Raw genomic sequence first — 72,089 nt, 5'->3', positions numbered from 1 at the left:
CTTCGTGGATCCTATAAAGTGTTTGTTGTTGTATAGAATTTTGCAAAACCCCTAGAGGTGGCTCTACGAAGTTTCTTTCAGCAAAAATACACACGTTTGTATTTCGATATTCATCTCCATCAATATGTTATTTGTTAACCTAAAAAGCTGTTAAGTAATGTTAAGATTTAAAAGAATGGTCGCAAACTGTAATATATAATGTATCAAAATGCTCACAGCGACTAGAATCGAGTAAATAAAAGTGTATTCCACTGTAATATGTCCATTTTATTTCCTATTACAACTATTTTGTTTAACTCCTTGTAAATAAACGACGGTTGAATCAACTCCAAAAAATTTGTGTTTCTAAGTAAATTAAAGCTCTAAATAAATAACATAACATAACATAACATAACAATATCTTTATTTTTAGAAAATAATATACATTCCGTGAACACAAAATTATTTAAAAAAAAAACAGTGTCACAAACGAAAATATTATTTACTTATTCCTAACCGTTACAATACAAATAGTCCTCCACAGAATATGGCTCAAGAGCTACCAGTAAATTAAATATTTGATGTTTATACAAACTTAATCTTTCCTCCCTTTTAATAGGTTCAGGCAGTTTATTAAACAATTTGATGCAGCAATAAACAGCGTTTTTTCTGTTTTACTTAACCTGTGTATTGGAATTTTATAATTATATAACCTGGTATTTACTATACTATTGGGCTCAAAGTTCCTAAAGAGTATTTTATTCTTATATAGAAACAGTAAGCATTCTTGAATAAATACAGCGTAAACTGTTAAAATATTATTACTCCTAAAATGCCCTCTACATGATTCCCTACTTTTTAAGTCAAACATAACTCTGATTATTTTTTTCTGAACCAGAAATACATTATTTATGTCCCTACTGTGGCCAAAATTTATTAGACCATATCTAAATTTTGCTTCAAAATAAGCATGATACACTGTTTTTAATGAGTTACTATTCATGTATTTTTTTAGAACTCTAAAGCTGTAAATTACTTTACTCAAAGACATACATAACTGGTCAACATGTTTATCCCAACATAAAAAACTGTCAATATATAATCCTAAAAATTTGGTACTGCTGCTAATATTTAAAGTGTCATTATTTACAATAATACTGTTTGGCATATCTGAATGTGCATAATTTGTCTTAAACAAAAGAAGATCTGTTTTATTTTGATTTAAAACCAACCTATTCATAGAAAACCAGTCTTTAGCTTTCTGGAACTTTAAACTAGCATTAACGCTTAGAACAGACATGTCTTTACCACTGAATAAAATGTTTGTATCATCTGCATAATTTGTTATGCTGGAAGTAGTATTAGCCACTAGACCATGAAGATCATTGATATAGATCACAAACAGTAAAGGACCAATCACACTTCCTTGTGGTACTCCAATATTGATAGTGCTTTCAGATGAGATGCCTATTTCAGTGTTTTTATGTATTTTTACTAAATGTCTCCTATTTGCCAAGTAGGACTTAAACCAGTTCAATGCTGGTCCACGTATACCATATTTCTCCAATTTATCAAATAATAGGTCATGCACTAAACAGTCATATGCCTTTGATAGGTCCAAAAAGAGACCCAAAGCCATATGACCAATCTCAGTACATTTCAAAATTTCCCAGACAAATTGAAAAATCGCAGTCTGAGTTGATTTTCCCTGTTGATATGCTGATTTGCACTAATAATATGACATTTTGTTAAAAATTCTGTTATCTATACAGTCATTTCTAAGATTTTTGAAAAGGAACATAGAAGGCTAATTGGTCTATAGTTATTAATTAATTTAGGATCACCCTTTTTGTAAACAGGTGTTACTATGGCAGTTTTCAGGCATTCAGGAAATACACTAGATTTTAGTGAATTATTTATGATTGTAGTGAGAGGATTCACTATCTCCTTTATACAAAGTTTAAGGATTTTAGTGGGTATTTCATCAATTCCACAACTCATTTTGTTTTTTAAATTTTTAGTTATATCCATAATTTCAGTTTCTGTCACAGGTGCGACAAACACTGAATTTATGTTACTTGCAATGTTGTCTTTATATTCAGTGTATTGTAATTGAGATAAAGTGTTATTTAAAGTAGTATTTAAGTGGATCATGTATTTATCAGCAATCTCTTGAGGACTACCCTCTACTTTTATTGAATTTACACTTTTTAATTGACCATTAATTTCACTAACAATTTGCCACATGCATTCATTTTTGTTGGCAGCTTCAGACATCCTGTTTTCATATAGCTTTGATCGTTTTGTTATTAGGTTCTTATTATATTCTTTTTTTACCTGTCTATAGGAATCATAGAATTTATGGTTAACTCTGCTCATTGTAAACAAGATGTCTAAACGAGTATTACATTCTATTATCTCTGGATCATCTCTTTTATTAAGGCCTTTTTTACGTTGCCTATAATCTAACTTTCTAAAAGGAAAGCACTGATTGAATATATACAGAAACTGATTTAAGAAAGTATTCCATTGATCATTTACACATTTGTAACTTAAATTAAGCCAGTCATGATTATGTAATTTACTTATAAAGGTTTCAATATTATTTGTACTAAAAATAAAGGACTAAGTTATATAATATTCCATTGTGTAAGTGATGACTCATGCTACACCAGAAATTTAGGACAAGGTAACCTAGTTAAGTCCCAGAATCTATAATACGTCTGTGTGGTAGTCGAGTTGAGGCCTGAATATGGTTAAATTGAGTCCCGTGCCTGTCTTTCTATCCCTCTTCTCGTTTCTCCATTACTGAGGATCGTGATTTCTTCCAATATTCCTAATAATTTTTCTCCATTGGCCTATATCTTCAGCTGCTGAGAGCTTCGTAGAATGAGTTTCTAGCTGAATTCTTAATTTGGCCGGATCATCTAGTTGGTGATCGTCCTCTTGATCTTCTTTCCGGAACGTTTCCAAAAACAATTATTCTCTTCAAACTATCGTCACCTCTGCGAAATACGTACCTAACCGAAAAATTACAAAATACGTTGCAGATATATTTTGGGCAGCAAGTTAGTTTGAAATGGAAACGTTTGTCTTATGAGCTGTCCAAAGTATACGCAGCGTTCTCTTCCAGGTCCACATCTCAAAGGCATTAATTTTTTGGCGCTTGCGTCCGCGAAGATTCCAAGTCTCTGCCCCATATGGAAATATTGAGAATACAAGGGCATTCACCGATCACATCTTGATATTCTGAGAGATAGATTGGTCTTTTCAAACTTTAGTTAGGCGACTTATCGCATTTTTTGCCATACCAATAGGTGTCCGAACTTCTGCTTTACAGTTACTATCGTTAGTTATACTAGACGCGAGATAGACAAAACTCTCCACTATCTGGTACTCCTGTAACATGTTAGTCAGTTAAATAGTGTGGAATCTGTCAACCACCATTATTTTTGTCTTAGCTTTATTGATTTTCAGACAAACTTTTTTGATATTGTTCTGAAGCTATTTTCTTGTGGCATTTTAAATTAATTTATATTTAAATGGGAATAAGCCATAATTAGAGGTTAAAATACGTTTATTGACGTTTCAATTTCCACTTCGGAAATCGTTCTTTGTTCTTCGGAAATAAACGTATTTTAACCTCTAATTGTGGCTTATTCCCATTTAAATATAAATTAAACTTTTTTGCTTTCATACTCAACTCTTCGCAGGAGTTTAAAACATTTTTTGCATTGGCTGCTATAAGTGAAGTGTCATCAGCAAATCTTAAATTGGAGATTTTCTTACCAGCCACTGTTATTCAACCCACCCTTTCATCTAAAGCCATCCTCATGACATGTTCACAATACCATTTTGAGAACTTCTGATCTAGTCGTAATGTTGCTATATTAGACTGGTACAGATTTTTAATAAGTGTCACCAGTTGCACTTCTGTGCTCATTTCTATTAAAATGGACCACAAATTTATCCAGCTTACACAATCAAATGCTTTTTGGTAGTAAACGAAGCATATAGTCATATGCACTTAAAATTTTCTAGACTTTTCAATGAGTTGTCTTAGGTTCAGGATTCGTTCCCGTGCACCTTTACCTTTTACAAACCCAGCTCGTTACTGAGTTGTTTGGTAATGTAGATGGGTTTTTAATCTGTTTTTGATGATATGCAACAAAATTTTACTAACATGTGTTATTAGTGACAGTGTGCGGTAGTTTTCACATCTGGTAGTAGATCCTGTTTTGTCTAGCATGATATAAATTAAGGTACACCAATTTTCCTAAATTCCAAACAGCGACACATAGAATATATGATATGTTATCCTTTTATACCCAGTAACTGTAGTATTTTACCTAGTATTGAATAAATGCCTGGGAATTTATTTCTCCTTAGCGATTTAATGGTCAGAGGGCCATTGATTTTCTGCCGGTACCTCGTTTTTTTTTATATAGCTCACCACAGTAGTTTCGCCATGTTTCCAATATTTCGTTAGTATTGGTCTTTAGATTACCTTCTTTATCTATTATAGACCACGTTTCAGATCTAAATTCTTTGGTAAGGAGTTTGATCTTTTGAAATAAATCCATCGGTTTATTTCGACAGCCATGTTCCTCTATCCCTCTGCATATTTGAGAGATGTAATCAGCTTTGCCTTTGCGGTACTGTTTTATGATTTCTTTTAATAACGCTCTGCATTCATCGTTTGTTCGTATCTAGTTTTATGTTCTTTTCTGCGTTGAATACAGTCCAAGTATTATCGGATATCCACGGCTTACGTCCCGTGTAAACCGCTGCCTCACAGTCTATTGCAGCCTCGATTACCTTATCTTTGAGATAGATCCAAGTGCTCTTAGGGTCACTATCTACTCAGGGTCTAAAGGAACAGCTTCTGCTAGGTTTTGTTAAAAGTCATTGATTGTTGAAGGACTTAGAAACGTGACTTTTCTTAGGGGTCGTCTTTTTTTCTTGAGGACTTTATGATGAAGTCGAAGGTTCAATACCAGGAGTTGATGATTACTTCCACAGTCTGCGCCAGGATATGTTTTACAGTTGATGGCCGACGACTTTTATCTTGATCTTATTAGGATGTACTCTATTTGATTTCTTGTTCTTCCATCTGGGCTGCGCCATGTGTATAATATCCGTAGATGATGTTGATAGAACGTGTTTATAATTGTAAGATGTTGTTCTTCACAGAACTCCACTAGACGGTAGCCATTGTCATTTCTTTGTCTCAGTCCATTTTTGCTCAGCACTCCTTCAATATTTACATTAGATGACCCTACTTTGGCGTTAAAGTCTCCTAAAATTATAATTAGTTCACGATTCGGAATAGCGCTAACAGTTTCTTCTAGACGACCATAGAACCTGATGATGTCTTCTTCTTGTGCAGCTGTTGTAGGAGCGTATATCTGGACAAGATGTAGGGCATTGGTGGATATTATCATTTTAATGGATATTATCCTGTCATCAACATTATTATATCCAATTACGCAGTCGTTCGGTTTAGAGAGTACAATTATTGCGATTCCATTTGTAATTGTGTTATCTTGGCCTGAAAAATAGACGACGTTGCCAGCAGTTGTTTTAAAATGCTCTTTACCTCTCCAGTTATTTTCTGAGAGTCCTAGTGCCAAAATATTGTGGTCTGCCATTTCTTTTTTAATTATGTGTAACTTTCCAGGGTTTTGGATCTGTCCCTGGACGTTTTATGTACCAATTCACTGACATTATCTTAAATTTCTGCCAGGTGCCTGGTCTCTCACACCTTGGCAGCCGGTAGCATATTTTACACCATCCGACCCGGAACTGAGATGCCGCTGAGCGTGAGTCGGGTCGCTGCACATCCAATCTTCACTTAAAATCATTGAAATTGTCATCGTTATGGGAAGAAATTCTACTGGGAAATTAGTGCAGTGGTTTTCCATGCTTCTGCGCCACTATATATGTACCGTTAATGTGCCTGTGGCTTAGTGTAAAAACATTTACAGTAAACAATATAACCTAAAATTACACTCTAAATCATTGACTTAACTATTTTAAAATTTTCACCTACAATTTTAAGGAAATCCAATTTTGATAATCCAATATTAAATTTTAAAATTTATTTATCTACCATTTCTGTTTTTAGTTTAAGGTTTTGTGCAGAATAATTTTTTTTACTTTTTTCTGAACGCTTCTAATTTTATCATAAGTTTCACTTTGAAAGTCTATTAAAACTCTTAAAAATTAAAAAATATGAGAATGGGCAAAATAAAATGAGAAGTTAAACCTCGACTGAAAGCTTTCACATACATTCGACGTCAGCTCCAAACTGCTCGACATCTCCGCCTATATTTCTGCGGAAACTTGGCCGATTTTAATATACAATTATAGACCAGATAGTCGCAATTTCCACTATTCTATGATTTTGGGATTGTATTAATGACAAATCTTTAATAAACAATCTCGTATATCTTCTGGGTCGAGAAATGGCATTCCAAAGCAGTATGTTAAATATTTTCCTACGTCGCTGTCTTTTTCCTTGTATAATGATGATAAGCCTAGCGCCCTAATTTTGCGCCACAAAAAAATAAAAAAAAATTATTACAATTGTAACAAACATTTGTGAAATTAGTAACAAACATAGGAAAAAAAGTACACATACACATCGTATATCCACAAAAAAAAATTTTTAAATATGTCAAATATGAGTACTTACAGAGACTGTCCCAAATGAAATCAGCAGTCCTTATAAAACATTATTCCAAACCTTAGTGATACTTTGCTGAATTGCATCTTCAAAATCTGCAAAAATACTGCTCTTAAAGTGAGTTTTTTATTGCATTTGCCATTTGTTTTGTAAGGTATAGGTATGTACGTTTTTGTTTATTTAAGCAATATTCAAAAGTCCCATCTATATAAATATTGTCCATATCTGGTAAAAACTTGTAAATTGCTTTTGCGGGAAAACCTAATAATGTAATTTTTTATGTCGTTTCTCATTAGAAACTCCTCGTTTTTGTTGGTTTTCACATGAAATGTTTTCAATGTTTCATGAGTTTTTTACACAGTTTTTGACAATTTGGGCAGACGACATCGCCAGACGCTATACATATTTTTTCGAACCAATCCCATATCCTTGGTAGTCAATGATGTGGGATCGTTCACTAATGTCTTCTACGTTTACTATGGCCTTTTAATTTAATGAGTTACTTAAAATTAAACCATTAAATATATACATCTCTGATATTCTTCGAAGATAAGAGCAAACAGTTTGGAACCCATCCGTCTTTCGAAAGAACGTGAATGATTGTTATGCGTTTTCCTTTATATAAACGTGCTTTTGTCTTGCAGTTCTTACTAGAATCGACCCATCCTTTGCATACTGAGTACCAAACTATGATTTATCCAGATGTATGATAGATTTGTGTTCTAACCTATACTTTCCAATTTAAGAGAGATACTCATTTTTTCGAGTGGGCAGGCATGTGTGATTTCAGTACTACTGCTTTTTTGTATATCTTACAAAACTTAAAACCCATTTTAGAAATATCTTTATGAAGGGTGCACGATATCTTTATTTGTTTCTTCTTCCCGTAATTTTTATTTAACTTTATTTTCCGTAGAACTGATTTTTATAAAGAAAATATATTGTTATTTGTATAATGAGTACTTGTTGAGTACAGTCCAAATGATGAGACTGAAAATCACTACTTTTTTTTGTCCTATAAATGACAAATGTTTTCGATTATGTTTAGTAAATGTCGAGAAATTATTTTCCCACGGACGAAGCGTATTTGTTACAAACTTCACTAATATACTATACGGTAGCAAGTACAGATTCTTAATTATTGATACTACCTATTAATATTAATTCCCTCAATATTAGCCGTAACTGATTTAACCCTAAATGGTCAAGTGGAAATTTAAAACGTATTTATCTATCACTAATGTCAATAATACCACTAATCCTTAGTCCTGCCTAAATGGCGGGAAAGCCATTTAGGCTTTTCATCAGGAGAGAGAATGATACCATTCTCTCTCCTGATGCCAACCATAATGTAGCTTCGCCTATTTTTAAAAATTTTAAACTGTTTGTCCTTATGTAGGGTAGTGTAATGTAGAATTTTATGTTTATGATATTCTATGATTGTTGGATAGGCCAAAATTGACAAAATGCCCCTAAAGATGCTCTAGGAGCGAAAGTACTTGGGCAAGATTTAATTAATAAACTGTGCTCCATATTTGCCTTTTATTTAATCAAAGTTCATTTATTCGAGCATTCAACCTTATATCAATTTAAAGACGATATATGTTGAGACAAGCTATAAAAATACTTACAAATTACAAAGATATTATCGCACCATTATCACTCTACCTCTATGGTGATGTGGAAATAAGTTCTCTTCTTCTTGATGTGCTGATTTTTTCTAGCAGGATGGCTTGTAGAAGGACATATCTGGATTCATTCCGCATAATGTGTCCAAAGTACTGTAACTTTCGAGATTTGATGGTAGTCAGTACCTCTCGGTTCTTCTTCATTCGTCTGAGGACCTCCTCATTGGCGACTCGGTCAGTCCACGGAATTTTAAGTATTCTCCGATATAGCCACATCCCAAATGCTTCCAATTTTCTGCAAATATCTTTATTCAAGGTCCACGATTCAACACCATAAAAAAGAACAGAGAAGACGTAGCATCGCAGCATTCTTACTTTTATACAATGAGTAGCAATGATAAATAGAAGATACTAAATAGTTTGAAATTACATAAACAAAATGGAATATTTTAAAAATGAAAAACTGTAACCCATTTTACTCATTGTACCTGTAGTTTTCCAGTACTTATTTTTCGTAATTCGATATTACTTATATGTAATAGTAACAAGTTTTTTTCATCATTTTCAAAGAAAAACTTTCGTTTTATATCCTCAAAGTATGTGCGTTGTCGCCTATGCAATACTTCTATCGGGGACGATCTATCGATGGATTCATATATAGTTTGTCTCCTGAATCAAAATCTGAAAACAGAATTTTGATATCTCGAACCATCTTCGACATAACCGGCATCAAAGTCAAAATAGTTACGTCACAATTCTTCTAAATATACATTCGTTTCTGCTGACACAAACAAATGTTAAATCGAAATCGAAACGTTTACTTAATAAAGTTTATTTATTAATGGTAATGTAATGGTCAATGTATAAGTCTATCTACCCAATAATATATAAGTCTTTTAACTAACTTTTACACAAGAAGAGGTCTCTTTTTATATCATTCATGATAATATTATTACTTATTTCCAAATCTTGGTCTTAAATGTATAAAAACAACTTTCCATTTTTTGCCTTTTGATTAATACCACAATTAACTAATGATGTGTGAATGACAGTTTAGAAAAACTAATATTTAAGTATACTTCTTTGGAAGATTAATCATTGATTACTATTATTTTAACAGTAATCCTAAAAATTATAAATTAATTCATTTCAAATTCAGATGTTATAGACTGCTAGAATCCTAATACAACCCTGTATAATTGGATATAAACATCAGGTTTCGCGTGTTCTGTGCATGCATTTGTTGACCGCTACTTTTCTGTTAAGTAAATTTAGTATAGAAGGATTACGATGCCTGGAGATCAATCAGTAGAACTACTTTTAAACCTCACTTCGACAATATCCCCTACAGAGACAGGGTCGGCTCGAGAAACGCTTCACAAAAGATGTATAAATGGAGCAAACGAAATTTAAACAAAAAAAATATCAACCTAACAAAGTACTATGCCAACAACTTACTTAAATATTTTCTAAATACGTACAAATATTCTTCGAGCGAATGAGCCGCTGTACTCTTAACAGTTAATTTAGCTAAAATCCATCATTACATTGTAGCTATAGGCTCCATAGTCCAACCAAAAAATGTCATTTTTGCATTAAACAGTCAATAATCGTTTGTATAGCTACTTATTAAACAAACGACTAGTGGAAAAATTTCTGGACTCTCATAATGCCGTTAACATTAATGGAATACAACCACAAGTTAGAAGACTTATTACTCCAGCCCAATGGTTGTTTATTTCAATATCAGTCCCACAATTTTAAACTCGTTGGTTGGCATTAAAAATTTGAAAAAGTTAAAATGACTTGCAGATGACAAGTTTTTACCAGTCCGATATACTTCATCTCTCTCATACTCCCTCAGAATCACTTACGAAAGTGTCCCTACCGCATATACGTTTCTATAGATTGGCCAAGATTCTATTAATAAAACTGAAACCGCAACACAGAATGACAAAACTTACAACATTTCCCACTCTTCTACTACAGACATACTTACTTTACTAGGACACGAAAGTAACTCCCTAACTCATCTTTGACAAGTATTTTGTTTCCACAAATTATAGATACATGTTCCCAAACTGACTCATACTTAAAGATAATTAAATAAACCACGTTCTTAAATATATTAGCGAACAACACAATAACCTCTCAACAAATAAAAAGATAAGTTTCTAGCCCCCCTTAAATAACAATAGTTGACCTCAGACTTTCGCATTCCTCTTTGATGTCTTCTTCAGAGCTTCCGAGGTCTTATTCTCCCCAGCCCCCAGATACTACTACACTGAGGGCGCTTTATTTATACCGTCGATGATGACGTGGTTTAAGTGGTGGTTGGCGTGGGGGTTAGTGCGGGTATTGGCGCGAACATTTCTGACAGTACGATTTTGATTAACGGGGGGAGCGGAGGATATTTTCTTTATGAGACGTCTCCATTTCGAAGGCAATCGTACCTCGTCATCTCTTTTATTAAGACAATTTGGCCTTTTTCAAATTTCTATGGATTCTAGGATAATTCTTGGTTTATAGAAGCTGATGGGAGCTACAGTTCTGGAGTTTTCAAAATCAATTTTCTGAGGTGAAGTCGGTGTTGACCTAGAGCTGAAATTGAATCAAAATTTCGAACAGAAATGGAATGTTTATAGGTCCTATTTTAGATTCTACGATTTGTTGGGCCTATATAAGATCAGAGGCAGTCTGCACAAGGAATTTCATAAACTTCGTGTTGTTTATTTCGAATGTTTTTTTTATTGATCCGACAGGAGATGACAGTTTTTGTTTGGGGGGTAAATATTGTATGTATTTATCTCGATTTAAGAAATTTATCGATTATTCTCTGCTGCCTTTATTTCTCTGAAGATTTTTCTGAGCGGCTTCCTGTCCCAGATCTCTAGTTTTTTTTCTCTTGGTTCATACGGGTTAGATTACTATCTCGTAATCTCGCAATTTAGCTGTTTTTGGCACATTTTTTGCTTTCAGTAATAAGTTTAATGACCCTGTCGTTCTGTTTCTGTTAATTATTCTTTTTTTAGCTCTTTTGTTGTTTTTTTTTCTATGTTCGTTATGGTTACTTCTAATTATTTAAAACTTTTTTAAAACTATAGACAGCTTTCACTCCTTTAATATTAATATATTTACTATTCTTTGTTATGTCTCCTCTCGTTTCATCGCATTCTATTGCATTTTATAATAGGAACACATAATTAAAAGTCAATATATAACGTTACATGGAGTATTCCAAACGAGCTTCTAATGTATTATTAATATAATGTAAAACATTTTCGGTCGCATTCAGAAACTCCAGAGAATCGCCTTCGGGGGCATTCTTCAACCATATGACGGACGGTCTGTCGTTGCGCACCACAGTCACACTCAGGAGTAAGGACTTTTCCCCATCTATATAAGCTGTCAGCACATCTACCGCTACTTGTTCTTATTCTGTTTAGCGCTGTCCATGTATTGAGGGTCAGTTTAAAGCCTGGCGGTTTCTGATCGATACAGGCCATTTGGTGTGCTTTCTGCGGTGAGTTGCTCTCCCATTGTCTTTTCCAGGCATTGGTGAGGTTAAAATGTTCCTGATGTAAGGAGTTGGCTCTTAGCAATGAAGGATATATGGAGCGCAGTCTGTTTATTTTGATATCAAGCTTATAATGGTGGATGGGTAGCTGATCGTTAGCCTCGATTTTTTGATATTCTTTGAGAAGAGAATGACTTCTTCGCAGTTTCGGCGGTGCAATGTGACTCAGAATGGGAAGCCAATAGTTCTGTGTAAGTCTTATTGTACCTGAGATCATTCGCATTGTATGGTTTAATTGGGTGTCAATAATCTTCGTGTTTGCTATTGAGCCATACCGGGGAAGCATATTCAGCCACCGAGTATATAAGTCCAAGAGCGGATGATTTGAGTACGGAGGCTGAGGACCCACATATAGTGCCACATAGCTTTTGGACGATATTATTTCTTCTTTTTAGTTTTGCTGCCGTTCTTTGTAGGTGTTCTTTAAAACTCAAGGTTCTGTCCAGAGTTACTCCAAGATATTTTGGTGTTGAGTTATGAGTAAGAAGTCTGTTTTTAAAGCTAACGGAGAGTTTTTTGTTGGCTTGGGCATTATTCAGATGGAAACAGCATACTCCGGTTTTCGTTGAATTGGGCCGTAGCCTCCATTTGCGAAAGTATTCTCACATAACGGTAAGGTCATCTGTTAGTATTGTTTCTGTAATATCCAGGTTATTATGTCTTGCTGCAATGGCCCAATCGTCAGCGTAGCCAAATTTCAGCGAAGTTGTCCTGGGTAGGTCCGCGATGTATAAATTAAACAGTAAGGGTGCCAAAACAGATCTCTGTGGCAGCCCATTGCTGAGTTTTATTTGGACGCTTTTAAAATTGTCCATTGTGACTTGAAAAGGTCTGTCGGTGAGCATGATATCAATGAGTTTAGTTACCTTTTGACTCGGGATGGCACAAATTAGTTTTCAGCTTAGTCCATGTCTCCAGACAGTATCGTATGCAGCTGATAGGTCAATAAAAGCAACGGATGTTTTTTGCTTTCTTTGAAAACTTGCTTCAATATGTGTTGTTAGGAATAGGATCTGCTTTGTGCAGTTGCGGTTAGGTCTGAACCCTGCTTGCTCATCATCATCATCCAGCCCCATTTTCACATCCATTGTTGGATATAGGCCTCCTCCAAACGTCTCCAGTTCTCTCTATCTCTAGCTGCTGCAATCGAGTTTGTTTCTATTCTCCTTAGGTCGTCGGTTCATCGGGTGGGTGGTCTGCCTCGACTTCACTTGTCGGCTCTTGGTCTCCACTCCAATAATCCCTTCGTTCATCTTCCGTCTTCCATTCTAGCAACATGTCCAGCCCACCTCCACTTTTGTTTATTGATTCGCAGTATAATATCATCTACGCCAGTTCGTCGGCGTATCTCCTCATTTCTCACGCGATCTTTCAAGGTCAGGCCCAGCATTGATCTCTCCATTCGCCTTTGTGTTACCCTCAGTTTTACGGCAGTAGCTTTCGTTAAAGTTAGGGTCTCTGCTATGTAGGTCAAGACTGGTAAGATGCATTGGTTAAATGCCTTCCTTTTCAGGTGAATTGGGGTATTTGTTTTAAAAATGTCTCTTATCCTTCCATATGCCGCCCATCCCAGCGTGATTCGTCTATTTAACTTGCAGGTTTGGTTGTCTCTGGTTATTCTAATTTCATGACCCAAGTATGTGTATTTATTGATTAATTCTACCTTGTTGTTATTGATCTGTATCTCTTCGCTGGGAACCATATTGGTCATCATTTTGGCTGTCTCGAAATTTATCTCCAGCCCAGTTTCTGGTAGTATGTCATTCAGTTCTTGGAGCATGTCTTTGATCTCTCCTGCTTGCTCAATAGGTATTAATTCAAATAAGTTTCTACTAATTCTGTTGTAGATTAAGCGTTCCAACAGTTTATAGACACAGCTCAGCAGTGCAATCGGTCGGTAGTGCAAAGTTAGAGAATTGACATATGAAATAGCTGGTAAAACCAATATCACTATTTCATAATCTTGGAAGGCCAACAAATGTACTGGTAAAGATTGATTAAGAGCATCTATCATCATCAGAAGAATGTTCACTGTCAAGGCTTATTCCATTTACTAAACCAAATGTTTGATTTTATTCGCATATACAATTTAGACGAAATTGCTCCTACGTCTATCCAACTACCACATAAAGTTGTGACACAAAAAGGTGATAACAGCTAAACCAGTGCACAAGTGCTGAAAAAGGATTACTCGTACTATTTGTGCAATAATTCGAGCAAATGGAACATTTCTACCTCCGGTCGGTCCACTGTCAATAGTGTCCTTTCTCCTTTGGTTGCATTGTAATCAATTGTCATGTTAGGCTTACCAGTCTGTATATCCAACGTACCATCTTCGTAATGTATTGTTGACATTAGGGGCACAAATTTTTTCCGTACAATAATGATTGTACAATAATTTCTGTACAATAATGTATCAGCTAGCTGCTTACTGGTAAAAATATTATCAAGAGTAACATTTCTATTTGTACCACAGATAGGTCTGCACAAACTGATTACTAAATCCAAAGTCTTTGTGGTCTGCTGGTAGAGCCCCTGTGGTTGCTGACCAACATAAATTTCCTAATTTGAGGTATGCTAATTTAGCATCAGTCAAAGCACATATTATTATACCGTATCTATTTGGTTTTTTGGCATTTAAATTTTATAAATTTTGAACCCACAACGTCCTCTAAAGGCTTCTAATTATTCATAAGCTGGACGATAGGGTGACATGTTGTAGTGTTTTGGCAAATTGGTGCTAAACTCTTCAAAAAAATTTCGGATATGAACCAATTTATCGGTTTTTTGTATTTTTGCACGAGTTTATTATCAAAGCGAGTAAATGCCAATAAAAATTTGAGACGCTCGTATGATATTAGAATTCGAAATATTTCTAAGGAATTACCGTTTTTTTCTAAACAAATCTTAATCATTGAGATGATTATTCTTAAACTTTCCTGCTATTTATAACAAGCCTATATCCGTCTATAAACTATTTTTAGTATATTCGTCTTTCTGTAGTTTATATTCAGAGGATCAGCATGTAGGTCAATATTTATATTTCTATTTATTTCAATAAGTTCCAACATCTGGTCTGTTATAAAACAGCACCAAATATCATAAGATTAATTTCTCCCTAGCATCCTCCTTTACACCTGGTAAATGCCTCATTAAACTATCTGCTCTTGTACGCACTCGCTCATTACCAAGATGCTTTCGCCATTTAGTTTTTTTAATCTTACCAAAAAAAAAACAATAGTAATTCGCTGGTAAATATTTTCCCATTAAAAACATAATTTTCTGCTTTTGATCTATTCTATTCACTATCTGTAACGATATTTTGTATTTCAATTTCATCTTCTTCTGAACTATCCGCAGCATTCCAAATCATCAGTACCATCAACTTTTTGTAGAAGTCTCTACAAATAGTTTTGCTCCTCCTCGTAGTTTATTTCTATTTCTAAAAAGTAAAAAAAATAATATTTTATTCACTAAAAATACAACGCTAAAAGTTACAATTTATAACTGTAGTACAGCTGCAACAGCTAACATCCATCTCTGAGGCCGAAATCTTGTGTAACGAACGAACTATGCATCTACGTTTAACAATATTTTAATACTAACAACGGTTAGGTAAAATATGAAGCTACTAAATGACCTACCGGGAATATCACAACAGACCGTTAATTATCGGTATGAATAGGTTAGCTCCGTCTGTGAGACCATGCGTTACCACTGAAAGTTAATATTTACAATACTGACATACGGGTGTGAATCTTGGATGTTACAACAAGCGGAAGAAAGAAAGACGCTATTAAAATGTTCTGTTGGAGAAGAATGTTACCAATTCCGTGGATAGACCACAGGACATTTGATTTTAAATGAATTACACATACACAAAACATGAAAGTACTTTATTATCCAAGGAAAGGTAGGAGGCCTACGATCACAAGGAAGATTCCCAATAAGATGGATCGACCAAATTACAAGAATATGCTAAATACCTATGCATAAGTTAAAAGAAATGACCAGAGACAGAGATCGTTGAAAACGGACAACACATGACATTACGTTAAATATAATACACTCTCCGGGGACTCAGGACTGAAGAAAGGAAAAGAGAGAGCTTTATTTTATATGTATTATCTTACACATTGATTTAATTTCAATTTTAAATATTTTGTTTTTCTTGTCGTAAATAAAATTATTAGGAGTAACAACCCAATGTAAATTCCTTGTTCAAAAGAACCATAATGGTTATGGTTAATAATAGTTAAACGGTATAAAATAGCAGTCATCTGGCCTCCAGAACCGAAATTTGTATGTCACTGATGACTGCTGTGGCAGTTAACGTGTTAAGTAGAATTACAAAGACAAAAGACGTTATTTCAATATATTTTAATTTAATAAAAAAGTTATTTTTTTTAAATATTTTGAATTTCTAAAAATGATTTTCCTTTTATTTCAGGTACATAAAAATAAATAAACAAAAGAACGCTTAAAGTACAAACACCAAACACCCAAAAAGTAAATGATTGCCCCAAATACATAAACATCAGAGGAAAAGTGAAGGTAGCAACAAAACCAAAAAAAACCATTGAAATTGTAACGATCGGTGTTAAAGTATTTTTCAAATTAGAGGGAAATATTTCGGCAACGAAAGACCATGTTACTGGGCCAGAACCAAAGCGAAAGCTGACCATAAGCAAGCATGTACTAGTTACCGGAACCCAAAATATATTATCCACATTAATATTTTGCTCTTGCAGAAAAAAGTAGGCGCCGACACTGATTAGCGATATCAATATACCGGAATAAGAAATCATTAATAATTTTTTTCTTCCTAATCGATCGATTAGTACCATGGCGAGAAATACAGTAAGGAATTGAGCTATTGCTACTATAATTACAGAAATCTCGCTTGGAATGGTACTGCTGGTAGAACGAAAAATGTCTTGTTGGTAAGCATTGATTGGCTGTATACCACTTAATTGTTGGCCTAACATTAGGCAAATAGTAATAAATAGACCTTTCAATACAACTTTAGAAGCTACCACATCTTTAAAGCTACCTTTTTCCTGTGTCTGTTCATTATTTATAATAATTTCGTTTAATTCATCTTTAACATCTGCTGTTTGGCGAAACTTTTGTAAAGATGCCATAGCTTTGTTAGTGTCTTTATTCGAAACGTAGTAATAAGGACTTTCGGGTACAAACGGAAGAAAAGTACTAAAAAATAACAAAGAAGGTATTAGACTTAAGTAGGCAAATGTTCGCACAGAAACGTAGGGACCGATGGAAACGACGCTAACGTGACTAAGAGAATTCATAAATGTCAATAGTAACGCGGTCTTGCCTCTATTCGACACATTAGATATTTCAGCTACAAATGGTGGAACTATGCAATAGACGCAACCAAATCCCAAGCCAAGCAAAAATCTGGCAATATAAAAGTGAAAGACCCTATTAGCAAAAATTAACACTACATTGGACAATAGCATCGGTATTGAAAATAGCACTAGAGTCATCTTCTTTCCAATCCTATTGGCAATTTGTCCCGTAAAGAGTGGTCCACATAGTGATCCAATGCTAATAATGGTTGTTATCCATGACTCCTCAAGAACTGTGATTGGTTCTGGTAGAGGATTATTTTCTGGGCCCAAAACTCCCTTCAGTTTTGGTAAAAATGGAGAAGTCCAAGAAAATCCGATGTTGGAGGTAAACGTCATAAGGTTAACTAAAATAAAGAACATCGAGTTATTACTTCTAAAGACAGTTATACCACTCCTATGGTTTTTACTGAAGGTACTAATGCTTGTTAACTCAAAATATAGTTAGTGTCAATTATTCTCCTGAGACCCAGAGCATTTTTTGTTATTTTCAAACTATTTTGGCTTTTTACCCTTTTATTTGATTGCTACTTAGAGCAAAAAATGACAAAAAAATATGCAATGGAAAATATGGCGTTTCTCATACCCAATGTCATATAGATATAATTATATATATATATATACACTATATATATATAAACTGTATATATATATATATATATATATATATATATATATATATATATATATATATATATATATAAGAATTATTAGCGACTGTCGATATAAACCAACAACACAGTTTATTAGGGTTGCAGTCAGAAAATTGGCCGGGATGTTAATGAAACACTCTTTTGACTCTTTGTCTAGCTTTCGGAATGGTTTTATTCCTTTTTCAAGACACTGTAATAAGAAAAAATGTAAATATTTATAAAATATCACAATTCTTCAGTGTAACTTACTAGTCGTTGAGATTATTTGTAAAAGCATTGACACTCAACATTAATAACACACCAACACTTAATTGACACTCAACATAAAATAATGGACAAAATACATTCTAAAATTTTTAAAATTTAGATACAGATAGTAAAACTTTGTCATCTTTTACTGGTGTATTTAAACCTTGACACATAGAGAACAAAAAGAAAAAACCCTGTTATTAAAAAGTAATTAGGTGTACTTAATATTATATTTCTTTTTAAGAAATACTAGAGGCCCATCTTAGGTGATTTTAATTTTTAAACCTGTCTTAATGGTATTCAACATGTTATGCATATAAGTGTAATTTATGTAGGTACAGGTAGATATTAATTTTATTTTTGATGTTTTTCCAGTAACTAACAATAAATGTTGCTCAGTTGATCTATGTCTAACTTTCTATTGATGCAAGATGTACTAGATTTTATGGAACACATTTCAGGATCAGGTTATTCCAACAAAAAATTACCTGAAATATATTATTAAAGATCCTCTAGTCCAAAATGAGAAATGCCGATATGGATGTCAAGCCCAAGAAACCATCCAACATCTTACCAGTGGCTGCCAGGCCACCATTTGTTGGTACTGATTATAAAGAACGCCATGACTCAGTAGGAACTATTATCCACCAAGAACGTGCTGACAAACTGGGACTTCTCCAAGCCGATCATCTTCCTTATTATCAATACATCCCTGACAGAATGCTTGAAAATGACAACTACAAGCTATACTGGGACAGCACTGTGCTCACTGACCAACCAGTGGCGCATAATAGACCGTATCTTATACTAGTTAATAAACGTACTAAGAAAACAGCACTTATTGATGTGGCGATACCCAACACCAATAATTTACGTGTTAAATACAACGAAAAGATCGCAAAGTATAGAGATCTAGAAATAGAAATCAGGAGACAATGGAGAATGGAAAGTATCCAGACAGTACCTATTATTCTATCTACTACTGGTGTTATTCCCAAAAACTTTCTAGAGAACATGAAACAGCTGGGTCTAAATGAACATCTTATAAGGCCATACAGAAAGCTGTACTTCTCGCGACGTCCAGATGTGCACGAAAATTTTTGGGAGATACTCCAACATACCAAGTCACCTAGGGCTCGATAACACGGAAAGAGTCCCACCAGAGCTCAATCCTTTTGATACCGTAGGTATCTGCGATGAGTGAATTTTTCCCTTAGAGGGAGTTTGAGCCGTATGGCTAAATTTGAATAATGTTATTTATAGGTACACAATGATAACTAAACATTGAATTATTTTTAGAATCAATAGAGAACAAGTCAGAGAAAAATACTACACATATTTCATCCCCAGAAAGTGCTAAAAACCATTTAGACCACGATTGTGATAACTACTTTTGTCCTTGGTATGAAAATGCTATACAAAAACCGCAGTCAGCTGTTTCACGCACTATTGACCTACTATCAACATCCCAAGCTAACACCCCATTTCTTCATTTTCCGAATCAACTAGGAAATGTTCCAAAAAACAAAAACAGGTTTCTCGAAAGGATGTAGGTAACATCAGACGTCGATATGTTGCATCTTGGATTAATAATATAAGAAAGAGACTAAAAAATACAGGTAAATTATATAAAAGTCGTGATGGCACAACCAGTTTGCAAAATCATTAAAATCGATGTGTCCAGAAAATTGTAGATAAAAATGTTCTTCAAAAATTAGTACCGATGAAAGGATTTTCATTTTCATTAAATTTTGAATTTAGGTAATTTTCAATGAATTTAGATAAGAGGAAAAAAAGGCAATTGGGTTTTCTACCTTCCCTGGCACTAAATTAAAAACAAACGAAGTGTTTTTACTGATACAGTATCAAGGCTCAATTTTACTCTCTCATTTATAGACTGAAAGTGAAGAGAGGTGATACGGCCGAATTTATATTTGTTTGTAAAAAGAAAAAGTTTTTAAATACTTTCTCTATAAGTTAACAGTTTGTCTACACTGCATTGGAAAAACTAGACGTTAGTAGGATATAAACAGATCAGAGATGCCATCACAATCATCGTAATGTGCTAACCCAAGACGTTGTTAAAAGTGTTTGTGATCACATCAAGTCCATTCAATCTCTAGAATCTCATTATACACGAAGTAGTAGTGATAATCTTATTTATACAGGGAGTGGCTTGACGAACAGGTATACTCCTCTATAGATTATACTGATATACTCTTATAGATTATACTTTTATATATTTATAAAAACAAATCTAAACCAACATTGCTTAAAACACAGATTTATGAATCACATCTGCATAGTAAAAATCTCGCGGGAGAAAAAAGTGCTTTGATAAAAACGAAGCTAAAACCTCTAGGAGAAAAATAATAACAGCTACATTCGATTTTCAAAAAATACTTAATGCTTCACACAGTTGTTTAAGTAGGTATTCTTTATTAAAAACGTAAACTATCAATATTCAACTTCACTGTTTGTAATGTCCGGGATAAAGAAGGTACTTGCTTCATTTGGCATGAGTGGCAGAGCAAAAGGGGCGCTAATGAGGTTTCTACGTGTTTAATGAAATTTATTTCAAAACATAAGGACCTAGGTACAAATACATTTAGATTTTGGTCAGATAATTGTGTGGGCCAAAATTGCAATCGCATAGTCATTTATTTGAATGCTGCATCCACTTTCTAAGTATCTATTCGTCATTGCTTTTTAGAAGTTGGGCACACTCAGAATAAGGGTGATAGTGGGTTATATTGTATTTTGATTTTTTTATGTTTAGGTTTTTATGTTTTATTAAAATTTACGTTATGTTGATGGATCTTAGAATAAGGGTTCTTAAAAGTTATTGCATGATTTATTTTGACTTCGTTACCTAAAAATAATTACAATAAGGTACTACTTTTCTAATTTATATGACACATAACGATAATTCTTTTAATAAAATATAGTAGTGTGATTCTATCAATAATAATTTCATGCTTTTTCATTGCCTACTTTCCTAAAATACCCCTGAATATTTTTATTACAATAAGGTTAATAAACTTACATTATTATTTAAAATTGTAACGGAGTAGAATATATTTGCTACTACTTACAACAATTATTTAACTTTTTTTACGAAGAAGAATATATGCCATACGAGAAATAGTTCTGTATAGTGTCCAACGTAATTCATAGTAAGTGTTACATACTATAATTTACTTTTTATGTTGATCAACGTAAAATATCAAAAGTGATTTTTCTCGAAAACAAGAAATAATGTTAATTTAAGTACTACAACAGCATTATTATCCACCCATTTTGTAAAAATATGCAAATTTTAATATATTGGTTGTTCCCTCACTAAACAACCATCAATAAACAATGAGCAAACCTTTAAACAACTGTACTGTAAAGTTGACCGAATGCACTTAGGATGCACTATACTAGAATGCACTATATTCTACGTAGAAGGTGTCGATCTCGCTATTTACATTCTCGACAATTCCGTCAGTCAATTTTTTTTTCAAATAAAATTATTAGAAACACACAATGTATTAACTAGTTAACTAAAATAAAAAAACTTACCAGAAAGTACTGAAAAATATAAAAACCAATTGCTTCCCATTTTTTGCATCTTGGAAACATCACAGAAATACATATAAGTATTTAAAATAACTAGATAACAGGTTTTCAAATATGTATTTATTTACAGATAAACTAAGATAAAATAATTAATTCCAACATTAAACAATGAATCTATTTAAACACTTGCAAAATACATTTTTTATTCATGTTAATTTAAAAACTTATCATTGTTACCGCAGTAATATACCAGACGAAAAAACGGTAGACATTAGGGAACTTATAGAATATGAGTATTAATATTAAATTTTTAGGTAAGTTGCTACTTAGCGCACATGCCCAAAAATATAATTACGAAATAAACAGAATCATCAACCTATGTGGTTATTAGCATCGCTCGGTATTAAAAAGTTTTTTTACTTTCTGGATACATATTTAAAGAGATTTTGAAATACATAGATTATTACCTACATTTATATTTTTACATACATAGATTTCTAATTACATTGGTTTTTACAAACATTTATATTTTATTATACAGGGTGTTTCAAAAAGGTGTGTCATAAATTAAATCACGCATTCCGTTGACAAAAATAAATAGATTAAATACAACTTACCTTAGTACAAAAGTGTACACAAAAAAAGTTACAGCCCTTTGAAGTTACAAAATAAAAATTGTTTTTTTGCGTTATCTCCTAAACTACTTGACATTTTGTAATAAAAATAAACACGTTACTTTCTTGTTCTAAAAGCATTCTTCATACAAAAGAAACAACAAAATCTAAGAGCACAGAAAATTTTGAACATTTATTGTAATATCATATTTATAGAGGACGTAATTTTTTAAAGGTTAATGAAAAGGGCCATTACTCAATAAAAACTGTTTTTTGAAAAAAGTGATGAAGCAAAAAAGTTTTAAAAATAATGTGTTAAACTAATGACGTCACAAAATTCATTTGATTTGGACGTACTCAAAAGTTTGGGGGGATTTAGGGCTGCACACCCCCCTTAAAATTTTTCTGTGCGCTTAGATTTTGTTGTTTTTTTGTATGACAAATGCTTTTAGAACAAGAAAGAACGTGTTCATTTTTATTACAAAATATCAAGTAGTTTAGGAGATAATGCAAAAAAACAATTTTTATTTTGTTACTTCAAAGGGCAGTAACTTTTTTGTGTACATTTTTGTACTAAGGTAAGTTGGATTCAATGAATTTATTTTTGTCCCTGGAATACGTGATTTAATTAATGCCATACCTTTTTGAAACATCCTGTATATTCCAATTAATTTAAGAAAACTTAAAACTGATGAATAGACACAGTTCTCCTCTAGACTGTCACTTAACATTGTCGAAAGGTTACACTTTTTTGTCTCATTTAAATATGCCGGGCATTTCATTAGGATAATATATTCTACACTTAAACTTTTACTGCACATTGAATCAGCACTTCCAGTAATATGGTATTCATGAGTTAACCGTTGGCATTGAAGCTGGGAATGGGATAAGACAGGAAGATTTAATGAGTTCCATATTGTTTAACCTGACTATGAATGAAATAATAAAAAAAGTAGAAACCAAAAAAGGATACTAAATGGGACGAAAACAACTTAAAATAATCTGCTATGCAGACGACGCAATACTACTCTCTTAAAGTGAAGATGATTTATAACGTATGCTGCACCAATTTAATATAACCATCAGATAATTTAACATGTTAATTTCCCCAAAAAAAGCAAAATGCATGGTTACAACAGCAAATTTACTAAGATTTAATTTGGAGCTAGAAGGTCAGATAATGGAACAAATATGGAGTTTAAATATCTAGGCATCACATTATCTAGCTACGAAAAGCTCGAAACTAAAGTGAAAGATCAAGTGAATAGAGCAATATGTAGAAATAAAAACATCGGGAAAGAAACGAAAGGCCCGATTTACAAAATTAATCATCAAACCGATAATGACATTCGCGGCAGAAACAAGACCTAACACAGAGAGGACAAAAAGGGAAACAGCAGAGATAAAAACACTTAGAAAAATTGATGATAAGACACTATGGGACAGAGCTAGAAGTACAGATATACGACATAGATGCAAAGTGGAGAACATCAAGAATTGTGTTAGAAATAGAAGAGTAGAATGGAACGATCATATAAGCCGAATGACAACAAATATAGTAGTAAAGATGGCGAGAGACGGTTCCCCAATAGGAAGACGATCAGTAGGAGGACCACGAAAACGATGGAACAACAACTTACTGGAGGCACATTAACAGACATAGTCATGTCTATATAAAAAGAAAAAGAAGAAGATGATGTGTTAACCGTGTATGTCCTAATCTCAGTCTGTTTATTATATTTTGGTCGTTCCTGTTGCTACACTCATTATCCATCTTGTAACTGTTGTTTTTATGTCTTGTAGTTTTTGTTGATGTTGATATCACTCTTGAAGCAACCGTTCTTTCAAAGTCGAGTTATTTCGCTGATATAAATCTTTTTTATATATAGTTTTTATTAACTCTTCGTTGTTAACGGAAGATTTGGCATCAGCATCTACTCTTTCATTACCATTTATACCTATATGTGCCCGAATCGACATAAATTCTATAGTGGCATTCCTTTGCTGAAGTCGGTAGAAATGGTTCTTTATCAATCGCTACAAAGGATAAGTTGAGAAAATGGTGCTTAAGCTACTCACAGAACTTAAAGAATCTGTTATTACTAGACATATGACTAAGGTACCGTGAGGAAGCAGTAAAGTACAATGGTTACAGGTCACAAAATAACTGTATTGCTTATAACATACATAACACATCGCAGTATTTTTTCTACTGATTGATGTAAAAGGCGTAAGTCAATGCACTCTCATACCAATTTTAGAATAATGGTTAAAAGGTAATAACTGAGAAATCATTGAATAGAGGGCTTTAAAAAGTATTAAGTCTGATTTATGACTTTCATCTATCACCTACAGTAAAGTTTTGAAAGTTTTTTAAGTTTTGAAATTTATAGTGGAATCCATCACTGTACAGATTATAAACCATAAGTTCTTAATTCCTGAGTACACACATATGGAGTGTGACATAGACCACGCCCAAATACAAAACAAAAGAAAAAAAATTAAATTCCAATATACCATCCACATGACTGGTTTCAGCTTGTTCGATCCACGAAAAAAATAAAAAAAAACAAATTTGAGGTGTGTAAAATGAATCTAGAAAACTTTAATGACTATTCCAAACTCTTCAATGACCAGTTAGTTTTGAAGAAAAAGAATGAACAAGGTTTGGCATTCAAGTGGCATAATGTGAAGTGGTTGCAGTATGATGTTAACGAGCCAAGGAAAATCAAATACATATAAGAAAAACCTGACTGATGTTAAATTTGATGTGATCAACTTTAGATATCGTGGAAAATTTTCAACTCTCTTTGTATCTCACAGATATTGCAGATGAAGACCCTGATCTTCAAGATGAAACAGATGAACTTCAGTGACGTGTGCGTGTGTGTTTTAGTTTTATAATTATCTACTTGTTTCAACTATATGTAAGTACCTATAAATTTCAATTTTTTTATAATGTTTTGCTTATAAATGGGTTTTAATAAATGTTTATTTCTTGACTGTTTTATTACCAAGCTATATAATATAATTTTGATCGTCAGAAAAGTCACAAGTCACAAAAATACCTAAAGTATTAAAATTTATCGAGGTTACATACTAGAATTTCACAAGCATACATAAAATAAAGACAATCCGCACCATTTAAAGATCACAGATAAAAAAATTAAATTTTTACTTTTATCAATTCAAGCAATTGTTCTGTGAAAAAAATCTGAATACTGCGCTGAGAATGAGGTTTGTTGAATGTTACGTCTGGTCCCGTCTATTGTACGGAGTAGAAATATGGACGTTAAAAGCGCAAATAAATAAGAAGCTTGAAGCCTTTGAACTTTGGATATACCGGAGAATGTTGAGAATTCCATGGACTGCCTGGGTCACCAATAAGAAAGTGCTGAGAAGGATGGGTCGAGACAAAAAATTGTTGAGAACAATAAAAGTACGCAAGACTGCATACCTTGGACACATACTGAAGAATGATAAATATAGTCTTCTGCAGGTCATCATGCAGGGTAGAGTCGATGGCAATAAGGAAATAGGTAGAAAGAGGAAGTCATGACTGCGAAATATTCAAGACTGAACAAACATGATTGTAGACGAATTATTCCACGTTGCAAAAGACAGAGAAACTTTTAGAAATGTGGTCGCCAACCTCCGTTAATGAAGATGGCATAGGAAGAAGAAGATTAATGGTTTAAGTTAAGTGTTCAGTAATTTCTGACATTTATTTTTTATTAATAATTTAATATTTGGCAGCATGCTGCCAAATTAAAATGGAGCTTCGCAAGACACAATGCCCTACTAAAGGACAAAAGATAGAACTACGAAATACAACAATGGAGACCATGGTTAGGAAAGAGAAGCAGAGGAAGACCACAAATGAGATTGGCTGATGATATTAAGAAGATCGGAGGACACAACTGGAAGCAAGTGGCGCAAAATAGAAAACACTCGATTTATTTGGGGGAGGCCTATGTCCACAGTTGGATTACTTAAGGCTGGAGAAGAATTTAATATTTAGTCTGACTTTGACCGATCTGTCAGAAGTAAATAACGCATGCTTTGTTGCTACGTTAGCAGGTGTGGTTAGGAGCACACATAATAATGTATTAAACTATTTAAAGATAATTTAATCTGTTTAAAATAGAACTAAGGAATGAATAATAAAATTGTTTTCTTTAATTTTAAAAGTGTTATTTAAATTTTAACAATATAGAAACCATATTATGAAGCTTCGCTCAAGTCTACTGTACTGCCTACTGTACCACTCTTGTTTAGTGTTTAGAACAAACGCAAAAAATATTACATGCAATTGATACAAGAATGGTTTATTGCTATTGAGGTCACGTGGTTGAACAACTTAATTTGTGCAGAAATAACTATTAATGGTCCCGCGACTAAAGGATTGAAATAAACATAAAAACAAGGTAAAACTATTTATTTATATAAACCTTAACATTAAGAGTGTTATGTACAATTTATTTTCTCATTCACATGTTCCTAAACATCTGTTCTCTATGACATTTGTGTACCATTTGGCTGACTTTTTCGCTGTTCTGGTCCTATTTGGGTGATTGAAATCAACTTGGTATAATCCAAATTTGTTTCTGGAAAAATTTATTTAAAATTAATTAATTTGAGTGAAGTTACTTTATGTATTTATTAAAATATATATATATATATATATATATATATATATATATACATATATATATATATATATATATATATATATATATATATACATATATATATATATATTTATATATATATATATATTGTAATATATAATAATAAGAGTCATATTTATTCGCTTACAGTTGTTTTCCCACTAAATCTGTTGAACGGTATCGATTAGCTATTCAATCTGACGGGATTTTTTTCGACCGTTGTATTCTCGATAGATAGTAGAGTATATAAAGAGTTATGGACTAACAAAAAATAATAATAACCAAAAAATAAACCATTATAAACTATTATCTTTTATGAGTACTGGGTGTATTTTTCGAATGCTCAACCTTTCGGAAATAAATTTTATTTTGGCAATTACTTTACATGTGGGCTCTGTGTTTACACTAAAGAATTACTTTATTAGGTTTAAATGATACTATTTTATTACACAAAGCGGATAAGACGCCAGTAAGTAGGGCAAAAGAAAACCCGGACCAAATCTGGAAAGATAAGTCCATCATAGTTGGATGCAATCGTACCAGATTTATTGTAACCTAAATATAATTTCGAAAGAACGTGTACTGTCGTTTTTTTAGAAAGAGATATCGGAATATGTCTTGAAGACTCTGGCATGCATGACCTACCCGGCCTGCAATAAGAACTATGTCATCTGCAAACCCCAAGTTGTTCAGTATCTTATATATTGACTTTAATATTTTCTCTATATCATGTTTAGATATCAAGATATCCACTGATCAATTCAAAAAGATGTAAAAGAAAACAATACTAGAAAAATCACTAAAATAATTCAATAAAACAAATCTTTAAAGATTCTGGAGCAACAAAATACGAACAACATAGGCAACAAAAATATGTACAAAATATGGAACAAAGGTGGAAACATTACTAAGGATAGAACCAACATCCTTGAGGTTGTCGAATAACGAAATGTATGAGAGCACCGACGAAAAGCAAGATCAGCAACTGCCCAAAATCATAAACATGGGATCAAAATTGATGCCATAAATAATACCATACCAAGTCAAAACGGCACTTTTAGAAATAAAAAATAACACAGCACCTGGCAATGACGGAGTAGTGATCGAGGTGATCAAACTAGGTAAAAATAAAATTATCCAGGCTTTGGCCAAACTTTTCGCCGAATGCATCTACCAAGGATAAATTCCTTCTTGATGGAACAATGGAGTCATTGGTTTATTATACAAACAAGGAGATATAACAGATCTAAAAAAACTACCATCCTATCGGTTTGCTTTCACACATATAAACTTTTCACAAAAATTATCAAAAAAAGACTAGACGCTAAATAAGACTTCTATCTACCTAGAGAACAAGCTGGATTTGGATCAGTGTATAGCACTAACGACCCCTTACTAGTAATAAAGAACCTGATAGAGAAATTTGCGAAATACAATAAATCATTGGGACTGATATTCGTGGACTACGAGAAAGCATTCGATACCATAAACCAGCAGAAAATATTAAAAGTATAAAAGAATAATATAAAATATTTACCAAAATACCACAGCTAGCGTAAGACTATCTGAACAAGAAACGAATAAATTTTGTATACATCGAGGAGTTCGGCAAGGAGACATCGTCTCTCCAAAGCTTTTCACGACGTTTTTAGAACATACTTGTAAGAAGCAGATCTAAATTAGTACGGTATCAACATAAATTAAGAGAATCTCAATCATTTGAGATTTGCAGATGACATCGTCCTTATAGCCGATCGTATGGATGATGCAATAATAATGTTTGAAAAATTATATCACGGTTCCGTCAGGGTCGACTAAAGATTAATATGGATAAGACGTATTAATAAATTAATGACTTGTCTGGTGACTTGCATTGGTGTGCCCATTAGTAACAGTGTGTGGTAGTTTTCACATCTGGTAGTAGTTCCTTTTTCGTGTAGTGGGATATAAATTGAGGTTCACCAATCAGATTTTCCTAAAGCCATTTTCCTAAATTCCAAACAGCGCAAAGAAAGAAAGAAAGTATGCATCTAGATCAAATAATAGACCGTTAGGGTATAAGGTTTTAAGCTTATGATTAATATAAAATTCAAACAAGTGATGTACCAACGATAAAATACTTACGAAAAACCAAACAGCCACTCCAAGTTATCCAGCAAACTCCAAACCGTGTATCCTACTACATTGACTTTGTCCTCGTCCATTGCGGCTTTTACGTTACTAAGATATTTCTAAAAATTTAAAGAAGGTTTATCGTAATCTTTAAATTAATTCTTTAGAAGCTAAATCTTAAAATATTTTTAACAATAATGGCATATAAACACACATACATATATAACATATAAATATTGTTGTCTTAAAGCATGGATATCGATACGTCCTAATATACACTACCATTTAAGTAATATAGGGACCAAAATATATTCTAAATATAAATATAATTAAATAGGAAAAAGAACTGTACCATTTTATACAAAGTGCTCGTATAAAGTCTACTCCCAAAAACCTATTTTCTGAAATATCATACTTAAATTAATCAATTTTTAGTTAACGAAACTAAGTCACTTTAAAACACTTTCCCTTCCCCATTACTGCATTACTTTAAGTAACTTTTAATCTTGAGCTATTTTTTGTAATGAACCGATGTCCTTGCCTATCCAGTCTCTTATATTCTTCAGCCATGAACATTTTCATCTTGCTTTACGTCTTTTTCCATTTTTTCTCCCATTATAATTGGTAGGAAATTGTACTTTTCTCCTTTGTAAATATGTCCTAGATAACCCATTTTGTTACTGTTTATATTGTTTAGTAGTTTCCCCCCGTCCTTATCCTTCTCAGCACTTCATTGTTTGTCACATGCTCTACCCAAGGGATCTTTAGCATCCTTTGAGAAACCCAGATCTCAAAGCTCTATATCCGCCTCATACACGTAATTCCATGAGTACATGTTTTCACTCCATACAACAGTATAAAATAAATAAATGTCCTTACAAATAGAACATTGATACTTACTTAAACAGTAAGTATTAGTAAGAGTAAGTAAATAAGTAAAGAATAAGTTAACAGCGAATCTTTCTTTTTCTATAATTGGAATATACAAATCACCTCGGAAACACACTTTCACAAAATTTATTTTAAATTATTATCACTGCAGCTGTTTCAGCCAGAGTGCCTTTCTCAAGTGATCTATTTTTGGTATGTGTTTACACTTAATAGTATTTAATGTAATAAGTTGAAGAGGGAAAGCTGTCTGTCTCAAGTTGGTTATTCAGAATTATGTCTGTATTTTTTAATTTGTTGATTTCTATAGATTCTAATACAGATAGCTTAAGCTGTTTATTTTGAATTTAAAGAATTTGAAATTCATCATTAGAAGAATGATTATTGTCTAGAAGGTGAAGTGCTTACTTAGAACCTGTTTTTCTATTATTGAAAGCCCTTTTATGTTCTGTTATACATTTGATAAAAGTTCTACCAGTTTGACCGATGTAAATTTTTGGGCAGTCACCACATTTAAGTTTGTAAACATCGCTGTGTAATTGCTTTTTTTTTGTCTCTTGTTGTTCTTAATATATTTGCTTGTCCTAAAAGCTGGTGTTATTCCTTTCTTTTTTATGTGTTTGGCTCTTTTTGTTGATATCTTGTCTGTATATGTAATCCAGCAGAAGGTACTGGGTATTTTGTCTGGTGGTGAAATTATATAGTATGATGAAAAATATATAGCAGCATTCTTATTATAGATTCCATAAAATGAATCGGGAATACATGATTACTACCAACTATTCCCTATTCTCATTCCCATGAATAATTCAAATTACTTTATCCATTTCCTCATAATGTTTTTCCTTCACTTAATGAATTTAGCTATATCCATATGAAAAACGACAATATTGATAACAGAAAAAGCCATATTACAGTACAACTAATCAAATTCAAGAAAAAGACATTGCCATGTGATCATTTTGAAGGAAAAATAAAGAAAATTGTATCTACAGGAATCATCGACGGAAAATGAATAATATAGAACCAAATCAAGAATTAAATTGAATATTTTATGTGTATGTTTAATATTGGGACGCAATTTTAAGTGTTAAATAGAAAATAATGAGATTTATAAAGAAAACGATTTAAAAAGAAGAATATGATGAAAAGTTTGAATGTGTAAATAAACATTTAGATTATGTTTAAAGATTTTGAGATACAGTTTGAATATTTATTAAAAAACTCTCTTTCAAGAGTTTTTTCTCTCTATAAGATGTGTAAGACCCGAATTAAAACCTTATACAGCATGGAAAAAAATGCTATAACCTTAGGAAGACAAAAGACATTTTAACGAAATTAGAAATACAAGAAGATAATTTAAACAGATAAACAAGTCTACAAACAATCTGTATATATATATATATATATATATATATATATATATATATATACATATATATATATATAAGTTTTTTCATATTATTTAAAAAAGGAAAGAAGAAAAGAAAAAACCCAACACTCCCAAGATATGCTTCGTTCTAAGGCCGCAGAAGTTACGACCCTTTAAAAAAGACTATTCTAATATTACCTAAAACAAAATATACATAATTTTTTTATTACCTACCGATATGTAATCGATCCTTGGGTCATCGTCTAAAGTTCCATCAAAATCTGACCAACCATTTTCAGTGATGATAATAGGAATATCAGGGTAAGTTTTCTTAATCCATTTTAACATATTGCGTATACCAAAAGGAGCTTTCTGGAAAATAAATAGTTCTTGAATATGAGTTGTTCAACTGTTTTAATTCTAAATCAAATGAATAATTTAAACTAAATATATATCTATACATACAGGGTTATTAATTTTTGCGACAAAGTTCGTCGTATCTGTTATAGGAAAAAAAGATTTTTTTACCAAAAATAGGAGGTATCTGTAAGCTTCAAATTTAAAATTAAATACAAATATACAGGATCTTCTATAACTCTCTAATGCATCAAAGATATTTTTTTAAATGAAACGCCCTGTATTTTATTTGAAATTTTTATCTGCTTTACTTCTTTGTTACAACAATATAAAGTTGTTTTGTGTTATAAAGATTAGTTAAAAAGTTTTAACTAAAATTGTAATAAAAATCGTAACAAGTTCAACGTCCTATACAATTGTAAAGGAGTATAGTAAATGATTTGTGGTCACAGTTTAAAGAAGATTGTCAAAATTAATAAAAAAATGATTTTCCAAATACTTCTTTAAATCCAATACAGGGTAAGTCACATAAATTCATTATTTGCTTAGTATTTTTAAATGAATCACCCCGTATATTATATCACCATCATAAACTTAGTCAATGTAGCCTAATTTGTAAAAGTGTTCTCTATCTAGACTATTGTAACAGTTTACACATCTCCTGTGCCCCCAGACACTACTACACTGATCACTAATCAATGCATTACTAAGTAACACAGTAACACAGTAAGAATTCGTTTAACGTTCGGCTTTTAAAAACGTTTTTTATTGTAATGTGTTTAAGGGAATTTTAGAATTAGATTTACTAAAAAGTAACAAGTTTTCCCTTGCAGCTGTCTTAGACAAAATAAAAAATTTTAATCTACCTTTTCAATTTGTACCTCAGTTTCAATTGAGAACTTAGAATATGCTAGTGTTCGTATAAATGTCGGAGACCAAGATAAAATGGCCAATTTGTGCATTTAAATACTTACATTAAGCCAATCGGCAGCGCCTTGTTCCCAGCTTTCGTCAGCCCATGTTTTTACTTCAGCATCCGCGTCATAACCCATTCCATCTTTATCGTCTTTTTTGTCTGTAACGTAAAATGAAGAGTATTGGTTTAATCCCAAGAAATCGATTGTTCCTCTGATGGTATTTTTTTCTTCAGTTGTAAACTCAGGAAGCCGAGAATTTGGGAAACCTTGACTCTGACTACGTCGAGCGACTGAAGACTTGACCACATCTGGATAATCTCCGTAAAATATTGGGTTTGCATATATACCATACTAAAAATGCATAATTTAAATAAATTTAATTAGTAATCAATGTACAAAGATTATTTATTATTTTCCATGGCGTTTTAGACCTTAATATCCAGTGTGACTCAAAAATATGGAATGAATTAATTAGTTAAAAAACAGACCACTTTTAAAAAATCTGATAACATCTCAGTTTTAATTTCTGAATAGGCATCAATTTTAAGTTAACCAAAATTATTTAATTAGTTAGGTAAAATGGAATTGCAATAAACACTTTTTCATTAAACTAAATTACGTTGGGAAAGAATTTACTACCCATATTTCTCATTGGATCATTGCTGAGTGAAGGTCGTCAATTTAAAGATTTCGTAGTTTATTGTATATTACTAAACATTTGTTATAAGTATCGTATATCGTACTTAACAGTATGAAACCTGGGTCTGTATTTAGAAAAATCGGCGATTACGTCATTACGCCAACTTTGATGACGTAATGTCCTATATAATATGTATAATAATTGATGGCCATTCAAAAATTAAAATTGAAGTGTTTCAAGATTTTTTTTAAGTCGTCTATTTATGGAATAATAAATTTATTCCATATATTTACATCAGACTGTATGTTGAAATAATAACAATAATAATTAAATATTCGTAGACCAAAAAAGTTGACTTTTTATTAAAATTAGTTAAAAGAAGACCGATTTTAAATGTAATTTGTATTTAATCTGTATTTAATCATACATTTGTAATGTATGATTAAATAAAACTATAACAATGCAATGGAAAATTAAACAAAATATATTTAAATAAATTATAAAAAAATTTAAATTTTTAAAATGTAATATTTATGCGAAATCTAATGTCCTTCGCCATGTTTAGTTGCAATTTTTGATTTGCTGCGATGTAGGATGAAAGATTGTGATGCCTTTTTAACCGTTTTTTTAGAAGGCTCAACTTTAAGTAGTCGTCCAAACGGTAATATTTTTGACCCTTAACTCCCAAATTTCTTCTGCTGATTGAACTTGGTTGCACTCTTATATTGGCCTTTTGTCCAAATTGCTCTACCAAGGAACTTTCTGCCGTGTTTAAAAAACTTTTCCAAGCCGTTTTTATTTTAATATGGGATAATCTTTCGTGCAATAATTTTGATGTTAATGAATCAGTTCCAAATGTACCGTTTTTGTCTTGTAGCGTATTAATAAAATCTGCAAAAGAAAATTCTTGTTGTTCAGTTGTTTCATTTTTGTTTAAAATAATGTTCTCTAACATTATTTTATCCATGTTGTTATTAATACAATGTTCTGTAATACTGTTGTTAATATGATGTTCAGTAATACTTTTACTGGATCTTGTAAGCCCGCTATAAAATGGGAAAGGTTGAACATTTTCGCCAAAAGCTAATTCAGCTACGTCGTATCGATCGTCAGGATTAGTAGCTCTAGCGTTGCAAAAAGATATATTAAAAAAAACGTGCAATTGCAGCTTGATGCTTGCAAAAAGCACCTAACCTTCCAATTTCGCAGTTGCAAAATTCTATGGCTATGTCGGATTCGAAATGCACAGTATTATTTTTCTCACTAGTAACTTTCTATAATTTTTAAGATTATTTAATTATATCTTCCTGCTGTAAATACTTAATTTTTTCTAATTGGCTTTTAAGGAGTAATCTTTGCTGCACCTCTACTATTTGCAAAATTTCGAAGCCGTCTTCTATAATATCCTTCTAAGGCAGTACAGCTTAAGTCTATTAAAGCTATAGCATTACAAGCTTTGTTTCTATGTAGAACTATGTCTTTAAAAAACTTTACTGTTATTTCACTGAAATTGTTGGATTTTTGGCCATGTGTTGATGCGTTCTTATAAGCGCGGCACAAATCTTCCTTTCTTTTCCAATAATCAGTAACATATTTCTTCTACTGCCGAAATCGTTGGTTTTTCATATTAATTGGCAGCATCAAATTGGTTGGCATATATAAAAAAGTGTTTATGATGCTGGCCATACACGTTTTAAGGCTTTTCTTTCCGCCTAATTATTATCATCTTTAATAAATATTTTTGGATAACCCATTCCACCGAAAGCATTTGGTATTGACCCTTTAAGCAGTTGGTATGCTGCAGCATAATCTTTAATTGTTTGACCTTTGGTAGTAATAACTACCAAAGGCAGTGCTTCTATTGCACAAAGGGTTAACATAAACGAAACCAAATGGTTTAATACATCGCAAGAAGCTGTGGTATCTGAAAAAACAACATATTTTGCAAATGAAGGATTGTGTGCTTGTTGCACAATAGGTTTTACAACAGTGATGGCAACGGGTTTGATTATATTTTACTAAAATTCCTTCTGCTTCATAAACCTAAATTTTTTGTTTCATTTTCTAAAAAAAAAAGCGAAAAGTCAGTAATTTTAGAGACTCTATTTACCTCCAAAACTGCAGTTCCATCACAAGGTCCCAAATTTTCAGTTCTTCATAAATAATTCCAATGCTGTACTGTGCGATATTTTGAATTAATTTCTTAATTTGCTACAAGAAAACTGTCATAGCCAATTTAAAATTCTAATTTGGACTCATGATAAACTAGAGACTCTTTAATTCCATTCCATTATCAAAATAAGAAAAATATTTTTCTTTTGTATCAGCGGATGAACGAAGGTATGAAAGGCTTTCAGCTAAGTCAAAGTTATGTTTTTGCTTGCCAATTATACTTATAGTACCTGGCAAACCGTCCTTAAATAAATATGTTTGATTATTTACAATTATGTATGAAATATAGAATATATGTAGGTAAATACCGACTGTAAACAAAAAAAATTAAATTAAAGATATATATTTAACAGTTGTTTTTATTACAAAAAAAACGAGTAACGAAAAACAATTAAATTTTATTAAATATCAATGTAACTTTCATTAGGCACTAAACATGGGGAAGGACATAAAATTTCGCATAAGTATTACATTTTAAACATTTAAAATTTTTATAATATATTTTGCTTCATTTCCTATTTAACATTCCGCATATGAATTTCGCACAAAAGTAACATTCCATATACGTGTTTGCACCTCGCTGCCTATTGGTTGGCTGCCTGCCTCAAAGGACCAATAGAAAAGTCCTAGGTGCTAAATTCGGACCAGCAGGCGGCCAAATCGCGGTTACTTCACTGCGAAATGATCTAGTGGTCGATCTGAAAGACAATAGTTGTGAAGAAATTGAACACAGAGTTGCAGGAAAAACTCCTTTCGAAGTTTTTTCGCTATACTTCACTGATGAAATATGGTAAAATATATTGCTCTGAAGCTATTTTCTTGTAGCATTTTAAATTAATTACCATTTAAATGAGAATAAGCCACAATTAAAGGTTAAAATACGTTTATTGACGTTTCAATTTCCACTTCGGAAATCGTTCTCAAAATACAAACATTAGTGTAGTATTTTTTGTTCTAGAAAATCCCATCGTTGTGTCTAGGCAAAATTTTGTTATGAAAAAACTAAGTACTTTTATTTTTTTGTAACTTGATAAATGACTATCAAGATGCATTGTTAGAAATTGCAAGCAATAAAAAAACACAATTTGTTTTTTTTTCCTAATCTTGGGAATTAATGGGTATTTTCAGTGTAAGAATAATTTTTTTCTTATGATTTCTACAATGCATTATTTGTTTCTTCAATAGTTTTTTCATAAACTTGGCATAGGTCATAATAATGGCATAATAGTGGCATAATAATTTTTATTTATACTTACAGTAAATTGTAACAATCGTTCAGAAGCGTCACTATCTGTTGTTGCGTTATAGGGTTCCCACCAAGCTGAATCAATGACAATACCGACTTTTCCTAAAAGTTAAGATTAAGTTATATTTTATAAAGATAAAGATGTAACACTTACTTAACAGCTAGATTTAATTAAAATTAACTAGAACTTAAATAAAAAATAATGGATAAGTATTTGTGACTTTCCGATTTCCACCTCGAAAGTAGTTATCAACATACAAAATAAACCAATTATTTTATTTTGGTACTTGACAAATAATATAAAACAAATCCTTTAATAGTTGAATTATATCACACACACACACACACACACACACACACACACACACACACACTTAACAATTTAGTCATATGTTATTTAAGAGTAGATAATTTTAAGATAGGTGACTTCAAAATGATATTTTTGAGGTGCCTTTATGTGATGAATTTATTATACAGGGTGTTTCAAAAAAAGGTAACCCCGTCTCTAGGGTAAGTAAAAAACTGAAAAATAATTGGGGTTTGCTTAGTAAAAAATTTTTGTAACGCCATCCGTTTTCAAGATACAGGGCGTTGAAGAAAAAAAAAATTTACGCATTTTTTACGATTTTGCCGAAACTACTGTCAACATTGTAATGAAATTTTATACGAATATGTTTTGGAAGCTGATACATCCCATGAATATGTTTTTATATCTGATTCTCATAGAGGGCGCTAGTTACACGGATCGTCCTAAGTATTAGTCAATATAACTTTTTTAAGAGTACAATTATTAATCAAAATTTTAAGAAAACTTAAACATCATTCAATTTTACACGAAAAAGGTACTCTTGGTAAAACTCGATACTGTATACTGTTTTCGGAATATTTTGATTTGAAAATTATGAAGTAATAATTGATGCTGGTAGTAATGATAAAGTTCTAATATGTATACCTCTATTTTCTTCAAGTGTGTCATGGAAATCTGGCATTTATTGATTGTTATGACGATAAATCAACAATAATTAGAGTTTTGAAACCTTGTTATTTGTAAAATCAAATCAAAATGTACCTAAATGTTAAATACACTGACATGTTATTAACCTTAGGCGAATGTTTAGGATGTTCTAGTGCAGCTGTGACACGTTATGCAGAAAAGTTTCCTAGAAGAAACTTACCAAGTAAAAAAACATTTAGAGCCTTTGAACGACGTTGTCGAGAAACTGGGAATGTAAGACCAAATAAAATAAATTCTGGTAGATCAAGAACAACAAGAACAATTAATAAAGAAAATAATATTTTAAATTTACTTGATCAAGATCCAACAGTTAGCGTAAGGATAATAGCAAGACAAATAAATACTTCTTCTTCAAGTACTTAGCGGATACTGAAAGAACAGCAATTACATCCTTATCATTACAGATAAGTCCAATAGCTCTTGCCAGATGATCTACCGGTTAGAGTGGATTTTGTGAAACATTGCAACGAAGGACAGCCCAGAATCCAAATTTTTTTTACATGCATTCTTTTAACAGACGAGGCCACCTTTACGCGACAAGGTATGTTTAACTCCCATAATGCACACTACTGGTGTGATGAGAATCAAAGAGTCAAAAGGGTATCACATTACCAACACTCATTTAAAGTTAATGTTTGGGCAGCAACTTTAGGTAACAAATTAATAGGTTATTATATTATTAGGCTGAGAGTATAGAAGATCTACAAACTTTACTAGATGCAATAAATAGTGAATGCATTCAAATGGGACTTGACATCAACACAGATAAGACCAAATTTATGATAGTATCAAGGAGTCCAATAAATAATGAACAACTAACTCTTGGTGGACAGCAAATAGAGAGAGTAACAAAATATAAATATCTGGGAGCTTACATCAACACAGAATTAGATCCAGACCAAGAGATCCGGGTACGAATAGAAATGGCAAGGGCAGCGTTCTTAAAATTCAAACAATTGTTCTGTGACAAAAATCTGAATATTGCGCCGAGACTGCGGTTTGTTGAATGTTACGTCTGGTCGCAACTATTGTACGGGGTAGAAACATAAACACTAAAAGCGCAAATAGTTAAAAAGATTGAAGCCTTTGAACTTTGGATATACCGGAGAATGTTGAGAATCCCATGGACTGCTAGGGTCACCAATGAGGAAGTGCTGAGAAGAATGGGCCGAGACAAAAATCTGTTGAGAACGATAAAAGTACGCGAGACTGCAAACCTTGGACACATACTAAGAAATAATAAATATAGCCTTCTGCAGGTCATCATGCAGGGTAGAGTCGATGGCAAAAAGGGAATATGTAGAAAGAGGAAGTCATGGCTGCGAAATATTCGAGACTGGACAAACATGACTGTAGACGAATTATTCCACGTTGCAAAAGACAGAGAAGCTTTTAAAAATGTGGTCGCCAACCTCCGTTAATGGGGACGGCATAGGAAGAAGAAGATTATATTCTACCTGGAAATTTAAATGGTGATATGTATCTTGATTTTTTAAACACTTCCTTATTCGAGATATTAGAAGATTAAACGCTAAACGAGCGAAGATCTTTATTTTTTATGCACGATGGAGCTCCACCACACTTTGATAGAAGGTGTCGTAATTGGTTGAGTAATCATGTTCCGAATCGATGGATTGGTAGAGGTGCAGAAGCTTCGATTCATTGGCCTCCTCGGTCATGCGATTTTAACCCTTTGGACTACGCAGTTTGGTCGTATATTAAGAAAAAAGTCTATGCTACAGAGGTAAATTCACGCCAAGAATTGGAACTAACTATTCTAACTATTTTATACCAGCATCAATTATTACTTCATAATTTTCAAATCAAAATATTCCGAAAACGGTACAAAATATCGGGTTTCACCAAGAGTACCTTTTTCGTGTAAAATTGAATGATGTTTAAGTTTACTTAAAATTTTGATTAATAATTATACTTTTAAAAAAGTTATATTGACTAATACTTAGTACGATCCGTGTAACTAGCGCCCTCTATGAGCATCAGATATAAAAACAAATAATTCATGGGATGTATCAGCTTCCAAAACATATTCGTATAACATTTCATTACAATGTTGCCAGTAGTTTCGGCAAAATCGTAAAAAATGAGTAAAATTTTTTTTTCTTCAACGCCCTGTATCTTGAAAACGGATGGCGTTACAAAATTTTTTACTAAGCAAACCCCAATTATTTTTCAGTTTTTTACCTACCCTAGAGACGGGGTTACCTTTTTTTGAAACACCCTGTATTTAGATGTTCGCTAAAATATTATATTCGTCTTTTAAGAACTGAGCTTTTATCATGTAGAACTTTACCGTTAGTGTCTTAACAAAGTTTTAATCACGGTTTAAATTCTCGACAGCTATTATTTAAGGATTTGTAGTATTTCCTCATTTCATTTTTATGGAATAAACTTTAAAGTAAACTTTAAATAATTAGTTTTTAAAAAAGAAACCACACAATAATGAACATTGTGATAGTTTTATTTGTCTATGTCTCTCTATTTCTTTCTTCTATATTTTCTCTTCTGTTTGGATAAACCTACCTATTTTAACGAAAATTCCTTTTTAGATGAGATAATTTCCTAACAGTAAAAAAATGATTTCTGTACCTCATCTAAACATTCGAAAATCATTCTCAAAGTATATTTTGAGAAATACTTGCGAAGTGGAAACTGAAACTTCAAACTAAACGTATTTTTAACAAAAATTGTAATTTCCCATTAAAGGTAGTAAATAATATAATAAAATCTTTACCATTCTGTTTGAACCTAAACTCCTTATCGTATATATGATATGCTGCAGCATGCGCCCTTAGAACATTATGGATGCACATATATTCTCCAATACCAGGAGATTTGGTAGAGGGCGCATAAGATCCCGTTCCATAGCCATTTGTACAGGTTTGCTTTGGTTCATTGAAGGTCATCCAATGTTTTACATCGTCCCCAAAAAGTTCGAAACATAGTTTTGCATACTGTGAGTACCATGATACAATCTCTGGATTTGGCCAGCCACCCAGTTCTTCCAAAAACTGTGGTAAATCCCAATGAAAGAGAGTGACATATGGTTCGATATTAGCGGCTTTCAAAGCTTTTATTAAATTCTTGTAATAGTCTACGCCTGCCTGGTTTACGTCAAGGTTTAAACCTGTTGAAAAAATAAAATAAAAAGTGTATTTAGAGAAAAAACGTGAGGACAATTACTTTTAAAACATTTTTTGTTTTTATAAGTCTAAATTATTTGTTTAAAAATTGCAGTACACTAATATCACTATACATGGAAATCCTTATAACTTATGTAACTCAAGTGAGGGTCCAATCGTCCGAGATTTAACCCCTAAACATCATACGAACAAGCTAAATTTTGCCGAGAATATTAATTTTGGGACCCCAAAAAAGTTGCGAAAACGTTTACCACTTTTTCCACCAGACTTTACCCTAAAACTACCCTCGCGGAGGAGTAAAAACTAAAAAGAATCGATTTACCAAGAACCTGTACGCCGTAGAAAAAAATGTTTTAAACAAAAAATGTAGCTGAGATGATGTTGTACACAAATAATAATTACCACTTTTTCTGTAAAATGAACGGTTCTCTCAGAAATAACGCTCAGTTGCTCGCGCGAAATCAATGTTAAATAATATGTGTATTAAGTCGACGGTAAAAATTCGATATCTTTTGATCAAAGCATCCTATTGACAAATCTGTGGGTGTAAGTCTAAAGCTGACATGTCCTAAAATCACAATTTGAGGTTATGCGTTCCCTGAATAAATGTGGTTTATTTCCACATCGTGGCAAAACATGACATGACTACGTTGAAGCATAGAATGAGAAAGAGCGTGGGCATTTAATGACATGTTATTTTTGATGGGTTCAGAGAACATCAAAAGCTGATATGTTTGGTGGCACAATATGATATAATTTTATAGTGTGTGAGCAGTGCAGGTCAAAAGGTGACAAAAGGGATTTACAACCTAAACTTCTGCGATTCTCCTGAAACTTCTGCAACTTTACACAATATTGTTACTTCTACCAATTTTAATGTCAGTGAGGATATTTCTAATAACCATCGTGCAGGTACATCTGCAATGGAAATTCTTTCAGATTCGGCCTTAGCTTCTTGGCAATCAGTACCACAGGAAAATAATGTATTTAATGAGGATTTATTTGAACATAGTTCAGATGACCACATACCGGATACTGAAAGTGATAGCAGTAGCTCAGCTGTGTATTCTAACAGAAGAAATGTCCAGAAGAAGCTTAAGAAAGATAGGAATAATAAAACTCTTACTGATTTAAGAACACATACAGTTCCACAGAAAACACATTATGAAGGGGGTAAGAGAAAGTGCATGAAAAAAGAAAGAAAAGTTGAGGCTAGAGTACACATCAAGAGAAGGTATTGGGCATGGGGTTAAAAAATTTGTGCCTCTAGAAAAATGTTGTCGAATAAACTGTCACAACAAAATAAGTGTAGAGATGCAAGAGCGAATTCATGAAGAATTCTACAAGTTGGGTGATACTGTTTGCCAAGACCAAAGGTTGATGGATGGGGTTACGATATGCGAGAAAAAAATGCATAAAAGGGAGAGATATAGATAATACGCGTTTTAATAATCGTGTTATGTACCGACTTTAAATGAGAGTAGAACAGAAGTATGTAAAATTTTCTTTTAAAATGTTTATGGTATAACAAGATGAAAATGCAATGTTATTGTTCAAAAGAAAAGAGCTTTAAAAACTGACATTTTTCCAATGACAGGAAGTGGCAAACATCCGCCACGTAGTGAATTTTTAGAAGAAAGACTTGATATACTAAACCATATTAAAAGTTTTCTTAGGTTTCAAAGCCACTATTCACGTCGACATACAAATAAATATTACCTATCACACACGTTAAATGTACGCAAAATGTATGAGTTATATGAAACCCTGAAAAAATCAAAAGGTGAAAATCCAGCTTCTTATCGATTGTACTGTATTGTATTTAAAACAACAGGGTACAAAATCAAGAAACCTTCAATTGACACTTGTAAGAAGTGTGATATCTTCAAAACACAATTAAAAAATTCAAATGCAGATGAACGTATGAATATTGCGTAGAACACGAAACTACATATGAACTAGCATGTCGTTCAAAAGAAGAAGACAAAAAAGCGGCAATGGAAAATACCAATAAAAGAGTTATTGTGTTTGATTTGCAAAAGTGTTTGCCTATACTTGATCTGACAACAAATCAAATATATTACAAATGTCAACTGTGGACACTCAATGAAATGTTTCGAGATACATAGTTACAGTAGGTCATACAAATGGTATGACCTACTGCTACATGTGGCATGAAGCAATATCCGGCAGAGGATCAGATGATATAGCTTCTTGTTTATATAAACATATACAAGAAAATATACCAAACAGTATTACATATTTAATAACATACAGTGACACATGTTCTGCCCAGAACCGAAATATAAATTTTTCTATCATGATGTTAATAACATTGAAGAAACATTCATCCTTGGAAATCGTTGACCAAAAGTTTTTAGAGCCCGGTCATACACATCTAGAATGCGACGCAGATCACGCTCGCATTGAAAGAGCAAAGAAATCAAGTGACATCAAAATTTCAATTCCACATGGCTGGTTTCAGTTTGTACGGACAGTGCGTGGCAAGATACCGGTTCGTGTAGTTGAGATGAAGAATAATGACTTCTTTTCTTTTTTATCGTTAATTAAAGACGTTTATATTAAAAGAACATCTGACACAGTTGGAGACAAAATAAACTGGTTAAATATTAGGTGGATTCGGTATATAAAACATTCAGATGTCATTTCATTCAAATATTCACTCGATCTTGGTGCACCGTTTCGTAAACTGAATTTGTTGAAGAATCGTCGTTTTGCCGGTAGACCAAGTGAAGTCACTGTTCCTTTGGCACATAATGGACCAGTTCCCATTCACACACTAAAGAAGAAAGACTTACTAAGCATACTGCCGCTATTGGATCCTGTTTACCATGGTTTCTATACTAATCTAACAACAAGCAGCCTACGCCGAATTAGTGGACCAGCAAATAATAGTGACACCGATGAAGACTAAAATTTTGTAAAATAAATAAATACTGTTTTGTGTACTTACTAAACCCGTCAGGTAAGGTTTTTTCCGTCAGTGTACTGGCTAATAGTACGACATGTCATTTTATGACTCGCTATAAAATTTACTGTCAGGAGCGGTGATATTATTTGCCATTACATGACATGTCAAAGAATTCAATATAAATCAGGAAAATAAAATAGCTTTCAAACAGTGATAGAATAATTCAATTAAGTATTTATTGATTGATATTAAACACTATTAGCAATGATACAAAAATCAAATATGAATTAATAAAATGTTTATACTTTTTCTTTTTACTCTGGTGAAAACCTGATAATTTTGACATGTCAGCTTATGGCTTTCAGCCACAGAAATATCAAAATGTGTTTTAAAAACAAAGAGTGCATTTTTCTTGTGCAATTTTTGTATTTTGCTGCAAATAAAGTCAGTTTTTATAAATCTGGTCAATAAATAAATGTTGCGCGAATCTTGCCTTTTTTTACAATTCTCGTAAAATCAATAAAATTTATCACTTTAATTCAAATTATGGTGAATGTCGACGTTAAAAAGCAGTCTTTAAAAACTAAAACATGAAATGTGAATTTTGGGTTGTACCAACAAATATGAGGCATTTGAAATATGATTAAAAAATGCAGAATTTATACTTTTACATTACAAACAATCGCACGTCACGGGAAATACCTCCAATAATATAGTTTTGAGTGTAATTCGTAGCAGACGGGTAGTTTTAAAAAAACGTACTAGCGTAATTGAAAAAGAACAGGTTTAAGTGTTTTAGATCGTTTGTAATGTGAAAGTTTAAATTCAGCGTTTTTATGCATATTTCAAATGCCTAACCTAACCTAAAATTTCATGTTATAAATTTTAAAGATTAGGCTCTAGTAAGCAAAACTCCACAGTAAGCGGTTAATAAAAGGGATAAATTGTATTTTATCTTATGAGAATCATAACAAAAATTGCGCCACGTTTTGTAATGCATTTAGTACTAATAAATTGACATATATATATATATATATATATATATATATATATATATATATATATATATATATATATATATATAATATTAAAAATAACTTACCTAAAGGCAAGAGTCTTGCCCAGGAAATTGAGAATCGATAATGTGTTACTTTCAATTCCTTTAAAATCCTTATATCCTCTTCCCATTGATGGTAGGAATCGCAGGTAACATCACCACTGTCATTATGGTAAATAAAATTTGGAATGGTGTGAGCCACTCTGTCCCAATTTCCTTCACCTTTTCCATCTTCATTCCAGGCACCTACAAAGAAGAAATATTTTATTTGCTTGTGGAAGCGTATCTTAAGAAAACCAGATATAAAATCTTTAAGACTCACTGTGAGAAGGTGAGGTTTATCATGTTTCTTATTTTTTTATTATTTTGATATTTTTCATATAGTAAATATATTATTTTAACCGATATATCGAATTTCGAATCGTTCGAAATAGAGCGAACTTATAACAACGATTAAGAAAAGAAAGACCTCGTACCTAGGTCACATAACGAGAAATGACAAATATAACCTGCTACAATTCCTAAATTAAACGGAAGATAGTGGGCCGAAGAGGAGTAGGTAGAAAAGTCATGTCACGGCTTCGCAATATCAGAACTTAAACGGACATGAACGTTCAACAATTACTAAGAGGGGCACAGAATAAAGAACATTTTGATATAGTGTAGTGATCGCAAACCTTCAGTAGTGGAGTGCACCAGTAGAAGAACAGTTATATGTATTGTATTAAACAGTTTATTTTTCTTGTAAAATCTATCTTAGTAGTAGACATTCTTTGTGTGTCTTTGAAATATGTAAATTGTTTAGAACAGACAACATCTAAAAATACCAAAGTATGTCAGAAGTCAGAAATGCCATTTTAACAGTAGAAGGGCGTATTTCCAATTTTGACCCATTTAAAAATTCATCTCTGTGCAGTAAATATTTGCTATGGCCTTACATTTTTGTGACATTTTGTAAATTATCCGATATATTAAGTAGATTGGCTTATTATTAAGTATGTATCATCTGATACATACTTAATATGTCTAATGTGATCACTAATTTGTTGTTTTTTTATAAAATTACCTTAAAGCGCGGATGGGTCACACTTGTACTAACCATCTATATTAGCCCTTAACTGGTCCGGTGCTGTAGCAGTAGCGTAACTGGTCCGGCGTAGTCTGCGAAACTACTGTTTTCAAGAAAGCAAAACATCACTCAAAAGTATTTTTTCAATAAGAAAAAAAAAAGAACATACCCTGATATATTTATATAAAAGTGAACGTATTAGATTTGGACATTATTTGGGTTAAGAAAAAAATATTAAAATAAAACTGACATCCATACAAATATTTGTGAAAAAGTACAGAATTTTTTAAAGTAGATAATAAAAATATAAAAAACGCTATGAAAAAAAAAAATATTCCTAGGATAAATGTTTAAATTGCACACTAAACAAAAAATTAGGTAAAATAAAAATCGATCAAAAATGTTTGTTTCCAGCATCAGTCAAACTTTACTAATTTTGTATGCAATTTTTACATAGTGGTTGTGTACATTCCAAATAAACAGGCTTTTTATAACGCAAGCACAGGTATTTTGTCATCCTGCAATTTCTACTAGGACACAAACTGCAAATCTTGCGTTTTTCTAAAATATGAACATCCGTCTGACTGTCCTCTTGTTCTTCTTGAACTCCAAGTATCAGGCTAATTGTAAAACGTAATTGACGTGGAATGTTCGTCATTGCCATTCGTCTTTTCATGTGATCTTGCACTAACTTCATAGCCAACTCCAAAGCAAAAACACTTTTTTCTTTTATTACTGGATTGTTTTTGTAACACTGATGTAGAATATATGAATTTGCTATAGAAATGTCCAATATGCGGAAAAAATTGTTAAGGACCATCTTCGGGTTCGACGGCTTGAGGTGCTTTTGGAGCATTTCTCATCTAGGGAATCTACATCTCCCTTATTCTCATTTTAATAAATAATTTCTGGTTTTTCAGTAGAGGGATCACTATAACTATGCATTGAAGATATAAGTACTGTAGCCTTTCCCACTTTTCCTACATGAGAAATTAAGGTACATTCTTCCCTAAATCCATAAATTGCTGACCCTTCAGGTCTGTTTCTGTTGGGCAGAAAAGATGGAGGTATTTCAGCGTTATTTTTTTTTCAGTGTGCCCACATAAGTCAAGTTTTTAGTTCGTAAAATATCCACTAATTGAATAGAAGAGTACCAATTATCAGCTGTAATATTTCGGTTGCTACCAACACAGCTTGTGTAGGCTTTAGGAATTTTTTGTACTCGTCACTGATACCAAATCCATCTGAGTCTTTTCCGCTAAAGATATAAGCATTATACAAATAACCATTGCGTGCATCCGTAAGACACTGTATTTTTAGTCCGTATTTAGCTGGTTTGTTAGGCATGTACATTTTAAACTGGCATTTATCTCGAAAACTTACAAGCATTTCATCAATTGTGACAGATTAACCAAGTCCGTATACACTTTGACAATTTTCTATGAAAGTATTGAATATAAATGAAATAGCTGCAGTTGGATTATCTTTTTTGCGTTCCTCCCTGTCTTCAGGATTGTCGAATTGGATAGCAAGTAAAAGAACAGCAAATCTTTTTTTGCTCATGACCGCTTTGAAAATTTCTCTTCCAGTTCCATCTGTTGCAAATAACCGGTCTATATTTTCGTGACTGGAGTTGAAAATGGCAGTGTAAACAAGGAGTCCCAAAAATACTCTTAACTCAGTAACATCCATGGATAGAATGGATAGAACGTCTCTAAGATGATGGATAAAACTAGCAGAATATTTCTCACGCATTTATCGTAATGTTGTGTTTGTATTATGCTCAATATGTTGTAGAATGTTATCACTAAACAACATATTCTAAACAGACAAGGGTATCGCAGCCTCGCCGAGCATTTTTGCCTTTGTTTTTAGAATTGGCACTGTTATGACAATATTGTGTTTACGTATTCTAGATGAGGAGATAACTTCTGACGTACACCACCTGTGTCGATTTTTACCATAAACATAGGTTTTGTCACTATCACTTACTGCTAATTCATCACAATCTGCAGGCTCGTCAGAATCAGAAAATTCCGAACGTGTATCGTGTTCAGATTCAATGTTATAGTCTTCCGAAATATCGTCTACATCACTGTCACTATTACATTCCTCATTGTACCACTTTAAACGAGTTGTCTCATAATCGTCATCGCCGAAACGCACTCGTTTTGATGGCCCGGCCATAATTTCTAAAAATGCACGACATACAAAAAAGTCACACCAACAGTCCGACGTCGTCTGAGGAACTACTCTCGACCTTATTGTTGCGATAGCTTTTTAGGAATTAAGAGAAACTTATCGCAAATACACTCACTTGTCAAGCTCCAATAGTTTAAGGATTAGATAGAAGGACTTGCCTGTGGGCGGTGCCAATTTCCAATAAAATATAATTAAAAATATGGAATCGTCTATCAGACGACGCCGGACCAGTTAAGGGTTAGTATAAATTAGTTATAATTGTTATTTACTAATTTATATTGGAGTTTAAGGTGTTACTACTTATTACTGATGTCGATAGAATGTCGTTATACATAATACCGTCTGAATGAAAGGGATACTATAGTTACGTTTGACAGATTGTCCTTGTGACAACAACCAGTCCAAGTTGATTTTACATTTGATGATGACACCGAACTGACAATGTCTCAGTCTATAAGTCACGTTGTTAAAAATATGTTCTATGTTCTTACCTAATAAGATGATGATACTATTTCGTAGTTTTATGTATTTTGTCAAAGTCGTTTGATTTGGAATGTCTCTTTCGTGAATACGGACAGCTTATACGCAGAAAGCCGAGAACGTGGTAAACAAAGCAGATGTAGAAGTAGTCATGACCGTAGCTGACCACCCATCAGAGAAGAATGACCTTTTTACGATGTATTTTTTAAATTCCTGGTGGCGCAGAAATTAGAGCTCCTGATGGTAGGAGCGACTCTTGTACCTTACCATGGTGTACCTTTCACCACAGTAAATATACAACTAGTGCCTCTAAGGACCGAGTAATCGTCGTACCAAGGTAGCCATGCTACGTTTGCACGTAGCGTTTTCGAATTTACATGGCCGTTCGCCGCCTTTGTTGAAAGTGCTGATAATTTTATTGTTTTATAAGCAAAAGTAAAGAGTTTTAAGTAGAGTTAAGTGTGAGTGGATTGTGCAAAACAGTATCAATATTAATCAGAAGCAAATTGAGAAGCTTGTCTCTTGGTAAGTGAAAAAAGCACAATATCTTTCTCATCTAGTGAAAGGTTTGGTGTGGGTAGCCATTTTTGTTTATTTTTGTAAACTCTTGGGTAGCCAGTTTTGAAGCCAAGCTGAATTTTGTACGTGGGACTGGCTCAATGTACAATTAGTTGCAGTTATTTTTTGGTTTTTTATAGATTGAACTTCATCATGCTACGAAGCAAAACAAGTATTAAAAGGGAACCAATAAATGCTGGTGCAATGCAAAATGCAATCGAAGCTATACTGAAGACCCTGACAAAAGAATAATGTTTCCAGACGATGAAAAAGTATTTAAAGTAAGCAGGTCTACAATAGCTAGGCACTTAAAGAAGTACAAGAAAAATGGAGCTGTTAAATTGGAATATTCTATAAACTATGCGATGAAACAAGTACTCAGCGTTACTAAAGATGAAAGCCTTGTTACGTATATCCAAAACGTCGCTAAAATGCAATACAATCTGACAAAAAAAATCGGTTGCCTGTAAAGTCGGTTTTACGGGCGAAGATTATACGTGACAACGTCTTTTTCTCGGTAGAATATTTATTGATATGAATATTATTAAATTGCACAATAGGAACAAGGAATTGAATGAAAATAAGAATTGCACAAATTTTAACTATAGAAATATATTTTGTTTACTAAAACATTGTACATGTAAACTTAAACTTAACTAAATTCTATTTGAGTGATTTTGTTGAGGATAGGATGATGATAGGAGAAATAGCATCGCACCAGCGGACCGATCATGTTTGAGTGGGAGAGAGACGCAAGGCATTCGCCGGTCCGGCGGGCGTCTCTCTCTCTTCGGTGACTCATCGTAACAGACGTGAGCGGGCGTTACACTTTTTCATGAATGACTCCGAGCCACAACCTAATTTAAGACGTTGTCACGTCAAAAAAAGAATCAGAATTTTGGCTTTCAATTTCGCAAATGCTAATCAAAAAATACTTAGAAACATCGCTTAAGGAAAAAATGGCTGAAGAAGAATAAATGTAAGAATTTTAAAGAGACATTCTGACAAGATTTCGCCGTAACTGTTTTTTTTTTCAAAACATAAGTGACGTTCCTAAACGTTTTGGACCAATTCCACCGAAGCGGATTTGAAACACTGACGAAACAGGAATTAGCACTGTCAATTTTTTCTTGAGTGCATTACAAGGATAGAATGGTTATTGGAGGACCTCTCGTATATATTAGCGCTGCATCTGTAACTGGATGGTCAACAGAGGAAACTTTTAAAATTTATTGATCACTTTCTGACCTATGCCAGATGCTCTAAGGAAAAAAGATGCTCACTTGTTCTTGACAATCATAAAACACGCCTTTCATTAGAAGCCTTAGACAAGGCCTCTGATGCAAGAGTATTGATGGTTACGTTTCCTCCCCACAGCAGCCATACGCTTCAGCCGCCGTACCTTTCAATCTATTCACCTCTTAAGACCTACTAAAATCAAAAGGTTGAAGCGTGGTTGATCAACAATACAGGAAAAACATTCGATATTTAAACAGTTGCTGAAGCTCTTGGAACAGTTTACCTTCGAGCATTTACGGTCAGCAATATTACTTGTGGATTTCGTAAATCTGGAATCTACCCTTTTAACGAAGGCGTGTTTTGATATGACAATTTCTTAGCGTTCTATGTTACAGATCGCTCTACAACCTCTCCCTTTCCATCTTTAGGAGACACCACATTAGAAGTAGGTCAAGTAAAACAGTTAATTCTAATGCTTCTCCTGCAGTGCGTTTAGGTAATACAAGCCAGCCATCTGTTACTATTGCAGGACCTTCAGGTGAAGAGCCTACTTACTACATGTCTTTTTGTTTTATTTGCGAGAACTTTAAGTTATACAAGTCATTCAGTTCCTGTTATTGCATCAGATGCATTATATAATACAACTTATTCTACTCAGGAAAGTAAAGAACCTGAATTTCTATCAACTCCCACAGAAAAAAATATGTTAAAATATTTATAACCCCGGAACAAGTTCAGCCTTACCCTAGGGCACAGGCAAGGAAAAGAAAAGCTGGTAAAAGAAAACTAGGTTAAATCGTGATAGATACAAATACTCCAGAGAAAAGTGCTATAAAAAAAGAAAAAGAAAAATCGCAAGCAAGAAAGAAGTGAAAGAATTAAGAGTGACAAATAGAGGAAAAGTAACAAAGTATTTAACAGGCACTCTCTTAAAATCATTAAGCCTATAGGTACAAAAGCCAAAGATTAAACAAAAGAAGGTACAACGGCAAGCAAAACAACAGAAAATTAACTCGTCTTCTGATATAAAAGACAATGAAGTATTATCAGTCTAGTGACAGTGAAAACAAAGAATACGATTATTGTAGTCACTCGAAGGTTTCTAATAACAGTGGGGGAAAATGGTGCAGGTGCGTCCCTTGTGACCAATGGACTCACTATTTATGTGCTGGAGTTGAAGAAAGTGCTTGGAAGACGTATGTCTGTGAAAAACGTAGGTTTGTCCCAAGGTACGTAAGCATCATAGCCCTTGGTTCATGGTACACATAATTTTTCAAGATTTATAAAAAACTTTATAACAAGATTTAAAAAGAATTTAATTTTTATAAAACCTTTCTCGATGTAGGAGGAGGTACTGTCTTTACCATGAATACTTAATAATGGCAACAATCAATAAACTAAGTGTTTAAAGGGATAAAACCCACAAAGTTATCCAAGGTTCAACGGTTTTCCCTTTACTTTGGAAGATCGAAGTATTGTGTAATGTATCTGCTGTTAGAAAATCACATCATAACGTGTTGCAGGATATTTCCGGGCCCACACCTTATGCCAAACGTCGTGTCGATGAAACGCTTAACAGTGGCAGTGACAGTTATTGACAATAACCTTTTACCAGAACTAAGGGACTATATCATGCAATAAGTACGTTGAGTTCACTCAAAGACTTAGTATCTAACAATAGAAGAGTTAAAATCATTTATAGCTGTAATATATGTCAGAGGAGCCATGGGTGCTAAAGGTAAGATTTGGATTCTCTCTGGTCCGAGAAGTGGGTCTTTTGTAAAAGCGGCACTGTCACTTAACAAATTGTAAAAAATAATGAAATATTTAAGACTCGATGTTAGGTCTACACGATCGCAGAGACTGAAGGACGACAAGCTTGCGTTAGTTTAGGAAATTTGGTACAATTTCATTGCAAATTCGCAAAGCAGCTACGTTCCAAGACCATATATATAACTGTCGATGAGCAACTGTTTCCATCCAAATATAGCTGTAGGTTTACTCAGTTCATTGTCTTAAGATCATCTCATTGTCTTTCAATGCATTTCCGTATTTAGGAGAAGACGAAACTAGACCAAATAATGAGCGCTTTGAAGATTATGTGGTAAAAACGTTAATGCAACCATATTTATAAAATGAATAAACATTACGTGTGACAATTACTTTACTATTACTGGCTGAATTTTTTACAGTGAATAAAACCAGCCTCCTTGGTACTATAAATTAAGCTCGACGTGATATCCCGGATTGTGTGAAGTACGAGAAAGAAAATTTATACAGTCCAACATTTCTAAAAACAGGTGATATCTCATTGACTATTTATCAGGCCAAAAGAAACAAAAATGTGGTCGTGCTTAGTACAACGCCCTCAGATATATAAATTGCACCCACTCGGAAAAAGGAATCTAAAACTTTTAGACCAAATACGGTTTTGATGTAGTGGATCAAATGGCACGCAAATATTCAGTAAAGGCATTGTCTAGGCGTTGGCCACTTTACACGTTTTAAAATTTACTGGACTTAGCTGTAATAAATGCTTGGATCTGATATCTTCTTCTTCTTAAAGTGCCTATCCGTTCCGGACGTTGGCGATCATCACGGCTATCTTCACTTTGCTTATTGCAGCGCGGAACAGTTCAGTGGTAGTCGTGTTATACCACTTTCGCAAATTTTGAAGCCCGGAAATGCGTCTTCTTCCCGGTCCTCTCTTACCATTTACTTTCCCTTGGAGAATCAGCTGGAGAAGGCCGTAACGTTCTTGATTTCTCATTACATGACCTAGATATTCCAACTTTTTAGTTTTGACGGTCATGAGAATTTCACATTCTTTCCCCATTCTACGCAGGACCTCCACATTAGTAACTCTGTCAACCCAGGATATACGTAAGATGCGCCTATAACACCACATTTCGAAAGCTTCGAGCCGATTCATAGATGCAACAGTCAGTGTCCATGCTTCCATTCCGTAGAGCAGAACTGTGAATATGTAGCAGTTCAATAGACGGCATTTTGTTTTTAATGATATGTCTCGACTGTTGAAAATAGTTCTCATTCTAACGAATGCTGCTTTTGCTTTTATTATTCGCTGTTTAATTTCTGTTGAGTGGTCCCATTGGCTATTTAAATTGGTGCCTAGATATGTATATTGCTCGACTCTTTCGATATTCTGTTGGTTGATTGTAAGTTGAGCGTTTAGTATTGGTTTTTTACTAATTGTCATAAATTTGGTTTTCTTTATGTTAAGAGCTAGTCCGTATCTGTTGCTGACTTCTGTTATGCGATTTGTTAATATCTGTAAGTCATTCAGATTATCGGCAAAAACTATAGTGTCATCTGCATATCTAATGTTATTCAACCATTCACCGTTTATTAGTATTCCTTTCGCACAACCGTCTAAAGCTTCCTTAAATACCCATTCAGAATAAATATTGAACAACAATGGAGACAAAATACAGCCCTGTCGTACTCCACGTTCTATTGCAATTTTATCAGTTAACTGGTCTTCTATTTTGATTTTGGCCGTTTGATTGTAGTAAATGTTTCTGATAATTCTAAGATCTTTGTTGTCAATTCCAATTTCTTGCATTAGAGTCATTTATTTGTCATGTTTTACTCTGTCAAATGCCTTCTGGTAATCTATAAAGCATACGTATATATCACAATTCACATCCCTGCATCTCTGAAATAGCACCTGTACAGCAAAAAGGGCCTCCCGTGTTCCCAGAGCATCACGAAATCCGAATTGTGTTCTTGTTACTTGTTCCTCACATTTTGTATATATTCTTTTGTGGATGACCTTTAGAAATGTTTTAAGTAAATGGCTCATAAGGCTTATAATTCTATAGTCTTCGCACTTTCTCGCATTGGGTTTTTTTGGAAGATTTATAAAAGTTGACACTAACCACTCCTGGGGAACCACGCCCGTATCATATATACTGTTAAATATATTTGTCAACCATCTGATATAAGTTATTAAATAGTTCGCAAATAAGTGGCAGAAATTATATTTTGAAGCTAGGAGAAGAACTCTAAGAAAAATATGCAGGGACTAGAGTTGTAGTAAATCGAACCCACATGAAATAAATGAAAAAAACGTTGTACTATCAAATTACAGTGCTCTGGAATCAAATAATTTGTGAAATGTACTGTAATTTTCTGTAAAAAATGAACTTCCTCGCAGTATTTCATATGATAATTATGCAGGTAAGGGCACTATCTAGTAATGTTTTATATTAGTATTTTACTTTGTTTATTTCCATCATTTATTTTAAAATAACTATATGATATTTTGTTGTGCTGTTATACAACTGACAGAAATGTCGATGCTTCTAAAGTTAAATGTTTTGGTTCTCAAGTAAATAATCTCATACCTTCTATTTGGTAGGCTGATGTTGCAGCTCCAAACGAAAATCCATCTGGAAATTTGGTGTTGTCATCCGCTATTCTAAAACAAAAATAGAGTTTAAACAATATTACTATTCCCTATACCTAAATTTTGTAATACCAGTCAAAAACCTTGAAAGATCAATACTTTAAAATAAAATATAAAAACTATTTAATTTATAATAATACAGTCAAGAAATTCGAACAAGATAAAATAAAAAAGTTAATTTATGGAAGATATAAGCAAACTTTAAAATTAAAAATATGTCTTTAACCACAATAAAATCTATACTCGCGTATTAACCCTCCGGCGGGCACGCTATCGGTCCTGTGTGCCGCCTTTTTTACTAATTTCAAGATTTCGTAAAGAATTATTAGTTACGTCCGCTTGTCCATCACGCTATTCTCTTTTTCTTCCTCTTTATAAGCAATTCTGCTTGTTCATTGGCGGATATATACCTCTATGGAAGGTTGACACTCCATCTTTTGCGCGGTCGTCCGACACATCTTCTGCCGATTGGTGACTTATCTCTTGCTATTTTGAAGACACGGGTCTCCTCCATTCTGCTTATGTGGTTATTCCATTCTTGTTTTCTATTTTGTGTCCATTCATTTGTATACTGTATGTTACATTTTCTTCTAATGTCTTCACTTCTCTTTCGATCTCTTAACGTATTTCCTGTAATTTTTCTCAGTACTCTCATCTCTGCAGTTTCCAGTAGCCTTTGCGTTGTTTCTGGGTCGGGTCTTGTTTCTGAGGCATATGTCATTATTGGTCTTTCAGTGGCTTTATAAATTCTTGACTTCATCTCAGTGTCAATGTGTCTGTTTCGCCATATGGTGTTATTAAGGCATCCTGTCAGTCTATTTGCTTTTTGTACTTGTTCTCTTACTTCTTTGCCCAAATCTCCATAGGTAGACTGTGTAATTCCCACGTATTTTATTTCCATTACTTGTTCAATACTGATGCCATCAATTTTTATTTTACATCTGGTTGGTACTTTGCTGACTACTATTATTTTATTTATCTGAGATGAGATTATCATATTAAATTCTTTTGCTCTTATGTTAAATCTGTAGACCAGTCTTTGCAGACTATCTTCGTCTTGGGCTATCAATATTGCGTCGTCTGCGTAACAGAGTATTTTGATTTCTTTGTTTTCCATTCTGTATCCTTTTCCTTTGTTAACGTTTTTGATAATATCATCCATGACCAAATTAAAGAGCATGGGGCTCAACGAACCCTCTTGTCTTATTCCGCTGCCTATTTCTATAGGTTCTGTAAGTTGTTAATCTATCCTGACTTCCATTTTGTTGTTTTGGTAGATGTTACTGATAGTTTTTGTAATATTTAGGGAAACTTCTCTATTATACAGAAGATGTATTACATCTTTGAATCTTACTCTGTGAAACGCTTTCTTTAGGTCAATTATACACAGAAATACTGATCTATTATACTCAGTAATTTAATTTATAACGAATATTGCATCTGTACACGATCTTCCACTACGAAAACCCTGTTGTTCATCTGCTAAACTTATCCTCTAATTTATTAGCGCTTGTAAAATTTTAGTTGTAAGTTTTAGCGTAGTATATTTAACAAGTTTATACCTCTGTAGTTTTCTGGCTGTTTTTTATCTCCTTTTTTGAATAGTAGAATTAGTTCGCTCGTTCTCCATTCTTCCGGTATTTTATTGTGTTTTATAATTTTATTAATTAATGTTGTTAATGGTTCTTTCATTGCTGCTCCATAATATTTCAGTTACTCGTTTAGTATCCCGTTCTTACCTGCAGCCTTTCTGTTCTTCAAGTTTTTGTGGTTTTCAAGTATTTTCCGAACTTTCTGTACATTTATATTAAGTTCTTCATTTGTGATAATTTCTGGCATTTCCGGTTCTAACGTCGTTTGTTCTTTCTCTGCATATAGCTTTTTTAGGTAGTTAATCCACGTATCCTTTTGTATGTGTTTTGGTTCTATGAGTTCCTTTACCTCCGTTCGTTGACCTCTTATGAAACGCCATATTTCCTTTTTGAGACCGTAAAAATCATGTTCCATTTCTTTCGAAAAGCGTTCCCAGTGATCATTTTTTATTTTTCTTACAAGTGCATGTGTAGTTTCTAATTGTCTTGTAATTATGTTATGTCTCTTGTGTTTAGGTTGACATGTATTTCAGGTAAGCTTTTTTCTTTTCTTTACATTTTTCCTTCACTTCCGTACAAAACCATGGAGTTCTTTGCGTTGAAAACGATTTATTTTTATTTATATTTTTTTCACCAAGAACTTCCTTGGCCGAAGCTAAATATTAGACTTAATTTTTGCCCAGCTTTCTTGGACTCCATCACTTTCTGTGATATATGTATTTATGATTTTTGCGGTTATTCTTTTTTGGAATAGGTATCTTGTGGTGTCATCCTGTAAGCTTTCGACTTTTATCTTTGTGGTGTATTCTGGTGTTTTTCATTCGGATTTTGCACAATACCAATTTATGATCGCTTCCTATTTCTGCTTATTCTCTTTGCTATTCGCAGCGGTGCCGCAGCGCGCCCCATGATGTAAATACATAAAATTAGTTTTTAAATTTATGTTTTTATTACTTTTTATTTAGCAAAAAATTTTTTTGTAGAAAAGATAAGGTCTTATAGATAAGAGCTAAGGGTTGTAGTAAAGTATTAATTAAAAGAAAAAATTCCAGGTATAAAATTTTTAAAAATATTTGAGTTACAAGAGTTGGCTAATAATTTGTCAGATATCGAGGATATAGTAGACTTTAGCGATTAAGAGAAAGGTGAGGTTAAAGAAATTATACAACAGCGAATAAGAACTATCCGCAGACGAAGAATTTTAAAATCCAGATTTTATGGAAATCCATGAGTTTGATTGATAATATTTTGTATGTACAAGACATAACACTAGGATGACTTCCTGCCAAAATTGTGTACTTACTCAAGTGAAGAAAAAGGAATATTTGGAAAAAATATTCTTTTTTTAAGAATACGATTTATAACTCTGTAAAATAATATTTAATTTTTTTACTTTTTAAAATAAATGAGTTGATTTAACTATCTTAAGTTCACGATTATTTAGAACTTTATATTAAGGATAAATAAGTATCGTTCACATCTAATCTATACGTCTGCGTGCGGCATAAAGTGCTGTCGCGCGCCAACTATTCTGATATCAAGATTACAACACAAAATTAATTTCTATCATTTAACAGAGAAAGCCGGTTTCAATACTATTTACAAAAGTTGTGTTAAGTATTTTGTGCAATGGAAGCATAAGTAAAAAAGGGGAAAGATAAAGAATGGTTTGATGCCGATTGCAATAAATGCCTTAACAAACGAAACGAGGCAAGACTAAACTATATGTACAAACCAAGTGACAAAAATAGAAATTAATATGAAGCAAAGAGAAGACACGCAAAAAAAGTGTGGAGGAAGAAAAGGGAGCGTATTTTATTTCCTGCTCCATTTATATGCAGCATATAATGCTGCATATAAATGGAACAGGGGATAAAAAACTCCAAGAGATTGAAGAACATTACATTATTCCAAATGTATAAAAGTTCTACAAGGAGGCGAAAAGAAGCAGTGATCAAGAGGCAAGAAAACATGATTACTACAAGAGTAAAGAAGGGCATCTTAGAGGAAATAAGTAAGGGAAACTAGATAGATGCCAAGCGCATTTCAGGGAACTGCTTGATTACGAACCGGATGGAAATGATAAGGAGCAAGTGGAAATGATAACAACACACTGGAACAACTGTTGGAAAAGAAAAAAGCAAAAAATAGAGATATACACTTGGCATTTGTGAACCTTGAGAAAGGCGTATGACTCTGTACCAAGGTCAGAACTATGGGAGGCAATGTACAAATTAGAAATACAGACGGAACTCATAGAAGCTACAAAAGCTCTGTATAAAGAAAATAAAGTGTCCATTAAAATGGGAACAAGAATCATAGGAGACTTCACCACAACAAAAGGGCTCCTGCAGGGTTGTTCGACATCTCCAACCCTATTCAAAATATACTTAGAGAAAGCCCTGACTACATGGAAAAGAAAATGCGAAGGCATGGGAGTACAGGTACGGAACGAATACCTATATACGTTAAGCTTTGCAGACGATCAAGTAGTGATTGCACAAGACCAAGACGACCTCAGCTACATGATGAAGAAACTACAAGAAGAATATACCAATGCTGGCCTAGATATTAACCTCGCGAAAACAAAGTACCTATCTACAAGTGAAGAAGACATAGAAGATCTACAGATTGATGACAACGTAACAATCAAAGGAAAGGATAAATTCAAATACCTGGGGTTGATAATCACGAAAAAGGCAACAACAGAGGAAGAAATTATACAAAGATTAGGACTCCACCGTGGAAGAAATAAGAGAAATCATACATAGCATGAAAAACAATAAAAGTGAAGGTAGAAATTGTATTTCTGCAAAACTAATTAAGCATAGGAGACTTATAACGCGAATATGTAGCTTGCTGATGAAAATCTGGGAATTAAATAAAATGCCGGAAGTATAGAGAGAGGCAATAGTATGTACCATTAATAAGATGCAGTGTGCGAAAACTACAGAGGTATCACTCTTCTGGATGTAACATATAAGGTGCTTGCAGAGTCATAAGACATAGACTGAAAAGCAACCTAAACGAGCAGGTTTGTATATGAGGGAGGATTCAAAATGGGCATATCTACCATAAATCAAATATTTGCGTTAAAATGATTTAGAGCAGTATTTACGAGCAACAGTTAAAGCTAAATCTCCTCTTTATATATTTTAAACAATCTTACGATTCTATGATGGGAAGGCGTCTGTAACATGTCCTAAGAGTACTTGGAATTGCAGGAAAGATAATCAGGCTAGTAAAAACGACCTTAATAAAAACTGTAAATAGAGTAGGAATAAAAGAAAGCCTAACTGAAAAATTTGAAGAAAAAGGGGACTGAAGCAGGATGATCCGCTATCCACAATACTATTCAGTTTCTTGCTGTAGACAATAATGAGAGAGAGTGGAATACGAAAAAAAGGTATAATTTAAGACAACACAAGTCAGGTCCTGACCCTTGCGGACGATGTAGTGTTAAGTAACAGAAGTTTTTAGCGAGTACACATAATTTCTACCCTTATTTAGATATAAATAATAACATTGATAATCCAAACCGTCTTAATAGAAGAGACGAGAGTGGTATAAGGCTGCATGAATAAAAAAAGGTTAAATTTAATAGAAAAACAACAATCAATATTTAAAAAAGTTTTGAAATATCAGATGTCATAAATATTTTAATATACTTACGCGTTACTTAGCAGAAAAGTAAACAGGACATAGATCAAGGGCATCATTTTGGAGCCTTTAAAATGGAATTTAAAATTCAAGACTTATATATAAAATTTCCAATCAGTTTATCTAATGATAATTATATAATTTGAGAGTTAAATGAGATTACAATACTATTTTTTAAAATGCTATTTTCAAAATGAGATCTTTAAAAAAATTGAAGTATTTTCATACTGATAAAAGTTATAAACACTCGTTTTATACTATTATGCTATTATTTAAAACAGAGAATATATGTTTTCTAGAATTTAAAAAGCTAGGTACAAATTTAAATTATAGGATATTAATCATATACTACTAGATGGAAATTTAAAGTTATCATTTAGACATAAATATAAGGGTTGTAGAAGTGAGAGTTATTCTATCGATTTTTGGACCTAGGCCTCTAGTTGCCCCCCTCTCAACGATATATATTTACGCTGATCGTATTATCGTATCATTATTACTTCTTCTTTACATTACATCATCTTTTCAGAGGTTAAAAATCATTATTATTATTATTATTATCCATATTACATAACAAATAAAGGCAGAGGAGCGGGCTCCTATTATGCACAAAAAGCAAAAAAAAAATAAAAAAAATATCCTGATAAAACTAATACCCATAAAGCTAAGTTAAGGTAAACAATTAAATATATCATACAAAAATTAAATTGTGAAACAATAAATAAAAAACAGGTGTGGCAGTCCAGTGGGACTGCCGGAAGAAGTTACACTTCTATACACGCATTTGCCGTTACAAATTTATTTGAAAGTCAATCTGCACAATCATTACATATATAATGCTATAGGTAAGACATAGCAGAAAGAGAAACAAAATTATTAACAACTTACTAACAGTTAATAAACAACATTTGACCTGTAATAGGAGTATAGTAAATGAAGGATTGAATCAATATTTTGATGAAAATGTATATTTTTATTTTCATATATGTATGAAAGGAGTTGAATGCAAAAATTTTTTTTCACATACTCTGCAGTAAAATTCATTGTTTATTTTGTTATTAATATAAAAATACAATACAATACACTGCAACATAATTTAATATAATAATACAATACAAATTAAAATGCAATATTCATAATTAATTAAAAATGACAATAATATACATAAAAAAGATACACTAGAATACAGTGCAACATAATTCAATATAATAATACAATACAAATTAAAATGCAATATTCATAAGTATTTAAAAATGACAATAGGTAATATACATAAAAAAATACACTAGAATACAGTGAAACATAATTCAATATAATACAATACAACTTAAAATGCAATATTCATAAGTATTTAAAAATGACAATAATATACATAAAAAAATACACTAGAATACAGTGCAACATAATTCAATATAATAATACAATACAAATTAAAATGCAATATTCATAAGTATTTAAAAATGACAATAATATACATAAAAAAAATACATTAGAATACAGTGCAACACAATTCAATATAATAATACAATACAAATTAAAATGCAATATTCATAAGTATTTAAAAATGACAATAATATACATAACTTTTCCACTTACGCATATGTTTAATTTACCATGTAATAATATTAACAAAAGAGTCCTCCCCGACTGGGAATCGAACCCCGGTCTCCCGCGTGACAGGCTGGGATACTGAATACTATAATACCGATGACATGACACAAACTTATTTTAAAATTGACAGTTCTGGGTCATACAGTGATTTATTGAGATTATTATTTTGAAATACAAAACACTAATATAATTATGAACATTTAATAAATAACACAAAACATATCACATAAATAATAATATTAATAAATATTTTATTATATATATATATATATATATATATATATAATATTATATGTATATATATATATATATATATATATATATATATATATATATATATATATATATATATATATATATATATACAACAGGAACATTTTTATATTCAAGAGAGGAAGAGAGAGAAAATATATCTTCCGTCTCTCTCTTACTCATTATCTTATATATGTAATGATTTCACAGATTCACTCCCATACAAATTTCCAACGTGGAGTGCGCGTATAGAAGTATAACTTCAATAAATAAATAATGCTCTCTTAAGTTTATTTTTAAAGATGTTAACACCAGTTTCCGATATGGTTTCTTAATCCAAATTGTTCCAGATATTAAAGATTCTATTTGGCAAGAAGTTCACCCTGGACCTTGCAGTAGTTTGTTCCCTCTTTAATTTTTTATCGATGGCCTCTTAATCTTTCTTCTTGATTCAAAGTGAATATGGTGTTAAGGTTGCCAAAATTATGTTTTAAAATACGGAAGGACATAATTAGGTCACCTCGAAGATGTCGCTTCTCGAATGTCGTAAGATGAGCCATGGATAGTCTATCTTCATAGTTAGGTCCTACACGGCCGTATGCCAGTCTTGTGGGTTTACGCTGAACATTTTCAGTGTAATAGAGGTTAGAGATATACGTGTAAAACATTTACGGATCAAAAACAGTTTCGAGTTTGAATGTTTACAGACCAACACTATGTTGCCAGATCAATTTATGTCACTGTTAATTATCACTCTGAGATCGTGGTGGGAGGTTACCGAGTTTAAGGGATGTCCATTAATAAAATACAGCAGTGGTGGGTTATTTTTACCGATATGACGTAAAACAACGAATTTTCAATTTTAAGCGGAAGTAACCATTCTGAGGACCATTTGAATATTGCGTCAAGATCTTGTTGAAGAACATGTTAGTTAATAGTTGGATTTACATATAATTTCGTGCCATCAGCGAAAATGGAAACTTTACTGGATACAATGAGCGGAAGATCACTAGTGTAGACAAAAAAGTAGCGATCCAAGTACTGATCTTTGTGGGACTCCACTCTTGACTGGCTCATCTAGTAAGTGGTCTTCCCCAACACGAACCCTAAAGTATCTGTCGGATAGAAAATCTTGAATCCAAATTTTTAACTTTTCGCGGATACCATAGTAATCCAATTTAGCTAATAATCGACGTTTTGGAACACGGTTGAAAGCTTTGGAGAAGTCTAAGTAGACTACATCGACAGGATTACAATTGTTTAAAGATAATGACTATCATTTACACAATGAAGTAAGTTTGTGATCGTTGAATGACCTTTGATAAAACCATGCTGTTGATAAAGGATGACATTTTCTTAAAGAAGAAACTCAGACATAGCTTCCGAAATAATCGATTCCATGATCTTGCCGACAATAGGAACCAGACTGATGTGAAGATAATTATTGCAATTAAGTTTATTTCCTTTCTTGAATATAGGAGTAACCGAAGCCAATTTCCAGAACGAGGGGAGAGAACTTTGATTAAAAGAAGCATTCATTATGAGAGATATAGGGATGACTACACATTCTGCAAATGGTTTGAGGTGAGTCCGTCTAATCCAGGTGATGAATTATTTCGTAGTTTCCTTAAATTATGTTTAATTAATTTCATCTGGTGTGAAAGATATATTGTCAAAAGTTTTAGACAAACGTAGGCACATTATTTGAGGAATGGTATCGTTAGGTTCATCTGTAAAAACCTGAGAAAAGAATAACGATAAACATTCCGAAGATTCGTTATTCGAAAAACATAAAGACCCGTCAGCATTTTAAAGTAATGGTATGGAGACTTTAGAAGATAAAGTTGTACGAATGTACCGATAAACTTTTTTACTATTACCACTTTCAATGATAGATTCTTAAAATTCTGTTCTTAACTTTAGCAAAGATTGTTTGACCCGATTAGAAAAATTACGGTGTTATGTAGAATTAGATGGGTATATTGGGTTAATCCAAGGTTTTAGTCGATTTCTGTATAGCTGCCGTTCGGTTGTATGATCAGAAATTGTTGTAATAGCAGTATAAAGAAAAGAGTCCCACATTGACGATGGATCAGAGTGATTAAGAAAAATAGATTGCCAGTTTAACTGGAATAAAACTAAATCTACATTAAAGAAATTAAATCGACGTTAAGTTGCTTGTCCGTACATCTTTTTGAAGGTCTCGCTACACAGATCTTCGTAAGAGTTTTTTCAGGTAAGACGTTGAAAAAGATCATAGACCTGATTTTAAGTATCGACTACATGTCAGAAGTGAATTTGTATGCGGGAATTTATCTGAGGTAGTGACTGTCTATGTCTGTTTTTAAGGTTGTGGGAGCGCGTTTTCTGGCGGAACATTTGTGTGAATATGCCGAGTATTCCGCGGCAGTTTAGACCGGATTATGCATTAGCCATTTATATTATATTTGTGATTTTGTCCGCAGTTTGAACATATAGTTGCTCTTTGTTGGTATTCTGTGATATGATGTCCGCTTTGGCAGCATTTAGAACAGTATCTTAAGCGCAGCGAAAATGACGTTATTCTTCAGAAATCTCACAAAGTATAATCTCCCTGTTCAGTTTAATACCATTCTTCAGTGCTTTAGAGAACTTTTGTTCTGAGCTAGTGAAGACTCGACCGAAGTGTGTAGGGATGATATTTAAGTGGCAATTATTCTGACGATTTTTGTGTTAGGCAAGTGGCCTTACGATAGACGGAATTTTTGGGAATGATTTTTGTTAACGCCTGTCATGACGAGATGGAGGTTTGATTTAATTTTTTTTGTTGTTTTAGAAGACTTATGTGGGATGTTTGTCAATGCCTTGTATAAAGTCTATTTCAGCTACTTTACCGCTTTTCTAATTTGTAATTGTCGATTCTAATTTATCCCGAAGGACTTCTGGTAAATCTTCTTGGTTACTGATTGCTGCTTTAAGTGTTTCAGGGGCTTTGTATAGTCCGCTCTAAAATTCAGTCACGAGTTGTATTATTTTATTTTTGTCTGTTATTCTGGCGTTTTTGTTTATTAGAGCAACGATTTGCTTCTTTCCACTGATTATTGCTTTTATTTTCTTGCTTTCTTGTAGATTTTTTTTTTGTTTCCGACTGCATTTTCTACCAGTCTTTATTGTATTTCCTTATGTCTTTCTTATTAATTTTCCTTATGGTCTTACAACGTTCTGTGTATTGTATCCTCTGTATGTTGCTGCTTACTTTCATTCCTCTTCTTGGTTGTAGCATTTTTTTGGATCTATTAGACAGCTTACTATGTTCATTTTGTTGTTGCGGGCCATCGATTTCTTTGTCTCTAATAAGAATGATTTCCATTAATTAAGAGCTGTTGATTTGGGCATGTAATCTTTCATCTATTGATCTTTGATAGTGATCTGAGTTTTCCCTTAGATTGTTAATAGTTATACCGGTTACTGTTGGTTTTGTGATTAATTGTATTCTTTCTAGTTTCAGATTTAGAACAATTTTGCTCTGATTAGTTTGTGGTCGCTGCCTATATAAAATGTATTTATTACGCTGACATCTTTTACTGTAGCAATCTTGTTGGTAAGAACAACGTCAATTTCATTCTTAGCGATTCCGTTTGGTGCCACTCAAATGGAACCACTAAAGTGGTTTTTTTTTCTCTTCGATTTTTTCCCAAAGAATGTATTTCAATAGGCATGTTTTGGTAGTGTGCAAACTAAACCAGTCATTCTCACCTTCCAATTTTTTACCTACTCAATACTTTCCCATGACTTGTTCCTTGACGTTTCTTTTCATCACTTTGGCAATTAAGTCACCAATTAAATACATGAAGTGACTTTTATTGTTATTTAATGCCACAGTTATGTTACTGTAGTTCCTCTATTTCTTCGTCAGTGTGAGTAATCGTAGCAGCGTATACTTGTCTTGTATAAGTTGTATATTGTATTTTTTTAACAGTTGTAAGGTTAAGTTAGCTGCTTTATCCGAGGTACTAGTTATTTCTACTACTCTTCGTTTCCATTTTTGTTTTATTAGGAATCCAATACCGCCTGTCCTGTTTGCTGATTTTCTCGCTAATCTAATTTTTTGTTTCCTGACGCTAATTATAATGGCTCTTCATCTTTCGGTCTTCCTTCGCTAAATTATATATATATATATATATATATATATATATATATATATATATATATATATATATATATATATATATATATATATCTATCTATATAAGGATTTTTACAGCTGTCGCCGCTTTCCTTCTTTCAGCCAACGTCTCCAGTCCTTTCTGTTCTGCCATTCTTCATCTCTAAGGTCTCGTCTTTCCATGGCCTCGTCCACTTCATCCCTCCATGATCTTCGGGGTCTACCTCTTTTCCTCCTTCCTATTGGGCTCCAATCCGAAATCTTTGCTATCCACCTTGTATGATCTGTTCTTCTCACATGTCCATACCAAATTAAACGTTTTTCTTCGATGTAGCTAAGTATGTCTTGTTCTACTGCCATTCTTCGTTTTATCTCCTCATTTCTGATGCGATCCATTTTTGTCACTCTGCAGCTTCTTCTCATGAACTCCATTTCAGTTGCTGTAATTTTGGACCTGTTTCGTTTATTTATTACCTAATTCTTTGCTCCATAGGTCATTATACTGCGTACCAAGGTGTTATAATGATGCTAAATTTTATGTCGTCCCATTTTATATTTTCAGTTTCTTTTTTCTGTTCTACAAATCTGGATTGATTTGATAGCGACGAGTAGTTACATATCGCTTTATAAAGCGTTTTTGATTTATTTAAGTACCGGTTAAGACTCCTCAGATCCTTAGCACTCTTTTCCCAAAATACGTCGTATATTGCTTTGGATTACGTCTTCGTGGACGTAGGAGGTAGAATTCGTTGGCAGAGCTAGCTGATTTTTAGATCAGCTGTGATCTATTTGTCACTATCAGTTAGGCATTTGGAGAATTTAATGATTTGCTCTTATCAGCAAAAGAACAACCACTCCGATACCTATACCAACATTTAAACTCCATATATTTATATATGTGTGTGTAAAGAAAAATGTTTGATTCGATTTTAAATATTTAATAAATACAAATACAAAGTCGGATACTATAATACGTTATAAAAATATAATGTAATATATTTATATTATTTTTTAAAGTTACCTCACAAATATCCCCAGCAACTCAATTTAGTAATTTCTTTCCTTGTAAATTAGCTGTTAAGAAAACGCCACACTATTGACTAGCAGAAATATAGGAGAAGACACGGATATGCTAACCCAGACGGGTTTCTAATGTTTTTCCAACATCAAACCGATAAATTAAATGGTACTTTTATTGCAATCATTTACTAAGTATTGAATATTATTTACTTAGTAAAAGGAAAGACAGCTTTTAAATAATACATAAAAAAGCATACGATTTCAGTGCATAATGCTCTACTATGTGTATATTTTTAGACAGTTAATAATTAATTTTTTGGTATGGTTGATCTTCTCTTGAAACACTTTCTCGATCTTGAAAAATGCTTTCAATTTCCTTCAGCGATTTACCTGATGTTTCTGGCACCATTAGATAAATATAAGGAATAGCAGTTGCAACAACAATAGCAAATATCCAAAATGAGTATTCATAACCAATATAAACTGAAAATTTTGGAAACACAAAAGTTACTAGGAAACTCATAACAGTCATACAAAAAGCAATTAAAGGACTAAGAACAAATTTGAAGTTTGTAGGGAAAATTTCCCCGGCAATTATCCAAGATACTGGTCCTGCACCTAACTTGAAACTTAACATGAACAACATAACACTTGTTATCGGCAACCAAAACAAAAATTCTATGTTGATATTTTGTTTTTGCAGGTAAAAATATATTCCAAGACTTACCAGTGATATAAGTTGGCAAAAGTAAGAAACAATCAACAGGTTTTTTCTTCCCCAACTATCGACCAGTTTTGAAACAAATAGTTGTACTACAATTTGAAAAGCTCCCACTAACATTACTGATTTATCGGCTGGAATGGTTGACTCGGAAGCATAAAATATAGTTTGTTGATAAGCAAATATAGCATTACTGCCATTAAACTGTTGAAAGAACATTAGCATAAATGCAATTAAAAAGCTTTTTCCGACAGCCCTTGACTTACATAATTCATTTATTTTACCGCTTTTCTTATCCTCATCTATAGAATTAATAATATTTTGTAACTCATCTTGTACGTTACTGGTTTGCCTAGATAACATTAAAGAATGTTGAGCCTTTGATATTTTGTTTTGTTTAACGCAGTCATAAGGACTTTCTGGCATAAATATGCCAAAACTTAAGAAGAATAGGATAGATGGCAATAATGACCACAAAGCTAGGGTTCTTATAGTAACATAAGGACCTATCAAAAACATTAAATCTTGCGTTAAAGTTAACATTAAAGGAAGAAACATACTCGTTCGTCCTCTGTGCGTAGCTACTGACATTTCTGCTACATATACTGGGACTAGAGAAAATACACAACCTGTTCCCATACCAAGCAAAAATCTTGCGATATAAAAATGGATAACTTTGTTGGCAAATATTAGTATCATATGAGAGACCATTTGAGGTATGGCAAATAACAATAAGGTTTTCTTTTTTCCTATTTTATATGCTATGCATCCTGTCAACAATGGTCCAAAAATTGCACCCATACAGTGAAGAGCTGTTATCCAAGATATTTCTTTTATGGTGGCAGGTTTTGGAAGTGGATTGAATTCAGGATCAACTTGTCCTGCAAGCTTTGGAATACAAGGAGATGACCAGGCATATCCTATACCTGCTAGCATTGACATCAAGTTTACTAAAAAATAGGTATTTTTGTTAGCCAGTCATAAAAATTATAGTTAAATATTAGTAGAAATTTACAAATATCATTATATATATATATATATATATATATATATATATATATATATATATATATATATATATATATATATATATATATATATCAAAAGTGCACACTCGTAAGTGAATGGGATATTTTCGGTCAATTTGGAGATAAAAAAGACAAGAGTTGTGCTACTTTATCTATTTATTGAAGCCGTTTCGCCCACTGTTCAATGGGCATCATCAGTTCATCTAAAAGAGTGTTATTAGCGATACATCTAATATGAAAAACAATTAAGTAAATGATCTTACCTATAACAGATCTGTAGCATTAAGATGTTATTATTGTGAATAAACATCAAAAATTAATCTAATAAATAAATCAGCAAAAACACAGAAACATAGAACGCCGGAAGATCCCCAATTTAAGTAATTTTATATTAATTTTTTTAATTTAACTTTTGAAAACATTGATTGATTCTAAAATCTATCAAAAAATGTAATTGTCAATTTTGAAATGTTATATTAACAAACGTCTTCAATAAATAGATAAAGTAGCACAACTCTTGTCTTTTTTATCTCCAAATTGACCGAAAATATCCCATTCACTTACGAGTGCATTTTTTTTATATTAAATTAAACGGTCATATTCCTTAAAGATATATATATATATATATATATATATATATATATATATATATATATATATATATATATATATATATATATATATATATATATATATATATATATATATATATATATATATATATTATATATATATATATATTATATACATAAGTAAGAAAAAAGAAGAACTTGTTGACTCGTTTGGAAAAAATAAAAATATGTCTAGATTGGATGGGTTGGAGGCAATAAAAAGGGTCATTAGAGAATTATTTTTTATTACTCGAACTTTGAACTTTAGTCACAATATTTACAACATAAAAACAAAAAACATTTAAACTATTTAATCTTTGTATTTAAAAATTAAATATCCTATAGATACATTAGATAAACGCGTGTAGTATGTAGCATTGATTGTATTCAGTGTGAAGCTGTTTATGTTGGTTTGGAACTCACACTATCAAATCGTATTATTTCCTACAAGAGGGATTGTCGCATAAAAAAAACCATCTTGTGCTTTGACAGAGCATGTAATTGACAAAGATCATATTATGGATTTTGATAACATTAAAATTTTGTGTAATGAAGGTAATAAATTCAAAAGGATTTTTTTATTTTTCTACATTTTTATTTTTATTTTCCATGTTATACTTTGTTACATGTTTTCGGGTATCTGTGAATAATAAATAAATATTCTTTTTTCTTATTCAAAAAACTTTGTTTAGCAAACCAATATAATATATGGTGAAAATAAAAATTCTGACATGCCTGGCCATTTTCTATGAAAAACTAACAAAACACAGATATTGGTGCGATGTATGCTTTTATTTGGTTCTTTGCCAACACCATAACTAAAAAAATCAGATACTGCGTGATTATTGGACTAAAGACGCTTTATTAGAAACAGCAATATTTCAACAGATTATGCCACGAGATAGATATTTTTAGGTATTGGAATATTTCAAACCATTTTTAGCTATTTTCAAGAACAGCTTATATCCCTTTAACAATATTTTTATAGATGAAAGCCTTATTACTCAAAGGACGTATCTCGTCTTGCTAATATCATCCGAAATAAGGCATCGTTTTGGAACTAAGGATTTTGTTGCCGTTGATTGTGATACCGTTCATATATTCGATTTCATAATATAATCTGGCTTGGATACAAATATAACTCAACATTTTAAGAAAGTTGCTATATCTGGAAACATCGTAATGACACTGACCGAGCCAAATTGGAATAATGGCCACAAAATACTGCAGTCTGTTAGATGCTAAAGTTTTATTAGAAACTACTGATCATGCTGAACTTCATACCGCCTTAAAATTAAATATTGTATCAAAGTTCAATAAGCTTCTCCTTCGAGTCTGTTAACTAACAGACATCTTTGGGTAATAAAATAAATTCTATCGAGGTGCCAATAGCTACTTTACTACTATCAACATCTAACAACTGCTTCGAAAATACGATTACACTTTGATCTTGTTCCAAAAACACTCGCATGTTATTTGTCAATCGAAGCGTCTTTACATCATAATCATCAATCATCATCAATGGCGCTACAACTCTTCGTGAGTCTTTGCCGCGTTTACTATTGCCTTCCATGTTTATCGGTCCTGTGCCAGTAAGTCCCATTGTCGCACTCCCATTTTCTCTAGATCTTCTTTGACTGCATCTTTCCACCTTTTTCTAAGCCACGTCTTTACATGTCGCCATAAATTGGATGATGTTAGGCATGCATCTAGTTCGCCCGCAGCAGTTATTTGGAGAATAATAATAAATGAGGAACAGTTTAAAAATAAAACCATAACTTTACCAAAAATGTTTTTGGTTGTCACTAATATCTTTCCTAATATAAGTTCTGTCCAGTCCATATAATGACATTGTTAAATGTTCGCCATTGCTCTATTTTTGGCGATGTTGCAATCTGGTGGTTTATTAATTTCTATGTTTAATGGTAATTTCAAAGCAACATTTTCAATTCGTTCGCCTTTCAATAAAGTTGCTGATATTCCAGATGAAGCCAACGCTACGGCTTGTGCGATCTGATCCTTGTCAATAACAATAAAATTAGTAATGTTTTTTCTAGCCATCCACAGCATTAAGGAATCCAATTTTATAAATTTTACCAGATCCAATGTTCACAGCTTCTATTGAAGTATAATATGGAATCCTTTGTTGATTCAATTGTAGAACATTTGTATGAACTATTTGTAACTGTTGTTCTTTTTTATTAATCCAAATTTTCTTTGCAATATATTAAGCTGCATAAAAAACTATGTCTTGATAATAAACTAAAATAAATAGAAAATAAAATAAAAAACCAAAACAAGACAAAACAATTAAATTGGCATACTGCGGGTCTGTTAAAATTGGTCAAATTTAAGATTTATTTTATTATAATATATTTTATTTCTTTGTATATCATTTTATTCTATTTTATTATATTTTGTTCTTTTCTGTTTTGTTACTTCCTGACCGTAAATTTCTAAATAGAACCTTTTTTATTTCCTGGGTTTGTCGGTCTGTTGTAAATAAAAATATTAACTATTGCTTATACGTTTCGGGTATTTGCCATTTTCAATAAGTACTTTATTTTGGAAAAATTACATTGTACAAAAAATATATCATGTTTTTAC

The 72,089-nt window shown here is 32.6% G+C and overlaps 3 protein-coding genes across 4 annotated transcripts in view; all 3 read right to left on the bottom strand.

Moving 5' to 3' along the window:
* Positions 1 to 15,405: 15,405 nt before the first annotated feature.
* Positions 15,406 to 21,818, bottom strand: LOC140438390 (facilitated trehalose transporter Tret1-like). The gene is made up of 2 exons (XM_072528072.1): positions 21,714 to 21,818; positions 15,406 to 17,591 (listed from the first exon to the last, which is right to left on the bottom strand). The coding sequence occupies exons 1-2, from the start codon at positions 21,784 to 21,786 to the stop codon at positions 16,279 to 16,281; spliced, it is 1,386 nt and encodes a 461-aa protein (XP_072384173.1). The 5' UTR covers positions 21,787 to 21,818; the 3' UTR covers positions 15,406 to 16,278.
* Positions 21,819 to 26,747: 4,929 nt separating this feature from the next.
* On the bottom strand, positions 26,748 to 60,182 carry LOC140439958 (myrosinase 1-like). The gene is made up of 9 exons (XM_072530153.1): positions 60,108 to 60,182; positions 54,782 to 54,855; positions 44,909 to 45,109; positions 40,466 to 40,858; positions 36,709 to 36,800; positions 32,698 to 32,991; positions 31,601 to 31,738; positions 29,119 to 29,225; positions 26,748 to 26,931 (listed from the first exon to the last, which is right to left on the bottom strand). Exons 1-9 carry the CDS (start codon positions 60,152 to 60,154, stop codon positions 26,811 to 26,813), a joined length of 1,467 nt encoding a protein of 488 aa, XP_072386254.1. The 5' UTR covers positions 60,155 to 60,182; the 3' UTR covers positions 26,748 to 26,810.
* Positions 60,183 to 67,030: 6,848 nt separating this feature from the next.
* Positions 67,031 to 72,089, bottom strand: part of LOC140438389 (facilitated trehalose transporter Tret1-like) — a 14,069-nt gene continuing 9,010 nt past the window's right edge. For both annotated transcript variants that reach the window (XM_072528070.1, XM_072528071.1), the window contains exon 3: positions 67,031 to 68,793. In XM_072528070.1, coding sequence (XP_072384171.1) covers positions 67,424 to 68,793 — 1,370 coding nt within the window. In that variant the 3' untranslated portion in view covers positions 67,031 to 67,423. The remainder of the gene's footprint in view (positions 68,794 to 72,089) is intronic.

This window comes from Diabrotica undecimpunctata, chromosome 4 (genome assembly GCF_040954645.1).
Source record: "Diabrotica undecimpunctata isolate CICGRU chromosome 4, icDiaUnde3, whole genome shotgun sequence".
Classification (NCBI taxonomy): Eukaryota; Metazoa; Arthropoda; class Insecta; order Coleoptera; family Chrysomelidae; genus Diabrotica; species Diabrotica undecimpunctata.
Note: the sequence above shows the minus strand (reverse complement) of the source record. Positions and strands in the feature narration are given on the sequence as shown.

Coding starts and splice junctions, on each gene's coding strand:
- LOC140438390 (XM_072528072.1), bottom strand. CDS start 21,786: ATGTATTTCTGTGATGTTTCCAAGATGCAAAAAATGGGAAGCAATTGG. Junction 17,592..21,713: donor ATATTTTTCAGTACTTTCTG/GTAAGTTTTTTT, acceptor TCTTTATTTTAG/TTAACCTTATGACGTTTACC.
- LOC140439958 (XM_072530153.1), bottom strand. CDS start 60,154: ATGATGCCCTTGATCTATGTCCTGTTTACTTTTCTGCTAAGTAACGC. Junction 40,859..44,908: donor GGCAAGACTCTTGCCTTTAG/GTAAGTTATTTT, acceptor TTTTTTCAACAG/GTTTAAACCTTGACGTAAAC. Junction 32,992..36,708: donor AACGATTGTTACAATTTACT/GTAAGTATAAAT, acceptor ATGCATTTTTAG/TATGGTATATATGCAAACCC.